Below are 72,089 nucleotides of genomic sequence, written 5' to 3'. Positions count from 1 at the left end.
ACTAGATATAATTTTGTCCTCTTACTGTTCATCAAACGATTTTGGTCTGTTTATTCTTCATAATCCAACGGCTTAGATTGGCAATACTAAACCAATTCATGTAAGTATATTCAGGTATCAAAAACACTTTAAACAGTTCGCTAGTACTCCATACTAGTGACAAACGACCGATTCGGATGTTGTTTGCGGGACTATCTCTGGTCCGCTTGAACTTCCGATCTGGCCACATCGTAAGGTCCCGTGAGCGGGTGGTACTATATGACGATCTGGTCGGTGTGTACGGCCCACCGCACAGCCCAGGTTAGCATGTTCGGCCAGCCCAGTTTCATTTTTTCTGTTTTTTCCTAATTTTTCTTTTTTGCTTCTGCTGCTTCTGTTTTATTTTTTTTTTTTTTTTTTTAAATCTGAACATTTTCGGAAATGCAAAATTTTCAAGAATCTGGACATTTTATTAAAAGAAATTCCAAATTTTGACCATTGTTTTAGATTGAACATTTTCGAAGATTAAACATTTTTCAAATTTTGAATTTTTTATAGATTGAACATTTTTGAAGAATGAACAATTTTTCATAATGAATATTTCTCGAAAATCTGATTTTTTTTATTTGAACTTTCTTGAGATTGAACATTTTTTAACATTTGAACATTTTTTTGAGATAGAACAATTTTTTTTAAAAAAAAATTGAACATGTGTAGATTGAACATTTTGTACATTTAAACAATTTTCAACTTTGAACATTTTGTAAATTTGAACGTTTTCAAATTTGAAAAAAAATTAAATCTATTTTTTTTTTGAATTTGAAATAACAAAACAAAACAGAAAAGGAAAAAAATAGAAAAACAAACAAAAAAGAAAGGAAAAGAATAAATACAAAACTAAAAGAAGTAGTAAAAATGGAAATGGGTCGGGCCCTATACCCGACTAGGGTGTGCCGTGCTTGGTAACCACCGACCTGATCGGTGTATAGGATTATCTTCCTATATGTCGATCTGGTCGGTGTGTACGACCCACCGCATAAGCCAGGCTGGCATGTTGGGTCGACCTAGTTTCATTTTTTTTGTTTTTTCGTATATTTTTCATTTGTACTGCTTCTATTTTTTGTTTTTTTTGTTTTTTTAAATATGAATATTTTCTAAAAAGAAAAACTTTCAAGAATCTGGACATTTTATTTAAAAAAATCTAAAATGTGACCTTTTTATATTCAACATTTTCGAAAAATGAACCTTTTTCAAATTTTGATTTTTTTAAAAGATTGAACATTTTTGAAGATTGAACAATTTTTCATAATGAACTTTTTTGAAAATCTATAATTTTTTTTCAAAATTTGAATATATTCTGCATTGAACATTTTTTTAAAACATTAGAATATTTTTTGAGATAGAACAAATTTTAAAAAAATTATTGAACATTTGTAAATTGAACATTTTTTACATTTAAATAATTTTCAAATTTCAACGTTTTCAAATTTGAACATTTTTAAAGTTAAACTTTTTTGAACTTGAAAAAAGAAAGTGAAAGAAACAAAATAGAAATGGAAAAAGAAACAAAAAGAAAGGAAAAGAGAAAACGGAAAGAAATAGAAAAAATGGAAATGGGCCGGGCGCTATACCCTACCATGGTGTGTGGTGCTTGGTAAGCACCGACCTAGTCGGTGTATAGGATTGCATCCCGTGAGCATCCAAACAAACCGTTCTCACCGCCCATGGGTATGCTCGAGAGGTTCTACGGGCAACCAAGAGGCCCTGAAAACCCAAGAGTTTTATGCATCAACATAATCAACATGTAGCATGACCATAGTTAGGATCAAATAAAAAGAATGAAATGTGCATCGTGAAATATCCTGCCAACTGACTCCTCTAGGCTCCGAGAGCCATCACAGTTCTCTGAGAGGCTAGACTTACCAAATATCAGGCCATGTGCTTCTTACCCCTAGAATCCTAGATCGATCGTCACCGGTCGCTCTCGGTGTACGTACATAACATTGACTTGCACCAAAACAAACCAAACTAAACTAACGTCCACCAAATTAAATCAGACGACACGACACCGACTAAAACCTCACCATGCGTGTGCATGATTCTAGCTCGAAAGATCCTTACATTAATCAAAATGTACACATGCACGACATGTGCGTACGTACGTGTTCATCCCATCTTCCGGTACAAGGGAGGTCACTAGAGAGTCCAGTGATCGTTGCCTGATCTCCACGCAAACTGCCACTCACTCACTCAGCTCGAGCGGTAGAGCCTTCATCAATTCCGATCGTCGCTGCATAACAGCCACCAGTCCAGCTTTATCAGTGTCCCAAATCATTAAGGACCCACCAAACAAGACGTATCTTGGTGGCCATAAATTAATCAAACGACACACATCAACCAAAAGCGGAGCCACGTACGAGTGCTACGTGTGTGCCTCCGCTGCCACGTCCGGGTCGGAGCACAGTGCGCCGGCCGGCCGGTGCGGGGACTGTCGACTGTACCGGAACAGCGCCACATTGGTCGATCACCTAATCCTTGGATCGGATGACCCAACCGGCCATGCCGTGGTGCCACGCTATTCGGCAAGAATTGAATACAAATCTTGCCTAATTCGCTAAAATGGAACTCCTCTTGTTGAGTAACATATTGTATAGATATAGGTCCCCGTGTTTTCTCAGGGTTGTACCTGTAATTGTACATGTGTCCGCCTATATATATACGAGCAGCCGGCCCTATTGGTGCTGTGCAATCTCCAATACCCTTCTCTACATGGTATCGAGACCCTTCGGGTCCCGACCTAGCCGCCGCCCTCCTCCTCCTTAGGGGCGCCGCCGGCCTCCCCAACCCTAGCCGCCGCCCTCCTCCTCTAGGGCGCCGCCGGCCCTCCCCACCACCACCGCTTCCGCCATCCACCCTAGCCGCCGCCCTCCTCTCTAGGGCGCCGCCGGCCTCCCCACTTCCAACCCTAGCCGCCGCCCTTCTCATCTAGGGCGCCGCCGGCCCTCCCCACCGCTTCCGCCATGGCGCGCTTCGACTCCTCCTCCGGCTCCGGCAGCAGACGAACCCCTTCGCCGGCCCCTCCGTCGCCGTCATCCGCGACATCCCCATCGCCGAGCGCGTGCCGCCGAAGCTCTCCACCCCCGCTGCCAACTTCTTCCCGTGGAAGACGTACTTTGGGCTGCTCTTCCGCGAGTATGATCTCCTTGATCACGTCGACGGCACCATCGACCTCCTCGCCATGCCGCACGACCCCGAGTGGCTCGCCATCGACGCCACCATCATCCGCCGGTTCTACCGGACCGTCTCCAACGACATCTTCCGCACTCGTCGTCCGCGACGGCGACTCCGCCCACACGGTCCGGGATAAGATCACCGGCCTCTTCACCGACAACAAAATCCAGCGGGTCACCTTCCTCCAACAGGAGTTCTTCGGCACCCACCGAACGACCTGTCTCTCGACGACTACGCCCTCAAGCCGAAGAGCCTCTCCGATGAGCTCCGTGACTTGGAGTTCCCGATCGATGACAAGATCATGCTCTCCACCCCTGTCGGCGGGTCTCGGCGAGGATCTCGGCAACGCCGCCTCCAACCTCACGCTCCTCACCACGCCCACCTACGAGCAGGCCGTGGCGTACCCGCGCCTCGAGGAGCGCCGCCTCAAGCACCTCCGGCTCGGGCGGCCCACACCGCCTCGCCGCCGGCTTCTCCCGCGGCGCCCGGACTCCGCGCCCGCGCCCTCGCGCTCGCCCTCGGGTCCGCCGCCGGGTTTCCCCGCCGCCCGGCCGGACCGGCCCCGGACCGGGCCCGCCGGCGCCCGGCCGGCCGGACCGGTCCCCGGACCGGCCAGCCCGGCTCCTCCCGGTGGTGGCCGCCGTGGCCATCGTCGCCGTGGCGGTGGCAACGGTGGCGGCAACGGTGGCGCCAATGCCGCCGCCCCGCGCCTCGTCCCCCGCAGTACACCGCCCCTCCGCCATGGACCGCCGATCACAACCCATGGACCGGGGTAGTTCACGCCTACTCCATGCCCGTGCCGCGCGCCCCCTACCCGGGCATCATGGGGCCGCGTCCGGCCACCCACCAGGCATTCTACGCGGCGCCCCGGCCCTGCCCGGCCTACGCCGCCCCTCCGGGTGCGACCCCGTGGGATCCCGCGCTCCCGACCGCCCTCCGGAGCGCCCCTCTCGCTGGGGCGTATGGTGGCGGTGGCGATTGGTTCATGGACACCGGCGCTTCCGCGCATATGGCGGCGCATCCCGTAACCTCTCCTTTTCCACACCCGCTTCCACTTCTTCTCGCATCATCGTTGGCAACGGTCATGCTCTTCCTATTACTCACACTCGGTTCTCGTCTCTTTTCCTTCCACCTCCACTCCCCTCTCTCTCCACAATGTTCTCGTTTCTCCCGACTTGATCAAAAACCTTGTTTCGTTAAATCTTTCCGTCGTGATAACCCCGTGATCGTGGAATTTGACGCTTTTGGTTTCTCTGTCAAGGATGGTCGTACCCGGATGCTCCTCCACCGATGTGACAGCCCCGGCGATCTCTACCCCGTTGGCGCGGCCTCCACCACCACCGGTGTCGACCTTTGGCACGCCCGTCTTGGCCATCCTAGCTCCGCCACTCTGCGTCAAATAATGCAAGGATTCTCCTTTACTTGTAATAAAACGGATGCCCACTCTTGTGAAGCATGTCGTCTAGGCAAACATGTTCGCCTTCCGTTTAGTACGTCCTCCACAGTTGCATCTTTTCCCTTTCAACTCATTCATAGTGATGTATGGACCTCGCCGGTTCCGAGTAACTCTGGTTATAATTATTATCTTGTGATTCTTGATGATTACTCGCATTTTGTATGGACTTTTCCACTTCGCCGTAAGTCAGATGTTGCCACCACCCTCACCGCCTTCTTCGCGTTCGTCTCCACTCGGTTTGGTCGCCCCATTCACGCTTTCCGGACCGACAACGGCAAGGAGTTCGACAACATCACCATTCGCTCACTTCTCGCCACCCACGGCACCATCTTCCGCCTCACGTGTCCATACACTTCTTCACGTGAATGGCCGTGCCGAACGGATGCTTCGTACCCTCAACGACTCGCGTCCGCACCCTTCCGTTCCATGCCTCCATGCCCCGCGATTCTGGCCGGATGCCCTTGCCACGGCGACTCTCCTCGTCAACATCCGCCCGTGTCGTGTGCGTTGGTCCTACACGCCGCATCATCTCCTTTACGGTGCGCCGCCCACCTATGATGACCTCCGCATCTTCGGCTGCCGGTGTTTTCCTAACACCTGCTGCCACCGCCGCGCATAAGCTTGCGCCGCGCTCCCTCCCTTGTGTGTTTCTCGGCTACCCGCCAACACCAAGGGTTACCGCTGTTACGACCCGGTCTCTCATCGTGTCATCACTTCCCGGCACGTGTACTTTGACGAGTTGGTTTTTCCGTTTCAGCGAGGACTCATGGCGACACCTCCGACGACGCTCCCGGCGCCCGCTGGCCCTCCTGCGGCCGCGCGCCGACGACCGACCGAGGTGGCCCCCGGCACCGGCCCCGCCCGGTCCCTCGGCGTCCCCGGCGCCCGCTGGCCCTCCTCGCGGCCGCGCGCCGACGCCTCGACCGCGGTGGCCTCCCCGCCTGGACCCTCGGCGTCCGCACCGCCCGCGGCGCCCCGTCGCCCCGTCGCCGCGCCGGCGCCCTCGCCCGCGGCGTCTCCGTCGCCTGCGGCGCCCTCGCCCGCGGCGCCCCGTCGCCTGCGGCGCCCTCGCCCGCGGCGTCTCCGTCGCCTGCGGCGCCCTCGCCCGCGGCGCCATCGCCCGCGACGTCCGAGGCGTCCCCGGTGCCCCCGTCGCCCGCGGCGGCCGCCTCTTCGCCGTCTGCCTCGCCACCCGTCGCTGCGGTTCCTGAGCCCATGCTCACCCGCGCCCGCGCAGGCGTGCGGCGGCCGTCTTCACGCTACCCCGCCGACCAGTATATCTGCGCGGCTTCTCCGTCTACTGCGTCGCCGTCTCGGGCCGGCGGCAACGGCATATTGCCGCACGACGGCGGCGTCCCTCCACCGGCCGACCCGGCCAAGCGCCCGGTCGGACCGGACCGTCGCCCGGCCTGTTCGGTCATCGGGCCGGCCGGACCGGCTCTCCCACCGGCTCGGCGACCGCTCCTTCGCCGGTGCCCACCTCGGCTCGCGCTGCCTTGCGCGACCCGCAGTGGCGTGCCGCCATGCGGGGAGGAGTACGACGCGCTTCAGCGCAATAGGACCTGGGAGCTCGTTCCCCGGCCCCCTCGCGCCAACGTCATCTCCGGCAAATGGGTCTTCAAGCACAAGCTCGGCTCCGACGGTACTCTCGAGCGCTACAAGGCGCGCCGGGTGGTGCGCGGCTTTCGGCAGCGCGGCCGGCGTCGACTTCACGGATACGTTTGCCCCGGTTGTCAAACCGGGCACGATCCGCACGATCGCTGCACCTCGCCGCGTCTCGTGCGTGGCCCGTGCATCGGATGGACGTCTCCAACGCCTTCCTTCATGGCCATCTGCGAGGAACGGGTGTACTCGTCGGCAACCCACCGGCTTCGTCGACCCCGCGCGCCCCGTGACGTGCGCTTGCTCTCTCGGTCCCGTATGGACCGAAGCGGGCGCCCCGCGCCTGGTACCGGCGCATCGCCGGCTTCTCGCATCGGCTGGGCTTCCGCTCCACGCGCTTCCGATGCGTCCCTGTTTGTCTACCGGACCGGCAACGACATGGCATACCTGCTGCTGTACGTCGACGACATCATTCTGACGGCCTTCACCGCTGGTCTCCTTCGACAGCTCACCGACCGCCTTCGCGCTGAGTTCGCGTTGAAGGATCTTGGCCCGCTTCACTACTTCCTCGGCATCGAGGTTGTCCGACGTGCGGACGGATTCTTCCTCCATCGGCGGAAGTATGCTCACGAGCTTCTCGAGCGTGCCTGGGATGCTTAACCGCAACCCTGCGCCTACTCCTCGTCGACACGAAGGCCAAGCTTTCCGCCGGTGATGGGTCGCCGCGTCCGACGCGCCGTTCTATCGCTCCATCGTCGGTGCCCTTCGGTACTTGACACCGACGCGCCCGGAGCTCCGGTGACGCCGTGCAGCAGGTGTGCTTGCATATGCATGCTCCTCGGGATGCTCATTGGGCCGCGGTGAAGCGGATTCTCCGCTACGTCCGCGGTACCATGGGCTACGGCTTGACATTGCATGCTTCGCCCTCGACGTCGACCGACCTTGTCGCCTACTCGACGCGGACTCGGGCGGGTTGCCCGGATACGCGCCGCTCCACCGGCGGCTACCGTGTCTACCTCGGCTCGTCGCTTGTTTCTTGGTCCTCCAAGAGGCAGCCCACCGTGTCCCGCTCCGAGTCTCGAGGCCGAGTACCGCGCCGTGGCCAACGCTGTGGCTGAGTGCACATGGCTCCGTCGGCTTCCGTCCGAGCTATCTTGTCATGTTGACAAGGCTACGGTGGTTTTTCGCGACAACGTGTCGGCTGTCTACCTCTCCGCCAACCCCGTTCATCATCGGCGCACCAAGCACATCGAGCTGGATATCCACTTTGTTCGTGAGCAAGTTGCCCTCGGTCGCGTTCGAGTTCTTCACGTACCGACGTCTCGAGCAATTTGCCGATATCATGACGAAGGGACCGCCATCCACGACTTTTCCCGAGTTTCGCTTCGGTCAGTGTGTCGGTGCCGACCCTTCGACTGCAGGGGGTGTTGAGTAACATATTGTATAGATATAGGTCCCCGTGTTTTCTCAGGGTTGTACCTGTAATTGTACATGTGTCCGCCTATATATATACGAGCAGCCGGCCCTATTGGTGCTGTGCAATCTCCAATACCCTTCTCTACACCTCTCGAAGAAAAATCTAGAGTAGATCTGCAGAAGCACCATCATCAGTCCAGCTTGTGATTTGGATATACTCCCTTCATTTCAAAATAAATGTTTCAAATTTATCTAAATTTATATATATTTATCACTAAAACATGTTACGACAGTTATTATGAAATGTAGAGAGCATAAATAAAACCTTATGTATCGTATTCATAGGGGTCTAGTAGCATGTTACAAGCTCTCTACAACAAAAACGGCCCTGGAAAAAACACGGTAAACCGAGAACCCTGCGAGCAAAGCATCCTGAAAAGAGCTCGGCTTGGTTCTAGTAGCGATTGCAGTCACGGGGAACAGAGACCCTATGAGCGAAGGGCCACGCGGGTGATTCATAGCCAGCTATCTTGGGGGACATGGAAAACTTAAATCAGAGGCTGGGCTACATGTAACTCTTTATTTGCAATCACTCATGATTTTTATTTCAAAGTTTTTTTTTTTTAAAAGTGTTAGGAAATTTTAGAGATAGCCAATAATCACTACAGGAAAACGATTGGGACATGGAAAACTTAAATCAGAGGCTAGGCTACATGTAGCTCTTTATTTGCAAACACTCATAATTTTATTTCAAAGTTTTTTTTAAAAAAGTGTTAGGAAAATTTTAGAGATAGCTAATAATTAATGCATATACTACAATGGTGTAAAATCGCAACGCAAACTACTTGATAGTCTAGGCTATAGAAAACTAACAATTTTTTTATAAAATTCATAGTGAATAGTGCACATTTCTATGTTATTTAATTTGTCCAATTTTATTTATTTCGTGTACCATGAAATACAAATTAGTGTGCATTTAGAGTTTTGCACCATTGTAACATACATCATTGGTTATCTCCATAATTTTTTAATGATTTTTTAAAAAAACTTTGAAGTACGAATTTTTGTGTATTAAAAAAAAAGAGCTACACGTAACTCTGCCTCTTATACACCACATTCAGGGGACATGCCCGATAGAGGCGGTCTCCGTCTATTACACGATTTGGGACATGTTGTGATTTTTTTGCTTTAGAAAGATTTGTTGCGGCTAGTTGGTTCCATCGTTTGTAACCCATGGCAAGGCCAGAAGCAGAGAGCTACCGTTTGGTTATCATTATTACATGGTGCTAATAGTACGATAATCAGTACTACCTCCATACTAGAGCTTAGGACTTATTTTTTTAAAGTCAAACTAAGTTAATTTGATTAAACTTTTACAACAATCTAGCAATAAATATAATATTTTATAGAGACCAAGTAAATTTGACTAAACTTTTGAAACGTGTATTATATTCAAAATTAATTAAAAATTGTATTATTAAAAAATTCGCATGAAAACACAGCGTCTGGTCCGTGTACGCGCGCGTGGTCCACGATCACCCCACGCACCGTCCACGCGGTGGCCGCATCTGGTTCGAAGGACCGCGGCGTGTATGCGTACCTGTACTGTACAGGCTACTAGGGTACAACATCATAACTGGTGCTCTGTACCGTCCTGCTCCAGCGCCTTCGACCAATCCGCCGCTGAAACCACAACACAACCGACACCGGCGACCGACGCCGGCCGGCCGTCCAGCGGCCAAGATTTCTCGCAGGACCGCATGTGGCTACAGGCTACTATACTCACTCACGTCGTCACATGGCTCGATTAATTACACTGAAGGTCCGTGTCCACATGCGCCATAGAAAATTGTCCACAACTGGAAACAGAGCCCAACAGATCTTTTGCCTGAAATGCAGGTCGGTGGCGATCGACGTGCATTGATGTAAACATTTTCTGACGTCCTCTTTAAATGTTTGTATCGAGCGTAACTATGTGAATCTACAGATAATTTTCTGAAACAAAAGAATGAAAGCATTCATTCCCTGCTAGTCTGCTACTTCCTCCATACCATTTTCATTGTCTTTGTATAAGCATTACCCCAATGGAGAAATTCAATTCGGCTCCCGGATGTGTATGCTCCCTATACCAAAAAATTATATTTCGAGTTGTCGAAAAAATTTGATAAAAAATTCTACATGTACATCTGCATTCGTCAAGTTTCACGAAAAATCAATATTTTTTATGCTCTATGTAAAAAAGAGAAAATTTATCTTGTAAAAACATTATTTTTAGCATTGAGTTTTATCTTTTTACACACGTCACATGACAAGTCCATTTTTTATGAAACAACTTTATGAGCGTGTAGCACGTGAAGATGTACGTGCCATTTTTTCGTTTCATTTTAAAAGAAATTAAAATATGTGTAACATAAATTTCGAAATAGAGGGAGCATATGCTCCCATGTTCCAAAACATCACTTACTAAATGCAATCTTAATCTTCTGTTGCTGGTTAATATTAAGAAAGGATGATAGAACACATATTAGTATACGTTGTATGTGTATATGTCAGGGCTTGTGTATACCTAAAAGATGTAATCTGATTAATATATAAAAGGAGACACGACGGCCACATGCCGAGGAAAAAAACGAGAAGGCAAGAACCCCACTGCTAGGGCTAGGACCTGTGTAGACGCAGGGCACCGAACCCACGTGCTCCACGAACACCCCACACACCACCCACGTGATGCCCGTATCTACTTCGCAGGACCGCATGGGGCTCTCTTGCTCCCTCGACCTGCCTGCACATGGCGCGTATTACGACGTATGTGCCAGTACTGCTTCATAATTGCCGCTGTTTTTACGTGCTGTTTTTTTTTTTAACAGGGATGGTTCCCGAAGGACCTAGAAACTGTGCTTATGTTCCAGCAGGGGATTATGCTTTGCATAGAGGTTAAAAAAAGTAAGGAAGTCACAAACCGGACCTACCACTTTGCAACCCTAGAGAAAATGAATACGAAACAATCGGGTTCTTCTCCACCACAACAATGCGATCCGCTCCACGTTCGTGCCATGTTTGCAGCAGCGTGAGACACACCACTTGAGGCAATGATGTTGTGAAGTGCTCAGATGGAGAGAATGAAGATCCTTCGTGGTGGCACCAAGCCAGGAGGAAGAACGGTCATCGTCATGTGATTGAGGTGGGCCACCTTCGGCCATGAGAAGCAGGGGCAAGACAACATCATTTGTTGGACTATCCCCTCTAGTGAAATTCGGGAAACTTTCGTAGTCCAACATTCCCCCGCCATAGATTAGGAAGAAGGCTCAACAGCTCCAACTCCCAACATGCCATCACCAAGATGGCAAGCACGAACAAGTAGAGGTCAAACCTTCTAGATCCATATCGCATATGAGCTTATTTAGGTTGTTGCCGCCGAAACCAACTCCCAACGCCATCATCCACCATGTACATCCGTTGGCGGAGGATGAAGGCGATATCCCGATGCCAGCCGCGAGCATTAGGAAACAACAGAGAAGCGGCATCACAACATACTCCATATAAGGCACATCCCTAATTACCCTACTAGTACAAGTATTAGTACTACCACTATCCACAAAAGATGTTGAAAGTTTATCTAAAATTCGGATGTGTCTAGACTTTTTAGTATACATATATATCCAAATTTAGATAAATGTACGATATCTTTTATGAATGGAGGAAGTATATATAGGAGGGATATGCCTCCTTTCCCGCATTCCCTCCAGCCGGCAAGACCGTCGCAGAAGAGGGGAAGAGGAGGCCGGGGCGCAACTTTCAGCGGCCGCTGGGTGGAGAAAAGAGAAAAGAGAAAAGGGAGAAAGTGTTTGTACGGGCTAGTATGGCAAGCACAACGGCGAGCGACGCCGGCCGTCCCCGGCGGCCGGCGGCCAAGAATTTTCGTACGCGCATGTGGCAACCATTGCCGTCTTGTCACATCAATCGATCGTCGCCGTCTATGTGCGCAATAGAAAACTAGCCACAAGTGGAAACCGAGCCTGCCAGATCTTTTGCCCGAAATGCGCAGGTCGGTCGCTGCGTTCATCATCTGACATGCTCATGAAACAGACTTTCTTGGCTGGTAATGGCAGGACGTTTGGCCGATGCAGCTGCTAATTTGCTCTTCATCGTTTTCCCGGTTCCAGAACCTTCTGAAGACTGAACCGCGCATAAAATTGCTGAATTATTGGAACAGACGGGCTTCGTGGCGGTGAGGCACGGCCTTTCACCGCGCCCAACGGCCCGTGTTGCGCCCGGCCGTGACGCGGTGCACGGCAAGAAGATCGCAGACTTCAGAATTCCTGACCACATATATGTACGATCGCGACGTCCAAAGAATTGGGTCGTGATGTTCGAGTTTTTGTCCCGACGCCAACGTGTGGATAAACAACATTTCTTTCGCACCTTTTTCTCTGAAATTGACGTCCCCTGAAATAGACCGTTCATGAAAGAAAAGCTGTGAAAACGGACGGCAGATTCTCCTCGCCGTCATTTTCTGGCCGACGGCGAGCTTATTTTCAATTCAAGGCGCGGTGGTTGAATCATGAAAAAATGGTAAATATTACTGTAGAAAGTTTCAGAGGCCAAGAGAATAAATCAACGGTTGATTTTGGTGGTGCATCCGCTAGGTTAATTTGGTGAAACAGTTGATGTACACGCACATCAGCGGAAGCAGCCGCGAAAGTTCGGCTTAAATGAGCGGCGGTCCAGCGAACTGTTGCCGCACAGCGAAACAATCTTGCTCAGACCAAAATGGGAAAATGCCCGACAAGAGCTAACCCCAAAAATCTAACAAAGTGCAAATTGGTGGAACGAACTGTCTGTGTGTGTACATGGCAAGACGTGCAGCCTGTCGGCAGCAACGTAACAACTAGCATCAGTTTGATACCAATTAGCAAAGCATGTTCAATTCTCATCAGCAAAGGCAGCTAAGCTAAGCTAAGTAAGCCCGTCTGATTTGACGAGACGGAAAGTTGCAGTATAATTGTTCCAAGTCGTGCCCCAGTTGGAGTTTCGAAAAGGAATATGCAACTTAACATAAACACGAGCACGTTCCGCCATCCGAACAAGTCTTGCCTGTTTCCGGCAACATGCGCGGACAAACCTGTCACGGCCATCTATCAATTTTAGGAATGGAAAATAGTACGCCATGAGTTTTTTTTTTCTTTTGAGGGGATAGGAGGGGAGTTTTTTTCTTCGTAAAACACAGTATGGACGCAGACGCTTACAAATACGTACATATATTCACCATACATTCACTTCTATGAACGCACACACGCACACCCTATACACATGAGCATCTTCAAAAGACTGAGTTCAAGAAACTTGATTCGGTAGATCTTAAGATTGACGAAGTCACCACAAGAGCCTCGCAGTCGATGGAAACGTCGTCTCCCAATGAAGAATATTTCGCCTTAATGAGACATCAAAGTGTCAAATCTAAGATTTACACTCTAATGAACTGGAGCTGTCACTACCCGCCTAACCATCCAACCACAGGTTGGTTCTCATATTACACCATAAGTACAAGCGCAAATGCTCTACCTTGACTAAAAATCGATAAAGTCAAACGTAAGTTTTTTTAAATGGAGGTAGTAAATGTTTTGGCTCCTCTCATCAATTAGGAAAGAGTTTAACTCATTTGGTTAATTAGTTATGAAAAATGTAGGAATGTCAATTCTAGATGTTAGAGATGCCATGTCTACTCCCTCGCATTCCGTTAGTTCTGAAGCAAAATGATCCGTCGCATGGTACGATACACGGTACGTATATCCAACCGCGAGGCGTGATCCGCGGTGTAGGTTCGGACGCGGTACTATCCTGCGTAATGCACTAAGGCTGGTCATAGTGAGAAGTTACTTAGACTAGTAACATATGCCATGTTATACTAGTCTAGGTTACTACCTTCGTAGTGGGTAGTAACTTATATGTGGTGTCACGCATTGTATCATTTATTATGTTGTAGACTCATCTTGCCTTGATGTGTGTGATGTTATGGTAACATAGCTACTCATTTATTGGTGTGTGTGGAGTAGTTAGCACCTTATTTTCTTTCTTCATTTATTAGCATGCCATGTCACCAAAATGTTTTGAGATGTGTGATGTTACTAGCTATGTTACTTCCACTATGAGCAGTCTAATGCGTATACTAGCTGGGTAGCTGTTGTTGAATGTGCGGTCGACTTCGGAGTTAATTAGTGCATCTGATCAATATCATCCGAGATTCCCACAATTTTGCTTGAAGCAAGAGGCAGGAAAGATACGGAGTTGAAAATCTTCCGCCGGGGCGTAGTCTGGGTCCATTCGGGCATTACCCGTACACGTCTGACGCAATGCCCGCGTCACGCCCCTTCCACTCCACAGATTTTTTTTTTTGAAACATGTTACAAACACAGACGCTCGCATACACGCGCATACACTTACCTCTACAAATACACACACTACCTCTATGAGCACTTCCAGAAGACTGAGCTGACGGATCGGATCTTAAAATTAACGAAGTCACCACAGGCGCTCGCTATCGACGAGAACATCGTCTACCACTGAATGAATATTCCGCATTTATGAGATACACAGATATCAAACCTAGGATTTAAACTCTGGTAAGCTAGGGAGACAACCATTCCTAACCACCCAACCTCAAGTTGTTCTTCACAGGTATTTTCTTGGTGTCCATAGAACACATGCACGAGCATTTTCATCAAGAATAGATGTCATAAACGGTTTGTTTTAGTTCAGTTGGATCGGCCCACGATTGTGGGTGGCCGTTCAGCCTCTCTGGCCAATCCGTTCAGTGGCTGATCCTCCATTGGGTCTAGTGTTGAGCAATTGCACAATAAAAATCTTAAATTGTATATATATTTGGAGATAATTTTGCTTGAAGCAAATTGGTACATAATAAACTAGATATTAATAAAAACATAGTAGAAGAGTCCATCTTCTTCATCTTGCCCTCTAGCTCCTAGTCATCCTCGTCGGTGTGATTGTGTCGGCGGCACATGGTCTCGTCAAAGACCTTGATGGTGAGCATGTAGTGGCCGTCATACTTGAAGACGACGAAATACCTGACTTCAATGGCGTGCGCACGAGCGAACCGCCTCCAGCCGTTGTGGAGGTACACCTGACCTTCGTCGTCGAACAACACCTCCATGGACCACATGCCGGTCGCACCGCCTGTCACACGCAGTACGATGCCATGGGGCTCTTCCCCTTCGTCGTTCGACTCGAACTTCTGGGAAGGCGCAGCCTGTCCCAGTTCATGACCATGTGGATGGTGACGTCGAACTCGAAACCGGAAAGGTGATGGGATGGGCTCGGACCATGATGGTGGCGGTAGGGACGGGCACAGTGGTGGCTGACTCTAGCCTCTCCCACCACGCCTTCCTCTGGGATCTCGGCCTCAGCCACGCCCAGGGCCCGGTGGTCGTCCTAGATGCCACCCCCTCGATTCTATGCCGTCAGCATGCATGTGGTGGTGGTGGAGAATGAAACAAGATGAGGATGCGAAAGAAAATGGTCGTAGCTGGCTTGTTTAAAAAATACAAGGCATTGGTTGCTGGCACAGAGGCTAAAACGCCGACAGTGATGAAGGTGGCTATCCTAAAAATCAGACGGCGCGAGCAGCGTTGAGCCGTGAATTCCGCGCCAAGGAACTATTAACTTCCAAATGATATCATCGTGCTTGCTTTCAATAAGGAATTGGGACTCTACTTCCACATCTCTATTTTAGCCTATACATTCTTATTTTCTTGGATTAATTGCATATTAACTTTAAATTTATTAAAAGTGGAATAAGTAGAATAAATGGGATACAGAGATGTGGAAGAATCCCACTTATCCTATTTATTCCACTTACACATTTTTAAGATTCAATAGCAGGATCACATAAGAAGAGTGCTGCAATGTGCTTCATCACGCGAGGAACACCGCCTGCGTGCATCGATCGAGAAATATCCTGCCAACATTGGCTCCTCTAAGCACTGAGAGCCATCGGTTCTCCGAGAGGCCAGGTTAACCAAATACTACCTCCGTCCCAAGGAATAAGGCGCACACGTATTTTAAGATGAACTTTGACCATAAAAATTGAGCAACACAATCTTGATTATATTATATGTAATTAGTATCATTGGCTTCGTATTGAAAAACACTTTCTAATAATGCTAATTTCATACAAACAATCTTTATATATTTGAAGTAATTCTTGGTCAAACAAAAAGCACGTAAAACGAGGACACCTTATTCCTTGAATCGGAGGTAGTATCAGGCCATGCATCTTACCCCCTACGTACCCCCTACATCAGGTATGTCAACTGACACTCAGCTAGAGCCTTTCCATCCCATCGAGCCATAACAGCCACCAATCCAGTTTTGCAGCAAATCTCATGCGGTCGTGCTAGTCCCGTCGCTAGTCAAGCATGGGTGGTCCTCCATTAAACTCCTTAATTAAACGGCAGACGCATCAAGCAAAAGCGGAACCACGTACGAGTGCTACGTGCGTGTTTCAGCTGCCACGTCCGGGTCGGAGGACAGTGCGCCGGCAGGTGCAGCCACTGTCAACTGTACTACCAGAACAACGCCACCTTTGTCGATCACCTAATCATCCTTGGATCTATCACCCAACCAGGCAGGCCGTGGCGCCTCACTATACGTCGAGACTCGTCGACGTGCTTTGCTTCTGGATCAGGCGTGGGAACCACCGTCAAGATCAAGTAAAGTTCGGATTACGTCCGGATTGTCCTTCTTCACATATTCGAATTGTAACAACAAAACAATGAGATCAAGCCAAAATTAAGCTTCCTGGCTCGCTAAAACCAAGTCCTCTTGACAGAAAAATGGCTGCTAGAGTATATCCTAAGTGTCCTCCCTAATGCACTATCCTGAGACAGTGTGGCTTTATTGATTTAAAGTCGGGCAAAGAATTGCCTGTTATCTAAAAAATGCACTATCCTGAGACTAGCTTGTGCGTACCCTCCCGTATACAAATAAGTTCTGCTGTTTTCGTATTCGTATCTTGGTTATTTTATTCTCGCATACACATTTTGTGTCCATTAAATAGGTCATCATTTTCAAATAGTGACATGGCACATTTTAGTTTCAGTTGCACATCTATCGGTGTGCACAATTGTACCGTTGCGCAATTTCAATAAAAAAATATTGCACATGGAGGAAAGATGTATAGGAACAAAAGAAATGAACGTGGAAATGTGGAGTTAGCTATAATTTAGATAAAAAAGCAAAACCATGCAATTACGATTTATCAAAAAAAAAAACAATGGTAATTTAACATGTGACATTGAGATGCGGTTTCCAATGGATCTCACCAGTGGCGGTACTGTGCATGGGTGCCGAATACGGTGTTCGACTCCAACATCTAACCTCCAGCATAATTGTGAGCCAAGTGTTCCCGGATATGTAGGAGATTTATTGATTAATAGTGATGATTAGTTTACAATCACCCCCTTGAATGATCACATAAATCGTGGCGTGTAGTTGAGCCACATACACCACCATCTCCTCTCATCACTAGCTCTACAAGCACGCGTATAAGACTACCCACAATGGGAGTATCATAGGCAGTATCATGCATTCCATACATGTAAAATGCTGATGTGCCAGTGCTATTAAGGAGGAGAGAGAGGATACTAGTATCATAGGTAGATACAGTATCATAGCACATACTACTAGAAAAATTAATGTCAAGTAAATCTTGTACATCTATTTGCATTGAGATTCTACAAAACAATTAATATATGGAGACTATGATACTAGTATATGATACCATGCATTGTGGAGATAGTAACATGTAGTAGTATCATATGCATGATAACTTCTATATGATACTATGCATTGTGACTAGTCTAAGCTGCTGCTTCATTAGCAGATGTAATAAGAATAAAGATTATAACCGGGGAACATGAAGGCTCGGCAGGGTGTTAGGTGTTGAAGCTATGGTATCCTGAGAACACAAGTTACACAACCATGGCCACAACAAGTAGCGATGAAGGAGAACACAGAATGTACGCGCGGGGTGCACCAAAGCCGCGTGTCCCGCGAGCACCGTCCACGCGGTGTCCGCATGTGGTTCGCCCTCATAATTGTGTGATTTTCGTACGGGCTGGTCCTGCGCCTTGGAGCGATCTGCTGCTGAAACCGCAACACACCGGTGAAGGTGAGCGGCCAATTTTTTTTTGCATGTGGCTACTACTATTCTCACGTCGTCACATCCATCGATTTAACTGAACGTCCGTTGTCTATGTCCGCAACAGAAAACTGGCCACAACTGGAAATAGATCTTTTGCTTGACGCGGAGCTCGGTCGCTAGTCGCCACGGAATACGTTCATTGAACTATTCACATTTTCTAACGTAATTTTTTGGCTGGTCATGGCAAGACGTATGGCCAGTACGTGCTCTTGTTCTTTCCCTGGATCCAGAACCTTCTCAAGACCACTGAACCTCCGTCCGGCATATACATTATACAAATGCTCAATTAGGGCATCTCCAACCGCGCGACCCAAACGGACGCGCTGGGCCGTCCGTTTTGGGCCGTTTGCGTGGCCGAACGGACACCCGGACAGCGGCCCGCGTCCACGTGTCCGTTTGGGTCGCACTGCTAGCGCCAACGCGCGACGCAGCGCATTGGTAATAAAATAAAACAGAAATGAAAATAAAAAGGAAAAGAACAAAACATAAATTTAAACTAGTTGGTCATTAAACTTAGCCCTATTTTGGGCAAATTTTACACAAAAGAAAGCCATATATGGCTTTAAACTAAAAAAGCAAACCCTAGCCGGGGTTTGCGAGCTCGCGATGGCCGCCGGCGATACTACCCCCGGTAGTACTCGTCATCGTCGGCGTCGATGACGACGACGCCGCCCGGCGGCGACGCGCACGGCTCCGGCTCGACACGCCGGAGGGCACCGGGGACTCCGGCCGGGGGTCCCACTGCGCCCTTTCCCGGGCGGAGTGCGCGTTCGGCGGGCTCGCCGGCCGCGCGGCCGTGCCCTCCGCGCGGACTCTGTCGGAGCTGCTCCTCCGCTCGCGTGGCCGGGCGCTCCTCCTCCGCCGGGCGCGCGGCCGCGCGCTCCTCCTCCCGGAGCGCGCCGCCGACGCGTAGCGGCCTCCTCTCCGACGGCGCGCCGCGGTGGAGGAAGGCCCACGCGTCCGCCCGGGCGTCCTCCCGGGCCTTCCCGGCCGCCTCCTCCGAGCGCGGAGGTGCGCGGCGTCTCGGCGAGGAGCGGCCATTTGGCCAGCTCGTCGAGGTCCTCGCCTGCTCGCGGGACGCCGCGGCGCCGCCTCGCGGCTTCCGGGTCGTTCTCCTCCTCCACGGGGCTGCGCGGCTGCGGGCTGGGGCTGAGGGCGGGCGCGGGCTCGCCGATGTAGAGGCCGCCGGGGCGGCGGCCAGCCCGCCTAGCAGCTGTGCCTGGCTGCGCGCGAGGCCGCGCCGTCGCGGATGTGAAGCACGTGCGCCGCCGCGCATCGTGCTCCACCTCGAACCACAAGTCCCAGTTGGGACTTGCGTCGCCGTACGCGGGGTCCCGCCGGAGGTCCGCCGGCAGCTGAGCGCGGCGCCTCCGGATCTCGGCGTAGCGGGCGCGGCCGGACGCCGGGGATGGGCGGCACCGGAACCCGATCCGGGCTCGGGTGCCGGCCGTGGGGAGGTGCACGTCCCCACGGCATTGGGACGCCGGCGTCCCGGAACATCCGCGCCACCGCTACGGTGACGTAGATCCGGTCGCGTCTGCAGGCGTCGCCGGCGGCCCCATGGCGAACGGCGCCGGCGCGCGGCCGGCCGGCTGCCGGCCTCGTGGTCGTTGGCGGATGGCGAGAACTCGCGCTTCGGGGCCATGGCGGCGCGGAAGCTTCGAGCTGCGCGCGTGCGGCCGAGTGGAAAGTGGGGACCGGATAGGGACGAGTCCACTTCCCCGGTCCACATTTAATAGGACCGGGGCACCGACAGCGGGCCGGCCACGCGGACAGGGCGGACACGCGGGACGCCGCGTGCCATCCGCGGCCACGCATAACCCGGCCGGATTGGGCCGGGTTTGCGTCGTCCGACGCCGCGGCCGTCCGCTTTTGCGGTGCGTCCCCGCGTTGGGCCGGGTTTTTGTCCGGATCGACCCATCCGGACGCGCGGGCGCGGGATGGGTCGCCCCGTTGGAGATGCCCTTATTGGAACATATATATGCAGGCCTCCGTGGCGTCCAGGCACACGGCCTTTCACCGTGGCGAAGAGCTCATGCATCATGCATGTTGCGCCCGCGACGCGGCGCACGGTAACTACACTGCACTGAGCTGCACCAGCTACCCTTCGGAGTTCGGAATTCCTAGCTGCTCCAATGTATGTGAGCGCGACGGGGAAACTTTTTTTTTTTTCGGAAATAATCAAGTCGAAACAATTTGGGTTATGCATGACGGCAGATTCCACCTTTTTATGTGACATGGACGTCCCTTAGAAAAATAAGTGAAACGGACGTCCCTTGGAGATCGAAAGCTGTGAAAATGGACGGCAGATTCTCCTTGCCATCATTTTCCAGCCGATGGCAGCTCATTTCCAAGCTGCGGTGGTTGAGACGCAAATAAGATGGGGGGAATTAACTTTGACCGTAACAGGGAAATCAGAATAAATCGACAGTTGATTCATTTTCGTGCTGAAATAGTTGATGCAACATCACCGGAAACTGCCGCGAAAGTTCCGCAGACATGATGAATTTTTTGAAAGTGTACACAATATTTTGCCCCACCCATTAATTAATTTAGATAAAGTTTAGGTTCATTCACTAGTGGAAAACGGGGCTATAGGCCCGGTCCATTTGGGCCTTCAGTCCCGGTTTCCAAACCGGGACCAATTAGGCGGGACTAAAGGGTCCCCCTTTAGTCCCGGTTCAAAGTTGCACCGGGCCTAAAGGCGGCGCCACGTGGTGCGGCCAGGGAGCTCGCGGTGGATGGCCTTTGGTCCCGGTTCGTGGTACGAACCGGGCCTGTGGTTCTACGCGCGGCGAAGAATTGCTATTTCTCGCGCGCGGCACGGGTTTAGGGTGGAGCAGCGTTTCTCGCCGCGGCGGAGAAACGAGGCGTTTCTCTGCCGCGGCAGAGTTTCAGCAATGCATATATATCATTCAAGAAACCACAAAAAATCGTCGTGAATATATATAGACATCGTCAACAGTACACGTAATGCATTCATATTTACAATATAAAGTCGGATCTCTTTACTAAATCTATTAGCTTCTACGAAGTTGCTCAACACATAGCTATGACTTTCGCATAGTGCTCTCCACCTGGGGTAATGACCTCGGTAATAAAGAATCCCGCGATTTCCTCTTGAATTGCTCGTATTTGATCCTGCGTTATGAGAGTGTGCCGCAGGCGTTTCATCTATATTTAAAAAAGGAGATCATCAATATATGAATGGAACTCAATACAATAGATGGTACTAATTAAGATAATTGTGAGAATTTGTTATCGTACACGAGTGTGGTGTATACGGGCATCCCCACCCTTGGGACAGGCCGTGTCACGAATGAAGATGCAGACGTAGTATCCACATAAGTTATTCCCGCGTTCCTGCCTCATACACTTTACGAAAAAATAGTTCGATCAAACTAATAATCAAGCATCGTATTGAAAGTAAATATCATATATAGAGTTTCACGGACATAGATATATAGTACTACTTACAGGGTAATCTTGAAATGTAAGCTCCGGTTTTCATGTACCCGGAACAATAGTGATGAACCGTTTCCAGGCCCTGCCCGGCAAAAAATAATGAGTAAATGAGTTATTGATTAGTTGATGATATCATCGAATTAGAACAGATGAAGATGCCAATACGAAATTGATTGAAATTACCTCTGGAAGATGGCAGCCATGTCCCCCCATTCCGCATATTCTTTACGTTTCGAGTCCATGACATTTACGACTCCTTCGTGAAGATCAATGATAAGGAGAATAAAGTGGAATCTGCACAAGCATAGCTCAATGATTACGAGAATAAAGTGGAAGGTGCACAAGCATAATGTATGTTATATATAACACTCACTTGAAGTTGTAGGGAAAGAATATATCCTCTTTGTTTGCTTGCTTCACTAAAAACATTACCATGTTGTCCTCTCGTGTCCTTGGCGAAATCTCGAACCGTAACTTCATGAGCTGTAATGCTGGGTCTATGAACCCCAACGGTAGGAGCTTGCCTCTTTTGCATTCGAGCTTCTTCATTCTGCATAATTAAATGTATAGCGTACACAAAGAATATAGTGAGGATAATTGTTAGTGCAAATGAATGAGCGCTGAGCTACGGACTTAATTACATAAATAAATCACTTACGAGCGGTAGCAGCTGATGACAGCTTTGTCGAGGGCGTCTTGATTGAATAAGCGAAACGAGTTCTTCTAACTCAAGGTTTATCTCCTCGACCCCCGGAAGTAATGCTCATCTCTAAGATACACCGTGAGGTAGCGATCACCTCTTCGACGAGGCTTTCAGGTACCGGTCATGCAACCTTCGCATTCGAGTCCCTAGACGCGCGAGCTCGCTCGGGTTTGACGAGATCTTTTCCGTATCTATACTTGTTTACCACTTGAGCCGTTGGATAGTAATCTTCGTACTCAGCGATGCTCCCCGAGCTCTAGCCTCCCGTTCGATCATCGATGCCGTCTCCGGATCATCATAGGGCTGCACGACGAAGTGGGGTATGGCCCGAATGTCCTGCTATCCAAGGCTGGGCGACTTTTTTGCTTCTTTGCTCTCTCTAGAGGATCTGTCCAAGAGAGCGGTCATAATCAGCTCTCAGCTCAGGTCTCTTCATTCTCGTCACGGCAAAGTGCTTCACTATATGCGGTGGAATAAACATCTTCTTCGGCGCAAGAAACGCCTTTTGCTCTTCAGTCTGCTCATGTGGTAACAACTGCGGAGTCTGTGCCCTCATCGGAGTTGATGATCTCTTCGGAGCTGTAGGAGGTGCCGCGGTTAGCTTCCTCTTTTGCTTAGGTGGAGGCGGCGGAGTCTCCTAACGAGGAGGAGGAGGCGGCGGAGTATTTTCACGCGGAGGAGACTGCTCATGCACAGGGGAATCATCATCGCGCATAGGAGAATCATCACGCGGAGGAGACCACTGCGGTGGCGGAGGAGGCGGAGGAGGTGGCCTGCTTGGTGGCTTCTCACCTGGAAACACAATGTTCTCCTTCCGCCATTGCACGGTGGTTCTACGGGCTTCTCTCGGTTCTTTGATTTCCCCATCTTCACTGCGGGGTGCTCAAGCACCAACCCCTCATAATCTCTCAACACTTCATCCACCATCACAACGACAAAGTCGTCTTGGACTCGGACGGCAATGGTAAGACCTTGTAGGTAAGAGGATGCCGACCGCCGCCTTGAAGGATAGGTTGAAAACTTTAACATGCAGCTCACAAGGACGGCTCTCGGTGAGATCATCCACGGGGGGTAGCGAGGAGGCTCGACCACCTGGTCATCATCATCATTATCCTCTGCGCGAGTGGAAGCCACGCTGCTTTTCCGGTGTTGTTGAGATTGCGGCGGGACGAGGGCATTGAGCAATGCGGGATCTACAGCCTGCCCCGAGCCATGCGGGATGTAAGTACTTGGGTTACCATGGTTAATTGGGCTTACATGGTGCTAAAACCCTCCTCTAAGGACGCTATGCGGTCTGTTTCCCTTTCCTTTCTCCTCTCATGGCCTTTATCGGGGAAATCTCTTCCTTTCCGCGGGAAAGCCATACTTCCACGGAGCGGAGCCTTCGTGCCTCGTGTTCGTCCGCCATGTTCTTTGTTCCCAAGGGCGCGTGTCGGCTCATCGTTCTCTCTTTCGGGCTGGAACCTCCCCTCCTCCACGTCCTTATGTCCTTTTTCCGGGGCTTCAATGGGAAACTTCGGATGAGCTTTCTTATAGATGCACTTCCCTGTTTCTGGATGCAACGTTCCCCCAATCCCGTAGAACCACTCCTTACACCGTTCGATCCAACCGTGTGTCCCTAATCGATCCCTTTCTTGGTCAATTCCGCCTCAGCTGCACTGCCACTTAGGACGGTTAGCCTCGTATCCACCTGGACCCGGAATTTGGTGATATAGCTTCAACGCAGCATTTGCCTTATTTGTTGCCGACCTTTTCTTAAATTCTTCGACTCGGTCTTTGTACTTCACGAATTCGTCCCGGTGATTTTTTACCTTCTCCCTGTCCGGAGTCTTCTTTTTCTTGATAAGGCCGCGCAATCTTTTCTTGTGGTTCTTGAATAGTTCGGCCATCTTCTTCTTGGCAAACTCGCGGAGGGCCTGCTCCATCTTGGCCTTTTCAGCGTCATCCCCCTCTTCGGATACTATGTTGAAATGTGACATGAGCTTGGTCAGAATGCTGTTTTTGGCTACATCATCGATATAAAGACCTTGAGCTTCTTCCTCTGCGAGACGAGCACTAGTCCCTTCGGCTTGTTCCATTCTCGAACGGTGATCGGGACGTGGTCCCTAACAAGCACTCCGCATTGAGCTATAAATGCCTTTGCGGCTTTCTGCGGAGCAATCGGTTTACCATCCTTAGCGATGTGGGTGATGTCGTGCCTAACACCGTCGTCCAACTTTTTGGCCGGGCCTCGCTTCCTCGACTTTACGGAAGAAGTGCTCGATCCGGAGGGCTAAAAAAGAAATAATTCATAGTCGGTACAATTTAATTAGTTAATGCATCTAGTCGATCAACATCGGCTTAATTAATTTATATACACGGGTGATAACTACGGTTCGGAGCCATTATGATGATCTTCTTCCTCACCGGCGCCATTAGGATCTTCTTCCTCAATATTCTCCGCTCCCTCACCGGAGTCATTCAAAAAAGTTGCGGTGACATCGTCATCGCCATCATCCGGAATAACGTCGTCGTCGCGATCATCCGAGTACGCGTGGGCTATGAGGTCAGCCATGAAATTTTCTTGAGTTTCATCTCTCTCCATGCTTTCTACAACGACCTGCAAGCTATATATAGGAACCATCATATGATCAAATTAAGGATAATGCAGAAAACTGAAAATGAAGTTACATATGTAGTTCTTAACTAAGGATAGTGCTGAAAGCAGATAGTGCAGTTACATGCATACATAGATCGGGTTCATGTTTATTTAACCCTAATACATCAATCAATACTACAACCTCTCAACCGCGCCGGCCAGGGACCTGAGCCGCGCCGGGTGACCCCCAAAGCCACGGAACAGTCACGGGAGCATAGCTAACATGAGATCCCTGCATAACGCTCCATCCGGTCCTATACATGTTGTCTAACGCATACATGTAACGGCGAACGTGCTCGTCCTACGCTGCAATGCGCTGAGCTACCTCCTCCGGCGGGGCCGGCACCCTCTGAAACGATTGTGGCCCATAAGACCTCCACCAAAGAATATCCGGGTCGACGACGGGACCCGGATTCCACACCAAGGTGCGCGACCCGGAAGCTAAGACCTCCCAGTGCCACCCCGGCGGAGCCCAGTCCCGGACCTCCCCCAGCTGCTGCATCTCCTCTAGAATAGTCAGACCACGGCGCGGCGGCTGTCGCGGCATCGTAGCTACGAAAATAAATCATATATATGTACCAACGTTAACATAAATAAAAAAATAGCTTCACTACTTTTATGTTAGTCGGCGCCGGCACTACCGTTTGAGGGGCGCCGGCACTACATACTCTATTTTGGGGGCGCCGGCAGGGGCGCCGACACTACCGTATTTTGGGGGCGCCATCGCGAGCGTAGTGGTTACCGGCGCGACGGCCCTCATAACGGCGCGTCGGCCCTCATAATTAACTTCCACGTCCTCATATATAACTAATTTTAGTAACTAATTTTCACTAAAACTAACTAACTAATTTTTCACTAACACTAACTAACTAATTGTTCACTAAATTTCTAACTATTTTTCACTAACACTAACTAACTATTTTGCACCACTAATTTCTAACTATTTTTCCCTTAAATTCTAACTAAATTTTCACTAAAACTAACTAACTATTTTGTACAACTAATTAATCTAATGAACTACACTATAATCTAACAAATAAAAAAATAAAAAAAATGAAAATTTGGCCGGCCCGGTTCGGCCGGCCGGAGGAGGAGACGGGCGCGCTTACCGGCGGAGGGAGAGGCGCGGTGGCGGCGGGGTCGGCGGCGGCGATGGCGGCGGACGGCGAGGAGAGGCGGAGGGGCGCGGTGGCGGCGGCGGTCGAGGAGATCGAGGAGAGGCGCCGTGGCGGGGCGCGCGGCCGACGTGCGCGCGCGGGAGAGAGAGGAGGGCGGGGATGGCGCGGACGGCACGGGTGGCGGCGGCGGCGATGGCGCGCAGGAGATGGGCCGGCGGCGATTTGGGCAGCCTGACGGCGTTGTGGGCTTCGTCTCCGCGGGATTGATCTCCGCGGAGACGAAGTGTTCAGTTATAAACCCCCCCCCCCCCTTTGGACCCGGTTTGTAACACAAACCGGGCCCAAAGGCCAATTTTTGCTGCGGTTTTCGCTGCGCGCGCAAAATAGGCCTTTAGTCCCGGTTTGTATTACAAACCGGGACCAAAAGCCAATTTTTTTTAAATTTTCATTCCCGCCTTATTTCAAATAAAAAAAACACGTGCGGCCACCGCCATGCCACACGTGTCCACCGCCGCCGCCGCCATGTCCGGCCACCGCCGCCACCGCCACCGCCGTGTGCCGGCCACCGCCGCCACCACCACCGCCGTGTGCGGCCACCGCCACCACCGTCACCGCGGTGTGCGGCCACCACCGTCACCGCCATGTGCGGCCACCGCCGCCGTGCCACACGTGTCCCTTCCCCGTGCCACGTGTCCCTCCGCCGTGCCACACGTGTCGCTTACCCGTCGACGCCGTCGTGCGACGTGTAGCCACCGCTTCCACGTGCCTCGCCCCGCCGACGCCGGCGTGCGACGTGTGTAGCCGTGGCTTACACGTGCCATGCCCCGCGTGCGCTATATATAGCGACAAGTGCGGGCGCAACCACACGTCGCCACCGCCTCCGCTCATTCATCTCCGGGATGCCTCCACGTCATCGAGGGGCGTCTGGTTTCCGTGGCGTTCGAGTGCGTCCGAGCGGTAGGTTCACCGCCGAGATACGTGCCGGTGGCTTCCGCCTCACCCTCGGCACGTACAACACGCCGGAGCTGGCGGCGCGCGCTTACGACGCGGCGGCGTTGCGCTTTCGGCGGCCAGGGCGAGACATGAACTTCCCGGATGTTGAATCGCTAGAGGAGGCGGAGTTCCTCGCGCCACCGTCGTGCCTCGTCGACGACGAGGACCGTCGCCGGCACCGCCAGGTGCAGCGCAGGATCGCCATCGCCGAGCGCGACGAGCAGTTGATGCGCCAGTGGAGGGCGCAGTTCCCCAACGATGTCGACAACACCGACGCGTTCTCGGAGAAAAGTTTCCCGCCACATAAATGGAATTAAAGTACAGAGCTCAACTTAAAATTAATTAAGATACATCGCCAGATTCGCCTGTTCGAGTCATTCAGTCATACTCGTGCCTAGCCCTATAGTACTCGCCACTGTAGTCGTCGTAGTCGCCGTCATCATCGTCGCTGGCATCGGGGTCGCGGTAGTCGAACCTCGACGGGAGAGCACGCGTGGGCTGGGACTGAGGGTAGCGCAGGCGGGGGCCACGGTAGGCCATGACGCCCTGGAGAGTCCGGCCGCGCCACCACAGTCGACGGCCGGCCTCGTTGAAGTCCGAAGGAGGCGGGCCACCCTCCCCGTGCCTGGCAAGCGCCCTCTCACGCCGATTGATGAAGAAGCTTTCCCAAGTCGGGAAGTAGTCGGGATGCCACTGGGGATTCCTTCGCTGCTCTGGCGTGAGCTCGAAGTAGTAGTGGTTCGTGATGGCCATCTCGCGCGCCACACCTAGAGGGACAGGAGGGACCGGTACGCCTCCGACGCCCAGCAACCAGCCGGTCGGGACGCGGTAGCCCTGCGGGCAGGGGTAGTTCGACGCGCAAAGCGCCTCTGCCTCTCGGAGGGTTAGAGATACGATGGAAGCCATGGGACAGAGTGATGAGGTTTGCAGATATGAGTCTAGATGTGATATGTAAATGGAGGCCAAGCCTACAATATATATATAGTGAAAAAATGGCGGGAGGACAGAGGCGGGAAGCAGTGGAAAGCGCGGGAAGAAAAATAGGCGGGAACGCAGTGGAAAGCGCGGGAAGAAAAATAGGCGGGAACGCAGTGGCGCCGAAAACATTAGTCTCGGCTGGTGGGTACAACCGGGACTAAAGATCATTTTTTTGTCATCTAACAAAACTGTCGGTGGGATAAAGACGTGTGGGTAACCTTTAGTCCCGGCTGGTGGGTACAACCGGGACGAAAGATCCTTTTTTGTCATCTAACAAAACTGTCGGTGGGATAAGGACGTGTGGGTAACCTTTAGTCCCGGCTGGTGGGTACAACCGGGACTAAAGATGTCGGCAGGATAAGAACGCATGGGTGGACGCCATTGCTCGATGAGATAAAGCATGTTGCGCACGACGCCCTGTCGAAGGAACAAGACAAAGTAGAAGCGGTGATGTGCCTATAAAAGGAGCATCGATACGGCTTGCCAAGCAGATCAACAAGCCAAGCAGAGATTCATTCCCATGGATTGGAAAATCTCCCGTGGCGCAACTTCTCGGAGATGTCGTTGGTGCACACGCCCTACGGCATCTTCGGAAGTTGCTCCTCGGAATTTTTTCCTGCAAGCCCCTGAACGACTACATCTCCTCTAATAGTGTTGGGGAAAGGGTTGGGAAATCCCCGTGGCGCAGCTTCTCGAAGATGTTGTTGGTGCACACGCCCTACGGCATCTTCGGAAGCTGCGCCTCGGAATTTTTCCCCTGCAAACCCGTGAACGACTACATCTCCTCTATATATATGGTACAAAAAGCCAACCACATCTCCACTTTTCATATCTTACATACAGTTTAATGATTACACAAAAATAAAGGGGAAATTGATTGCCATGTTGAGATACTCATTTGTGCCATGAACATTCTTCAATTAACTTGATGATGGAGCATCTTCATCATTTAATCTTCTTCGGCCTTAACCATGGAGCATCTTCATCATTTAACTTGATGCTTGGATCAATGTTCACTACGAAGGGTGGAATTTCATCAAACTTATTATAATCTTCCGACATGTCTGTCTTGTCCTCCACTCCCACGATGTTTCTTTTTCCGGAAAGAACTATGTGGCGCTTTGGCTCATCGTTTGATGTATTTGTTTCCTTATGTTTCCTTTTTCTTGGTTTGCTAGACATATCCTTCACATAGAAAACCTGGGCCACATCCTTGGCTAGGACGAATGGTTCGTCTCTATACCCAAGATTGTTGAGATCCACTGTTGTCATTCCATACAACTTGTCTACCCGAACCCCGCCTCCTGTTTTGTTGACCCATTTGCACCTAAACAAAGGGACCTTAAAAGAAGGTCCATAGTCAAGTTCCCATATATCCTCTATGTAACCATAATATGTGTCATTTGGGCCTTCATTCATTATTGCATCAAATTGGACACCACTGTTTTGGTTGGTGCTCTTTTTATCTTGGGCGATCGTGTAAAATGTATTCCCATTTATCTCGTACCCTTGGAAAGTAACTACAGTCGAAGATGGTGTCTGGGCCAGCAAGTACAGATGATCTTCAATATGTTTGTTATTCAGGAGATGTTTTTGCAACCAACCGCCGAAAGTCGACATGTGTTCACGTCTAATCCAATCGTTCGATCGCCCGGGTTCGGGAGCGTAGAAAGTTCTTGTGGTCACCGATATATGGATCCACCAAGGTGGAACTTTGTAGAGCTGTGTAGTGTGCTTGAGTCAAAGAAATCCCGTCCCTACATATCATTGATTTCCTTCCTAGCGTGCCTTTTCCACTTAGTCTCCCTTCATGCCGCGATTCGGGAACACCAATCGGCTTAAGGTCGGGAATAAAGTCAACACGGAATTCAATGACCTCCTCTCGTTCCATAGCCCTTGGAGATGCTTCCTTACGGCCTAGCACGGTTATGAACATATTTCTTTAAGACTCCCATGAACCTCTCGAAGGGGAACATATTGTGTAGAAATACAGGATCGAGAATGGAAATCTCATCGACCAGGTGAGCGAGGAGATGTGTCATAATATTGAAGTAGGATGGTGGGAACACCAGCTCAAAACTAACGAGACATTGGACCACATCATTCTGCAACCTCGGTAGAATTTCTGGATTTATTACCTTCTGAGAAATTGCATTGAGGAATGCACATAGCTTCACAATGGGCAGTCGAACATTTTCCGGTAGAAGCCCCTCAATGCAATCGGAAGCAACTGTGTCATTATCACGTGACAGTCATGAGACTTCGGGTTCCGGAATGTTTTCTTCTCCATATTTATTATTCCCTTTATATTGGAGGAGAAGCCGGACGGGACCTTGATATCTGCTCGGACATTCAAAAAATATTTCCTTCTCTCGCTTTTGTAAGAGCGTAGGCTGGAGAAATGACGTCCTTTAACTCTCTCATGCAGCTTATTGGGGTCTTTCCAACGTTGCTCGGTCCTCCCGTGCTTCGGTGTATCTTTTGTCTTCCCGTACACGCCCAGAAAGCCTAGCAGGTTCACGCAAAGATTCTTCGTCACGTGCATCACATCGATTGAAGAGCGGACCTCTAAGACTTTCCAATATTCTAGCTCCCAAAAAATAGATTTCTTCTTCCACATGGGCGCGTGTCCGGCATCGTCATTCGGAACGGACCGTCCGCCGGGACCCTTTCCAAATATTACATCTAGATCCTTGACCATACCAAATATATCAACACCATCACGATGGGGAGGCTTCCTCCGGTGATCAGCCTCACCGTTGTAATGCTTGCCTTTCTTTCTTACGAGATGGCCTAAGAAATCGACGATGCCCCAGGTACACGACCTTCTGACCTTTTTCCAAATAATCACCTTCGAGCTCATGTAAACAGTGCGTGCATGCATTGTATCCCTTGTTTGACTGTCCTGAAATGTTACCAAGAGCAGGCCAGTCATTGATGGTTACGAAAAGCATCGCTCTTAGGTCAAATTCCTCCTGCTTGTGCTCGTCCCACACACGTACACCTGCTAGGGATCACAGCTGTAGAAGTTCTTCGACTAATGGCTTCAGGTACACATCAATGTCGTTCCCGGGTTGCTTCGGGCCTTGTATGAGCACTGGCATCATAATAAACTTCTGCTTCATGCACAACCAAGGAGGAAGGTTATATATACAAAGAGTCACAGAGCCAGGTGCTATGGCTGCAGCTCTGCTCTCCAAAAGGATTCATGCCATCCGTACTTAGACCAAACCTTAAGTTCCTTGCATCCTGTGCAAAGTTTGGGAACTCTCTATCGATTTTTCTCCATTGGGATCCATCAGCGAGGGTGCCTCAACATCACGTCTTTCTTACGGTCTTCTTTGTGCCATCGCAACAACCTAGCGTGCTCTTTATTTCCGAACAAGCGTTTCAGCTCGTGGTATTATAGGAGCATACCACATAACCTTGGCGGGAACCCTCTTCTGGGGCGCTCGCCCTCAACATCACCAGGGTCATCTCGTCGATCTTATACCGCAATGCGAGTGCACACCGGACATGCATCCAAATTCTCGTACTCACCGCGGTAGAGGATGCGAGTCATTAATGCATGTATGTATCTTTTGCACATCTAATCCTAGAGGGCGAGACAATCTTCTTCGCTTCGTACGTACCGGCGGGCAATTCATTACCCCTTGGAAGCTTCCTCTTAATTATTGTCGACAACTTTCCAAATCCCGAGTCGGTGACACCGTTCTCTCGCCTTCCATTGCAACAATTTCAGTGTCGTTGCCTAGCTTTTTATGGCCATCTTCGCAAGTTGGGTATAACAATTTGTTGTGATCTTCTATCATGTTGTCGAAGGCCAACCTTTCCTTTTCGGTTTCACATTCTCTCCTTGCATCGCGCAATGACCCGACCAAGATCATCATCGGCAGGCTCATCCGGTGCCTCTTGATCTTCTACTTCATTGTCTTCATTGCCTTCACGGTATCATCGTATTCAGGGAAATTGGGATAACCGTCATCATCCTCTTCCTCTTCTTCATTGTCTTCCATCATAACTCCTCTTTCTCCGTGCTTGGTCCAACAATAGTAACTGGGCATGAAACCGAATCGCAGAATGTGGCTGTGAATGAGCCTCGAGTGAGCGTAATTTACGGTATTCTTGCAGTTGACACATGGACAATACATGAAGCCACCATGTTTGTTTGCCTCCGCCACGGCCATAAAATTATCCAGGCCCGAAGTGAACTCGTCAAACCGTCGGTCAATGTACATCCATTGCCGATTCATCTGCATGATATAATTAAGCTGATCAAAACCATTACAGAACATCACGATGTATATATACACATGCATTTTATCAATTACAGATGAAAAGGATAAAGTTGTTAACCTCGATGAAGAAGAAAAAAGCAAGTTAAGTGTGGCTTGATTTGTGTAAACTCAAGTGGCAAATCCTCTTAAGCATTTCATCGAACACCTCTTGTGCATGTGAAGAAGAGAGGAGAGCAATACACCCCTCTTGTGAAGAAAGTGAAAAAATGGCCAAGTGTGGCTCACAGTTGGGCAGGGGCAAGGTTATATAGCCAGATTGGGGACTTTGTCCCGGTTTGTATTACAAACCGGGTCCAGAGGGGGGGCCTTTGGACCCGGTTTGTAATACAAACCGGGACTAAAGGTTCCCACGCTCGACACGGCTCTGCCGTGCCCTGCCGTGGACCCTTTAGTCCCGGTTTGTATTACAAACCGGGTCCAAAGACCACTACCGGACAGGCTCTGAGCTAGTGGGGTCGCCCTGGGCAAAACGAACCGGGACCAATGCTCCCCATTGGTCCCGGTTTGGTTCTACACTGGGACATTTGCTTGGGACCAAAGGCCTCTTCTCCACTAGTGTATTGTAGCATATCTAATTAACTTTTACATCCCCAAAAAATTGTTTTAGATCATATTGCTAAAAATTTACATCATGAAAAACGTTTGTGTACAACAGATGATGCATTTTACATCACCGTTGCTGATGCAACAAGTGATGAAAAATACATCACCACTGGCCAAGCCACACATCAAACATGTTGGGCGCGCAGAGGTGGTAATCCGCCGGTGGTGGACGGTGGTGATGGCGCGGTCGCAGAATCAACACTGGTGTGTGTGTGTGGGGGGGGGGGGGGGGGGGGGGGTAAAGCATCTCCTACACTGCAGTAGCTCATTGGACAGTGGGCCGCCGAATCGTCAGGCAGATGTAGAATTCGTCCCCCCCTCGCTGCAGCCATTGTCGGTATGTTCAAACATTTATTTGTAAGTTTTATTATTTTTAAACAATGTTTTACTTCAAACAGTGTTTTCGGCTTGTTCTTTTGCTTGTAGTCTTTGCTAACCGATTCAAACATTTATTTGTAAGTTTTATTATTTTTAAAGCTATTTATACTACTGTTGGGGATAGGGTTCACGATCCAAAGATTTATATCTAACTTTAAGAGGAACAGGGAAATGAGAATAAATCGGCAGCCGATTCGTGTTCGTGGTGCCCGGGCTGAAATAATTGATGTAGTGTAAAACATCAACGCGCTGCGGAAACTGCCGGGAAAGTTCGGCTTAAATGATCGGGCAGCCGTCCATTGAACCATTGCCGCTCAGCTTGTTGGTACCAAAATGCCGGCCTGGAACCCGCATGTTCACTGTAATTTGGCACGAACTTTCAGTGTGTGTGCTACACGACTTGAAGGGAGACGTGCACATGGCAAAGGCATGCATGTATCTCCGCAACATGTCGCCAGCAACGTAGCAACTGGTTTCAGTTTGATAAAGCCTGTTCAGTTCTCATCAGCAAAGGCAGCTAAAAAGTAAGTAAGCCCGTCCGATTTGACCATGCCCATGCCTGACCGGAAGCTCCAGTATAATTCGCCCAAGTCTTACCCCAGTTGGACTATATATGTGCAATTTAATTAATATCCCTAAACGTGTATCAAGTGCCGTGGTATCCGGACAAGGTGGATGCTGTTTACGGCAGCTTGCAGGACAAACCTGTCACGGCCATCCATGAATTTCGACAATGGAAAATCGAGAGACAAATATACTCTACCTGGAATCCGCAGCCAACGAAGTCAAACATTTTGTATTTGGTAAAAGGACATTTAATTATTTAAATGGTTTAAGTATTACACACAACCTCTGCATATTTTATTGCACACAGCCGTGACCAAGTTCGACTAATGAAAAGAAAAGGTAAATGCGAATTACACACCAGCATTGAGAAAATGTAAAAAAACGAATGTGGAGCTAGTTCTATGCGGAGACTATGTGGCCACTCTTGTTGGAAAAAAGTATCCCTCACCATGGACTCCAAGTCTCCAACCGTGTACAAACCCCTCCGGCTTCGAGTTTAACGTGATCATCCACCAGGGCATGAGCTGGGATAGGCTGCGCCTACCCCAGAGGTTCGCCTCGATCGTCGAAGGGCAAGAGCCCCACCATGTCCTCCTGCATGTGGTGATGTCCGACGGCGAAGGGCAGAAGGCGCTTCGCCCGCTCGCACGACATTGAGGCCGAGCACTGTGTCGTCTTGAAGTACGACTGCCACGAAGACTTTAGCGTCAAGGTCTTCGACGGGACCATGTGCCGCCGCCACTACCAGTCCAACGAAGACGACTAGGAGACGCCAAGATGAAGACGATGTAGTCTTCTACTATGTTTCTATTCTGTTTTTTATTCAAGTTCTATCAATTTGCTTCATGCAAACTCCAATATATATGCAACATTTGAGAAATGAGATATGCTTTGGCCAACACTGGACCGAATGGGCCGCGTGGCTACGCGCATTGTCCGAGCCAGCCCCTCCGCATGACGCATCATGTTTGCGGACCGACCCAATCGGACTGAAACAGACCTTTGGATCGGTCGGCATGCTAAAAATGCCTTTATATGCTAAGATTTGTGAAGATGATTTTTTTAATCTAGTTTATGCCCGTCAAAATGTCAGCCTGGAATCCTCATATTCAGTGCAATTTGGCACGAACTTTCAGTTTGTGCGCGCTACGACTTTTGAAGGGAGTGTGCACATGGCAAAGACGTGTGCAGTGCAGAAGGCGGCCGGAACTAACCCAGCCCGCACGTATGCATGTATCTCCGCAACCTGTCGCCAGCAACGTAACAACTGGTTTCAGTTTGGTAAAGCCTGTTAAATTCTCATCAACAAAGACAGCTAAGTAAGCCCGTCTGATTTGACGAGACCCGAAGTTGTTGCAGTATAATTTGTCAAGTCTAACCCCGCTTGGACAATAGTACTCTACTTACAAGACTGGGTACATGCAAACCCGAGTATCACGTGTTCCGGTATCCCAACAAGACGGAGCCTGTTGCCGGCAGCATACCCGGACAAAAACATGGATTTCGGTATACTCTACCTGTCACGGTCATACATGAGTTTTGAGTATGGAGAATCGAGGACAAATATAGTCTACCTGGACTCGCACGGCAAACGATGAATGAAGTCAAACAGAACAAGTAATTTTCTATACTTTCACTGTTGTAAATTAAATGTCATGACTTTGGTTAGACTTGGTCTAAATACAGTGATCCAACTTATACATGTTCTACTAGTGTATATTGGTGCTCATATTATTTTTAAGAAAAACTGCAACACTTGTTGAGAAACGGAGGTATTGTAGGATTCGCGACACACATGGTGCAAATGCACGGTACGTACGTGATCCTGGCGCAGGCGTGCACCGCGGTGTACGTACATACGTACGTGTACACCGCATCATTTGCTTCTTCCATACCGATATCCTGCATGCGTGCTGCTCGTCTTCTCAGCTAGCTAGTGCATCATCGGATATGAACCTTGCTTAAAGCAAAGAAATTAACAGGAAGAGAGATATGTGGAGGAGAAAATCGTAGGCCGTGGAGCGATATTCGGGCGTAGGCGTACGCCTCCCTCCACAAGTTCTTCTCTTTTGTCCATATATACATGCGTAACATGCCTGCTGCGACGCGGAGATATTGGATGTATCTGCGCGACTCGATCGGCTGCGCGGCGTACGTTTGCCCGTACCAGCATATCCGGAACCAGATTCCCTTGTTCTTGTTCTCTTTTGAACGTCATATCAGATGGGTGTGTTCTCCTAAAGATTTTGATTTCCTTTTCTTCTTTTAGGGCTTTAGATGTTGTTGTTTATCTCGAGAGAGAGTTGGCGGGTTTGCTGCGACACCAAGTTTTTTTTTTTCTCTTTGAGCTTACTGTTTTTCTTAGCGTGAGTGCTATGAATACCGTACATTTTCCGACCACGAAAAAAGATTTTAATAGTTACATGAACAAACAAAGACTTTAATAGTATCTAGGTATGCTTTTACATCGTAAAGAGTAATGGTTGAAATTTCCAGTTAATTTAATCAAATAGTGATTTAAAACCCCAATTATAATTATAAATTTAGTAGAAAAATACCTAACCAAAACAACGGGGCTCCCATTATGTAATTTATTATTTTAAAAATCGCATTTATTAGTTCCAAAACTTCTAAATGTATGCAATGATGTATTCTACAATTATTCTGATCGTAAGGTTCACGGAGTAAACCATTTTCGATAGCTGTACAATACTAAATGTACGAGTCAAAAAAATCCTAAACAATCTCTATTTATTAATGGGTGATGTATTTGGTTGGATCCTTTCAAATACAACTTTACCTGCCCTTAAATACCTCATAGTAATGGGTCAAAGATTCAGTTGGATCCTTTCGAATACAACTTTACTTGCACTTACAAATATCATAATACTATATACAGAGTTTTGTTTGGAAATTTCAATAGTAATTGTGCATCAATTTGGCTACTTGATAATATAAGTTTGTTCCAAAAAGGTTGAATATGATGATAGATGTTTTCCATTTTATTAACCATGTGCCATATGTATTGTAATTTTGATGTCTCCAATTGCTAGTAATTGTAAATACGCAGAACATGTCTAATAAGTTTTTTTTACATATCTCCTTTTGTATGATTAACTAGTAATTTTTTCTTTTTGGAGGATTGATTATCTGGAAGTTCGATCAACACGACAATGTGTAATTGTATGAATCGTAAACATCCATTCCACGTTGACTCTATTTTTTTAATTAGAAATGGCATTACAATGTTTCTCTAAAATGTTGCAAATGTTCCAATGTTTTTTTTTCTCTGAGGAAAAGAAAATGATCCATCCTTCTTAAAGTCCCGATATATATCCCACAAGTCACGTCAACCTGACAATGAAAAACATAGTCACATTGAAGGGGGAAGGTTAGACTTTGGGTCCTTAACTGCATTCTAAACCACTAGTTTAACCGTCCAACTATTTGCCATTATTTCAAACAGCTACAGCACAAGCTAGCTACAATGGTACGGTACGGTACTGTCAACAACCATATGTACATGGTAGGCCCGTCTTCCAGCTTAACCATGCAAAGAGAATTACGTTCAAAATAACTACTCCTTATAACCAGAACATAATCAAAATCATAATCAACTTGTCCTATCAAGGAAAGTTCACCATTGATACCACCGACGCACCCCCACCGCAACTGTGGGCCCACCGGTCATGCTGGTTCCAAGTGGGGCCAACCATCTCCCGTGTGCAACATCGTGGAGGAGCTAACGTGGGTGGCCTTAGAAGCGGTGACACAATTTAGATCTAGGCCAATCCAGGCTCGATCGGGGGTCATGGGGGATGCTGCCGTACCATGTGGATGTCCACTGGAATTGGTGTGACAATGCGGTGCGGCAAGCCTTTGACTGTTCAGGGGGTGGGAGAAAGCTCAGGGTTGTCTGTTCTCGATTGTCCAGGAGGTGGAAGACGGATGGTTTCTCAACCATGCTAGTCGTTGGTGGATCGCGACATTTCAGGTACGGCGGTGTGACCAACATGGATGATGTGGCCCCAATCCAGTGGGCATGTATAGAGGTGTCCGACGTGGCCCCAGTGTGAAACAATATATGGTGATCTTATAGATTAAAATACCGAGTTCATTTTTCACCATTAAACGAAGAAACAGTAAATCGTTACCTACAAACCTTTCTATTTGTACTAGTCAATATACCGCTTATATCAGTGAATATGCCAATCTATATCGGTCAATATGTGTCAAACGATATTTATGATCGTCATATACCATATCACATAGCAACCTATGTTTCGAACCTTGATAATGGCTGGCAAAATTATTAAGCCAATTTTAGTATCTCAGTCATGACACGATGTACATCCTCCATCTGAAAACAGGTTACTCAACTTTATTTATATACGGATGTATCTACATACTAAAATATGTTTAGATACATCCATATCTAATTAAATCACTTAATTTTCAAACAGAGGGTGTACTGGACTCCAATTTCTCTTACGAAAGGATTATTATTGTTTCTCAAAATGCTTCAACCGATCTTTGTAGCATGCATACGTCAAGTGGCGTCAAGCTGTCAATTAAAAATTTGGTCACCTTGAAGGTAGAAGGTTAGACTTTTGATCTTTATAAGTTGAATATAAGCCACCTGCTGCCGGCCTTCAATTTAAACAGCGCAACGTCGCACGACTTACTTTAGTCAAATAGATTCAATCTTTTATGAATAATCGTAAACTGGAATGAAATTTTCAGTTGTTCAATTTTTTCATGATTTTCGTACGGACGGTCTTGGTGTGGGCAACCCCTCGATAAATAGAAGGAACGAGTGCTGTCGCCTCCACTAAAACATTGCCGGCACCCTACGCACGCATGTATCTCTACAGCTTGTCACCAGCAACATAACAACTTGATTACTGGCCTATTCAAATCTCATAAACAAAGTCAGTTAAATAATTAAGCCCTTCTGGTTTGACAGACCAGAGGTTGCAGACTTGCAGTATAATTCGCACGGATCACGTGTTCAGCCATCCGAACAAGTCTTTCCTGTTTTGGGCAACATGCGGACAAACATGTCACCGCAATGGATTTCCAGAGTGGAAACAAATTCGCGCGAGAAAATTTGCACGGACAAAAGATAACTTAAAACTGTTGGGGGCCATGGATTTCGAGAGTCGAACTAATTTATGTATGTGCCAATTTAGAAAATTGTTTAGACGCATGGTTCAGTTTAGAGGGGAAAAATATAGTATATTGGAGGGTTGTATTGGGGGCGCCAGAAGAGACATATGTCGACACTATCACTCCTTCGGGTTTCTTTTTTTTACTATGTATCGTATTTGAGCTGCGGCTGGGGATGATTTAACTTCCTAACAAATGTGTTGTCCATGATGCCTAGTCATTCCTTTTCCTCGTATACTTCCAAACAAAACAATAATCTTAATGTTCCATAAGTAAAAAAGAAAACCAAAAAATTGAACAAGGCATAGGGTACGCGAGTACGCGACACACACTTGTTGCAATACACGGTACGCAGATCCCAGTGCGAGCTCTGCAACATTGCTTCTGCTCTACCGATATCCTGGCCAGCTGGTAGCTGCCGTGGGATGTGCAGTCGACTTCAGTGTTATATCCAACGACACCTTTGCTTAAAGCAAGGAACAGAAAAGATACCGATCGAGTAGAAAATGTTGCGCGGAGGAGCGGTTCTGGTGGGCGTACGTACGCGTAGGACGCGATGCCCGGCCGCGTCGCGCCCGTCCACACAGGTTTTCTCTCTGCGCGTACCACATGCCTAACATGCCGCTGCGACGCGGAGATACACTCGTACCCATGTATATTGGATGGATCTGCGCGGTGTGTCCATCGGCTCGGCTGCGGCCTACGTTTGCTGCCCGTACCGGCATATCCGGACCTAGATTCGCTTCTTCTCTTTTAAACGTCAATATCTGATGGATGCTCTTTTAAAGGTTTCGGTTTTCTTTTCTACCGCGCGCCCCCGTTTCACAACAAGGTCCTAGTATCGTCAACATTTCGGTGTATCTAGATCTATTTTAGCTATATATACATTCATATATACGTGCAACACTTATTTCGCATGGAGGTACTAGTTTACAGATATATGGTTTTATAATGTTTACTACTATGGCGAGAGCAGTTGAGTTTGATGTGCCACCAAGTCTGAAACTCGAAAGCATTTTTCTGCGGCAAACCCTTTGAGTCAAGCGTTATTTTCTTTTCACAATGTTTTACAACTACGGAAAAATAATATACTCCCTCCATCTAAGATTACCTTCAAAACTGCGTCTTGACCTGGCTCGAAAGGACCGTTGAGTGGCAAAGTGGTTCACCCAGAACACAGATGAACATTGCTCACCATGATGTCAAGGATGAAGAGCACAGGCATGTCCAAGGCAAATCTCACATGATCCCCGCCACCTACGGCTCAACCACATGGCTATATATTGAAGCTGCATAACACTGGTCTCGAACAAAGAAGATCAGGGACGGAGCCAGGAATACTAAACAAGGGGTGCTAAATGTACATCACATAAGTTGGAGGGGAGCATATAGCTAAAATTTGCTAAATTTAGGGGAAAATTTACAAATTTTAAAGGGGTTTTTCAGGAAAAAAATCAAGGGGGGGGGGGGCAATGGCCCCAGCCTGCCCCCACTGGCTCCATCCCTGAAGAAGATACAACACCAAGAAGGACACCACCACCGAAAGGACAAGATGCCGCATCACTAAGCATTGACCGAAGATCTCTTTGTTGCCGTAGGACTCGAGGGCTTCAACCTGCCAGCAAACAGAGAACATGCTAGCGGAACAAAAGGTAGGGTCTTCCATACCTTTCGGGACGGCGCCGTCGCAAAACATAGCGAGCTTCTTTGAGATGAATTTTGTGTCCCATGTTGCGAGACGATATATGTCTAATGATATTTAGGATCGTCTAACAAGATTGTGACGTACTAGCTTCCATAACATCCTGTATTTTGGACATTGTTAGTTATTGCTCGCAAATTAAGCCATTTCCAATAGCTATACAATACCAAACATACGAGTCAACAAAATCCCCACACTATCTCCGTTTAATGGGCCAAGGATTTAGTTGGATCCTTCAAAAACAACTTTAGTTGCACTTAAATAAATCTCGTAATATAGCATATCCAATTTAGTTTGCAAATCATCAAACAGTCATTGTGCATTAATTTGCATGTGTTAAAGAATATTGTTTGTGTCTAATAACTTGATCTTTCGGGGTACTGTACTTTATTTGTATGATTGTCTCGTAATTATTTTCATTCAGATTGAATAGAAATTAAGTTTGATAAATGTGCCAGCTTGTAGCCACATAAACCATAAACATTTATTACATGCGGTACAACCTCCATCCGCAGATAATCTACTCAACTTTATGTAAATATGGATATAACTGCACACCGAGATGCGTCTAGATACATCTATATATACATAAAAGTAAGTAACTTAATTTTGAACGGATGGAGTATTGGGCTCGAGTTTCTCTTAGGAAAGGATTGCATTGTTTCTCTCAAAATGCTTCAAATTTTCTGACCCATGATGTTCCATTCGAGCTGTCAATTAAAAGTTCGCCACCATGAAGGTGGAAGGTTAGACTTTGGATCTTTTAACTTGAATGTAAACCAAATCGAGATGGTTTGAGGAGCATTTGTTTTGTCACATGCCTATATATCAATATGTCGAATGATATTTAAGGTCGTCTAACAAATCGTCACATAATGGCTGACATGTCATCCTATATTTTTAACATCTATAGTTGCTCGCATATTAAGCCATTTCCAATAGTTGTACAATACTAAATGTACGAGTCAATGAAATCCACACATAATCTATGTTTAAAATGCTAGTTGGATGCCTTCAAATAAAACTTTAGATGCACTTAAATAAATCTCGTGATATATCATATGTAATTTAGTTTGGCAAATCATCAAACAATGATTGTGCATTAAGTTGGATATATACTTGGTTATATAATTTTGTTAAAGAAGATTGTCCGTGTCTAATAACTTGATCTTTTGGGGCACTCTATTTCTTTTTTGGTATGATTGACTCGTAACTATTTACATTTTGCAGGATTGATTAGAAAATTAGTTTCATAAACGTGACAACTTATAGCCACATGAACCGTAAACATTTATTACGCGCGGTCCAACCTCCATACAAAGATAATCTACTCAACTTTATTATCTGAAATATAATGACACAGTGTGATGTGCCTAGATACATCCATATGTACATAAAAGAAAGAAATTTATTTTTGAAGGTAGGGGGTTTTTGGACTCTAGTTTCTCTTACGAAAGGATTGCATTGTTTCTCTCATAATCCTTCAAATTCTCCGATCCATGATGTTTGCGTCAAGCTGTCAATTAAAAACCTAGTCAGCTTGGAGGCGAAAGGTTAGAATTTTGAACTTTTAACTAGAATCTAAACCACCTGTTTAACCGTCCACTCCCCTCCTTCAATTTAAACAGCGACACCGCACGACTTAAGTGTAACAGCAACAGCAGACGCTAGCTAGCTAGATCGGTACGGTACTTTGAACAACCGTACGAACAACGAACGCGTCTCTTCCAGCCGTCCTATGCTACACAAATGCCAGAGAATATTACGTCCAAAAAACTTAATTCCTCTAAGTACAAAACCAGAAAATAATGGTAACCATAATAAGGGACGCGTCGTATCAACGAAGGCCGGAACCTTCACGGTTGCTGCCACCCACGCATCCCCAACCGCGACTGTTTGCTTGGACTGCTAACGGTGGGCCCCACCCGTCATGGGTGGGACCCACCTCTCTTCTCCACGAAGCATATATAGAGACCCAGCCGAGGTGCCACATCGTCTTCAACTCAAACCTCCGAGAGCGGAACACAAACTCTCCGGCGCCACCACGAGAGCTCTGATTTCTGGCGTCCGATCCCGCCGGAGAAAATTACTACCCCACAGTCCCGACCGCACACTACGACGGCGGCGACTCAGCACACGCCGCCGCCACGATGCCGTCCGCCGCCTGCGCCGTCCCACCCGCCGCGGCGCCGGGAGACGATAATACCGCCGCCGTCTCCCCGAAGGTCCTCCTCGGCCGGTACGAGCTGGGCGGCCTCCTCGGCCGCGGCGCGTCCGCCAAGGTGTACCTCGCCAGGGACCTCCACACCGGCCGGGACGTGGCCATCAAGTCCTTCCCCAACCCGCGCGCCGGCGGCGCCGGCGCCGGCCCGGCCCCCATCGAGCGGGAGGCGGCCATCCTCCGCCGCCTGCGCCACCGCCACGTGGTCCGCCTCCACGAGATCCTCGGCACGCGCAGCCGGGTCCACTTCGTGCTCGACCTGGCCGCCGGCGGCGAGCTCTTCTCGCTCGTCGACGCGTCCGGCCGCATGACGGAGGACCTCGCCAGGCACTACTTCCGCCAGCTGGTGTCCGCCGTGCGCTACTGCCACTCCCGCGGCGTCTTCCACCGCGACATCAAGCCCGAGAACCTCCTCCTCGACGCCGCCGGCGACCTCAAAGTCGCCGACTTTGGCCTCGGCGCCCTCGCCGCCGACGGCGGTAGCAACCCCCTCCGCCACACCATGTGCGGCACGCCCGCCTACGTGTCCCCCGAGATCCTCTCCAAGCAGGGGTACGACCCGGCCAAGGTGGACATCTGGTCCTGCGGGGTGGTGCTCTTCGTGCTCGCCGCGGGCTACCTGCCGTTCAACGACGGCAGCCTCATCAACATGTACCGCAAGATCTACGCCGGCCGGTTCCGCTGCCCAAACTGGTTCTCCCCCGAGCTGCGCCACCTGCTGCGCTGCATCCTCGACCCCAACCCCGCCACGCGCATTGGCACCGACGGCATCATGGACCACCCCTGGTTCCGCCACGGCGCCACCGGCGACGACGCATCACTCATGCGCGGGCACGACGAGGAGGCGTGGTTCAAGACGGAGTTCAAGGAGGACGTTGGGCGCGAGATGTCCGCGTTCGACATCCTCTCCTTCTCCCCCGGCTCCGACCTGTCCGGGCTCTTCGGCGCCGGCCCGGGCACGGAGCGAGTCTTCGTTGGCGAGCCCGCCGCCGCCGTGCTCGCCAGAGTCGAGGACGCCGGGAAGAAAGGCGGGCACACCGTGAGAAGGGAAGGAAAGAACCGCGCCGCCGGGCCGGTGTACATCGAGGCCGAGGGCGGCATTGTCGCCAAGGTGACCGTGTTCAAGATCGCGGACGCCGTGTCCGTGGTGGAGGTGGTCAAGGGCCATGGCCCGGAGGCCTCGGCGTTCTGGAAGGACTGGCTCCAGCCGGCCGTGAAGCCCCCGGCAGCAGCAGCAGCCGCAGTGTGATGACGATGACCTCTCTGCCGAGGGTGAGCCAGCCGGGGTTCTTAAAATTCCAACATCGCCGTGCCCATGCCGGCTGCCGGCGGCCGGCGCGCGCGGGCCGAGATTTCTTGTTTCAGTCGCGAATTGCTTTGTTGTTTTTGCCCGTGTTAATGCGCCTGCGTAAGCACGAACGAGGTGCCATCTGGTGGTCGGCGACGACCCTGCGCTGTACAAATTCCATTCCATGGATAAACAAGAAATCCTTTGCGAGCCGAGACAAATTTGTCGTCGTCAGGGAAGTGGACCGCGATCTCTACAAGATACCTTGGGATCAACTTTGTGAGAGGAAAGGCAGAACGTCCAGAACGGGAACCGTGCAAGGCATGGATCAGAATGAGATGCTCCTGAACCTGATTAACTTGCCGCAAAGAAGAGAAGGCTATGAGCCTATCATGATTCATCGCTACCTCTGAACTATTTTGGAAGCCAAAGCCAGCACGAGCTGAGATTTGTTTGTTTAAAAGGTGAAATTGCTTGGTTTTAATTTGGGCATATCTCTGCCGAAACTGTTTAAACTTGGTTGTTCAGAGAAATTATCATATCAGTAAAACAGCTATAAAATACAGCCTGGTTTGTTCAGCCTGGGCATATCAAATACCGAACCCGAATAACTTAGGGCGAAGAAGAGAACGCCATGGGCCTATCAAATTTCAACGTCCATCAATCTCTGAACTCCGAACCCAAGCCAGCACGGGTTGACATCTGTTTGTTTAATCAGTAAACTGATTTGTTGTTCTGGGCATGTGCCAAAAGAACTCTGAAGTCAAGCTCCACTAGGATGGAATACCGTGGGAATCTTTTTGGCTACAGTTTCTGCACAATTGGTTAAACTAGGCTTTTCAGAGATATATCAGTAAACGAGCTAAACTACAATCATCTCTGTTCAATTTCTAGAGTTTGAGCTTATTTGACTGAAGTTGTCTGCTGAAAAATTTGTATGTTCTAAATGGCATTGATTTATTTTGTATTGTTTCTGCCACGGACATGAGAAAAAATAAAGGTCAAAATGTTTCCTCCCCAGCAAAAGGACTGAAAATACTACCTCTATACCGGTTTACAGGGGTATTACGCATTTCAAGAAAAAAGTTTGACTATAAATTTGGTCAACAAAATATGAGATACATGCGACGAAAATTATACCATTGGATGCATATTTAAAGAAGTTTCCAATAGTAATTTTTTGTGATATATATCTTATATTTTGTTGACTAAATTAGTAGTTAAAATTTTATCTCAAAATACGTAATACCCATGTAAACCGGTATGGATGGAGTAATATACATAAGTCGACTAATTAAAGGAACAATAACATTATGTATATCATTTATGTGTAGATAATTGTCCCGACCCGAATAATCTACATCCTCGTAAACATATTATCCTCACTTATAATGCCGAAATGATCATCACGCAGGTTGCTAGTATGACGAATGTAGTTATTCAGTACATGCACCTGAATAAGTTACCCCACTTTGTATCTAGACGAATTTCCGAAAGAGGTGGTATTTCTAAAAATTTCTTGCCTGGTATGCCCAAGAGAATTCACAATTTCATCTTACACCAAAGTGATTTTGTAAAGACGAATGACGGCAGTGGAAGGTCCGATTTCTCTACCTAAGATTGTTGTGTAGTAGGATACATCATTGGCTTCTCATCAGTAGGTGCTCCGATCAGGTACAAACCGTTGATGATCCAAGAGCCGTGTACGTTTGTGATATAGGCTGCCTACGAGATCTGATCTGGTGACTAGTCACGAACGATCATGGCCTAGGTGATCTGCCCTAGAGATGGGTGCACCGTGCATGCTATGCAGTACCAGTTACCGCCGTACCGACGCCATGTGCGCCGACGCGGACGGGACCGCGAGATGCCGGGGAAGAAAACAACTACGGCACCTGCCTCCGCCGCCGCGTCGCTCCGGTAGGTCTAGGTGCCGTCGGCGTCGGTACACGATGTGTGTGCACTGCTCCATTTGAAATTGCCGTCGGCGTAGGTTCCATCCTAATGGTGCAGGCCGATAAGGTGAAACGATGCTAGGATAAAACGTGACTGTAACCTGATCGAAGAAGAAAGATGCACAAAATTAAACTTGCGGAGGCAGACCTTGGAACTCGATGTGCAGGAACGTGAGTGTATTTATATGCGAGTCTAATACCCCTGCAAAAGTCATCGTGTGCAACAACATCTACGGGCAACAAGCATGATCGACTTGATGCCTCCACGTCGTAAGTGTCACCAGTTGGCAACATAGCGTCTTGAGCCTGCAACTCTGCAAGAGACGCCATGCAGAGGCGAAACTTAAAACTGATCAAGGGATAAAATATATTTCAAAACGTTAAAAAAAATTAAGAAAAAAAATTTCTATATAGTGAGACATGTTCGATGTGTGCATGTAAAGTTTCACATAGAACAGTGTTTTGTGCTATGTGTAACATTTGAATTTTTACACAGGGCACAAAACATGTCGACTTTTTGCTGAAACAACTTTGTGAACATGTAATATGTTAAGATATATACGAGACATTTTTTTGTATTTTTTAACATTTTTAAATATATTCAAAATGCATTTCAAATAAAGGATTCATGTATTTTTTTAACGTTTTTAAATATGTTCAAAATGCATTTCAAATAAAGGGTGCATATGCACCCGGGTGCATAAACACACTGTCCCATGCAGAGCACCTACTGACCAATCTGGAGGTGGAGTGGGCGTCCCATACCATAGCCAGCCACAAATACTTTGCGGTCCATCGGCAAGATAGAGTTGAAGACTAGCATTATATGAATATCCGACCATTGCATCAGTCAAATAACCTAGGCAGTTGCCATCGACGAAGAACCAAGGACATCGCCCCTATTCCCAAACTAAAGCACCACCCTCGGATAAGGACGACTCCCGTCATGCAGGCCGCTCATACAACGATTGCACGCTGCTGCAACAAGCACGTTGTAGTGAGTAGGGATCCTTTTCGTGTGGCATGAGAACTAGGCTCACACCGCCCCCGCACGAGAACCCGGAGACGAACACCAAAGTCGCGATCTCCTCATCGAGGGTGCTCCATCTATCCTCACCAGGAACAGAAGAACCCTGCTGTTGCTCATGCTTCACACGACTGCAGCCACTGGGGTGGTGAGGGGAGGATGGGTGGGAGGAGATGTGCTGGTCACGGATAGGTTTTCTCCTAGGCCGTCAGCGGGAGCAACGAGAGTTTTTGTCTCGTATAGACTATGCTTCTCTCCTCATGGAGAAAAATATGTGTCAATCATGTCACAAATTTGTATACAAATTTCAAACATATCTCTAATAAAATTCTACTGCCTTCACAAATTATGACACTATAACTACGATAATTTGTATTTTTTGTTCTGATTGCGGAACAAATTGGTTGATTAATTTTATGATGTCACATATAAATGCTATCATGTTGTGAATATAATCGCATCTATTATCAACTCCTACTTAATTTTTTATAGTTTATATTAAGAAAAATGTGATGTACATAAACTCCTGCTTAAATCAAATAGGATGGGCGCAACAGAAGCACCGTCCGTTTTGATACGTTCTCCATCCCCATCTGCACAGGACGTCGTTGGGTTGTCATCAGTTTTTTTTTTTTAGATATGGGAGCATCGCCCCAGCCTCTGCATCAATAGATGCACACGGCTCATTTTATTAAACCAAACGTACCAAAGTAGTTTACAAAAAAATCCAGGTTACATTCATGGTGAGACTAAGGTCGATACATGAATCAACCACAGAAATATGCAACATGTAGATAGCCTATCCATTTGCTAATCTATTAATGTGTCGCCATCCAAGTAGTCCGGAAAAAGAAGTCCCGAGCAACCACTAGCATCCGGTTGCACCCGTGAAACCATATCCTCCCGCTGTTCCATAGGGAGAAGCAAAACCCATTGTTGAATCCAATGCGCAGCGCGTCGGATAACCTGCAAAAAATTAGTCCCAATTTGTTTATTAAAGATAATATCATTCCTCGTCCTCCAAATGGACCAGACATAAAGCAGATACACCCATACGGATTTTGTGTTTATCGTCCTTACGTACCCCGTTAAGCCATTTACCAAACATATTAGTAACATTAGCTGGTGGAGGTATGTTGTAAGTAAAATAAGCCATACGCCAAACAATCTTTGGAAATGGGCAAGTGATAAATAAATGGTTAACGAGTTTCAGTTGAATCACAAAAACAACATTTTTGACATCCCTTCCACTTTCTTTTAGCAAGGTTATCCTTAGTAAGGAGCACTTTGTTACTAAGGAACCACATAAAAATTTTAATTTTCAAGGGGATCTTTAATTTCCACAAATATTTACGAAGGTAAATAGCATGTCCATTCATCATATCTAGATACATAGACTTGACAGAAAATAGACCGGAATCAGTGAGTTTCCAACAAAACACATCCTGTTCATTATTTAAAGAGATTGCCATTAACCGTTGACATAGATTCAACCATTGTACCCATTTGTTATTATTTAAACCTCTTCTAAAAGTGATATTCAAGGGTGTATGAGCCAAAACAGTTGAAACAAGGACATTTTTATGTTGAACAATATTATATAATGCTGGGTACTGTTGACACAATGGGGCATTCCCCATCCATGTATCCTCCCAGAACCTAACAGTCATTCCATTACCCACCTTAAAAAAACCCCGGTTAAAGAATTCTGTCTTTATATGCATAAGTCCTTTCCAAAACTGTGAATCATTAGGCTTTGCTTCAACCTGTGAAAGAGTTTTATTCTTGAGATACTTATTATACAACAGTTGCTGCCACATACCCTCTTCCGAGAGCAATTTAAACAACCACTTACTGAGTAAACATTTGTTCTTTAACTCAAGTACTTCGATTCCTAACCCACCTTGATCTTTAGGTCTACACAATATATTCCACCTAGAAAGTCTATATTTCTTTTTATTCTCATCTGATTGCCAGAAGAAATTTGATCTATAGTAATCTAATCTTTTTCTCACCCCAACTGGGATTTCCAGGAAGGATAACATGAACATAGGTAAACTTGTTAGAACCGAATTAATGAGAACTAGTCTATCGCCGTATGAAAGCATTTTCCCACGCCAACAACTTAGCTTAGATGCAAATCGGTTCTCTACAGTGGTTCCACTCGCATTTCGAAGTGCCCTATGATGTATAGGGATACCCAAATATCTGAAAGGTAAGGATCCAGCTTCACACCCAAAAATATTTCTATATTGATGCTCCATATCCTTAGCCTTACCAAAGCAGAAAATTTCACTCTTATGAAAATTTATTTTAAGGCCAGACAGCTGCTCAAAGATAGAAAGAATAAGCTTCATATTAATAGCTTTTGCCATGTCATGTTCCATAAAAAGGATTGTATCATCCGCATATTGTAATATAGATATCCCCCCATCAATCAGGTGCGGTAACAAACTTCCAACTTTCCCATCTTCCTTAGCCCGAGAAATAAGGATGGCCAACATATCGGCAATAATGTTAAATAAAATCGGGGACAAAGGGTCACCTTGGCGCAAACCTTTCCTAGTTTGAAAATAATGTCCGATATCATCATTAACTCGAATACCTACACTCCCCCCTTGTACAAAGTGTCGAATCCTCTCACACCAAATTGGATCAAAACCTTTCATACGAAGAACTTGTTGCAAAAAAGGCCATTTTACCTTATCATATGCTTTCTCAAAATCAATTTTAAAAAGAACCCCATCAAGCTTTTTCCTATGCAATTCATGTATCGTTTCATGAAGGACCACCACACCTTCTAGGATATGTCTTCCTGGTATAAAAGCTGTCTGTGTCGGTTTGATCACTTTCTGGGCTACTTCCGATATTCGATTTGTAGCTACTTTAGTGAAGATTTTGAAACTAACATTCAGTAGGCAAATCGGTCTATACTGTTGAATTTGGGTGGCGTTTTCCTTTTTCGGGAGCAAAGTGATAACTCCAAAGTTGAGTTTATACAAATCTAAATCTCCTCTCTGAAAACACTCAAAGAGTGCCATCAGATCTTTTTTAATGACTTCCCAAAAATGCTGATAAAATTCAGCCGGAAATCCATCAAGTCCAGGCGATTTATTATGCTCCATTTGAAAGACAGCTTTATGAATTTCATCTATTGAGTGATTCATGGTTAATAAATCATTTTCATTTGCCGATAGTTGTGGAATATCACCAGTTCTATTTTCATCCAAAGTGACAGAGCTCGGCTCAGGGTTGCCAAACAATTTCTTGTAATATTCAGTTATGTAAGTCTTTAGATTATCATCACCGACAATAGTACCCTCGTCTTGTTCTAACTGAAAAATTTTCTTTTTCCGATGTTTCCCATTTGCTATTAGATGGAAATATTTAGTATTATCTCCTCCTTCCTGAATATATTTCACCTTAGCCCTCTGAGCCCATTTAATTTCTTCATCCCGCCTAAGCTTGTTTAACTTCTCATTGGCTGTTTTCAGATCATTCCTCTCATTCGGAGATAGGGGTGCGGATTCAGCCTTAATATCCAAAGCATCAATAATAGCTAACAAGCATTCCTTTTCTCTTTTATATTTTCCACTTAAATTTTTTGCCCAACCCCGTAAAAAACGACGTAGATGTCTAATTTTATTCTGCCAGGTTTGTATAGGAGTCTTCCCAACAGGTCCAGCAGCCCATTCAGCTGCAACCATCTCATGGAAACCCTCCTGCTCTAACCAAGAGAGCTCGAAAGTAAAACGAATCTTATTGCCAAAATGAGCTTGACTACCAGCATCAATAAGTATAGGCGTATGGTCAGACCCTGCCCGAGTTAAAGCCCGGACAGATACCATCGGAAATTTTTGCTCCCATTCAACACTAGTTAGAACTCTATCCAATTTTTCATATGTTGGATTATCTCGTCTACTAGCCCAAGTAAATTGTCTTCCTGACAATGCAATCTCTCTTAGATTCAGACTTTCTATAATTGCATTAAAAACAAAAGGCCACCTAGGATTAAAATTATCATTACTTTTCTCCTCTGGTCTTCTTAAGATATGTTGGGTTGTCATCAGTAGGTGCTCCGATCACATGTGCATGTGCCATGTGCGTATGCACCATACGCAGATCTGATGGGACAAATCATGGCCGATCACAGCGTTGGTGGTCTAGCACCGTACATGCCATTTATGCTACTGGTACCACCCGTCCCGCCGCCATGTGCACCGACGCGGTGTCGCAGAGTGGACCGCGCGCGGGGGAGAAGACAACAACAACAGCAACAACTGTACCTCCTCCGCCGCGTCGTTCCGTGGTCCGGCCGGGACACGAATTTTAGTGCCGCGCACTGCACGCCGGAGGAGGATTCGCGATCGGAGGAGTCCAAATTAATGGTGCCCATCGGAGCAATTCCCTATTTTCCGTTTGGGTAGGCTGCAGATTATACGAAGCTGACATATCCTCCATGGGCACCGTGACCGTCATACTGCGCCAGTGAGGTGGGACTCATATATCATCCCGGACAAGCTCTGGTATACAAAATGCACTTCGTTCGATAGCCTGGATTGCATCGGGTGGTACTCAAGTGACACTTTGATTGGTTGTCGCATGCTTTTCCTAGCCTCACATATATGACAACACGGTGTACCTTACCTATCACAAAACCAGCATGGCACCTCCTTTCAGAGGCTTTGGCACGTCGGCGATGGCACCACCGGTCACACCAGTCAAAAGCATCACCATGTCGCTGATCATGGAGACGAAGACCACCATGGCACCGTCGGTCACGCCGGTCACAAGCATGGGCACGTCACCGACCATGAAGATGAAGACCACCATGACACCATCGTTCACGCCGGTCACAAGCATCACCACGTCACCGACCACGAAGACGAAGACCACCATGGCACCGTCGTTCACGCCGATCACAATCATGGGCACATCGCCGACCACGAAGATGAACACCACCATGGCACCGTCGTTCACGCCGGTCAGAAGCATCACCACGTCGACGACCACGAAGACGAACACCACCATGACACGGCTGTTCACGACCGTCAAAAGCATCACCATGTCATCGACCACGAAGACAAAGACCACCAGGACACCTCCGGTCACGGTGGTCACAAGCATCACCACGTCGCCGACCACGAAAACAAACACCACCATGATACCACCGTTCACGCTCGTCACAAGCATAACCATGTCGCCGACGACGAAGCTGAATACCACCATGACATCGTCGGTCACTACGGTCACAAGCATCGCCACGTCGCCGACCACGAAGACGAACACCACCAAGCCACCACCACCATGGATTATCACCTCTCACTTCTCACACATCATCACCACGTCGCCGTTCATGAAGATGGCAAGCGAGAAGTTGAGTAAGAGTGCTCTAAACTATACTCATACATAGGTACACATTACACTATACTAGCGAGTCATTTATATGTTCGTGTATGTACACCGAAACAAGTACCCGTCAACAAGAAAGTCATGCGGAATGGTGAGCTGAACCTACTACTCAAAAGAAATTTCAAACGGTTTAGCGTGTGCGACGGATTTAGCAAAATTCGCTTAAAACTTCATACACGAAATTGCCGATTTACGACCAAGAAAACTCGAAACTGATTGTGGAAATTGATTTGTATCATCGAAACACATCTTTTTCGTGTACAACTTATTTTGATTTGGAGTATGTTTATGTTGATTTGAAAAGAGGGTGTGTGGAGGAGTGTAAGAGAGAACGAGTCTAAGCAAACCAATATGGATCAGAGGGAGTAGAACAATTTTATAACAAAGTCTCTTATGGACTCGACCACTTTTGGTGCTATCGTTTTTCGATTTCATTTGCCACTAGCTACAACAGTTGTTTAGGTCATCCCGTTTTATACAAGGACGTGTTGTAGGAGTAACCCATTACCTTGTAGGTGGAATTGCCACAACATGAGAATTCTTCTTTCCCTTGTCCCTCATTTTTTGAGTATTTTTTTTGTGGAGCAATCGGTAGGAGCACTGCCTTTTAATTAAGTAAGAGGAAAAATCATCGAAACTGTATATGAGAGGGCATATTTGGATTATGGTGGAAATATGTCCCAGAAAACCACCAAAGGATCCAAAATAAAAGAAAAAACTAGTCCGATTCAGCTGAGATAGCCGAAGCCGTTGATTGCACGGTCCCGCTGAAGAATGTCTTCCCTCGTGATATCCGCACCTCGAGGTAGATGAGGCGACGCGCAGTAAAGATGCGCCTGTTTCGTTCCTTCCAAATATTCCATAGCATATAAAAGAAACGCTGATCCGTTTCTGCTCCTTATTATTCTCTGAGTGTCGGAAAGATACTTTTGAAGTTTCCATTTCTTTGTTTGGAATCTAGGCCCTTAAATTTTGAACTATTTTATTTGCTTTATCAATTGATTAAAGAAGAAAGAAGCACATAATTAAAGCCTTAAAGTCGCGAAGAAAGGCCCTGAAACTGCTGTCACAGACTCACAGTAGGTATTACTGAACTACAAGACGCCCACAATCATCAAGAAAACTGGAACGTGACCTGTTATAAACACAAAGGACAAAATCTAGAAGAAACCTTCCAAGACTACAGCTAGATAATCGAACAAAACCACTAAACAAGTAGTCTTCGGTCACTAACTAGCTAACCGTTTTATAACAAAGTCCGTACTCGGCCATTTTTAGGTAAGTACGTATTTCCATTTCATTTGAGGCCGCCCATTTTCAGTTCCATGAGCGATGCGGGCACCTCCATTATTGCACTACTCTATAGCGCCGAGTCCTTATCAGCCTGCGGCCTCACCTCTCATTATTGGCACCAGTTTATTGTTGCCTGGTCATCCATAAGCTTGTTAACTTATCGGGTGATTCTGCTGACCAGCCAGGATCTGGCCATCTACTCCTAGGTTATTTTGGATCTGTGCGAAACTTCACTCACAGACCTGGACAGCATGACTGTTATTGTAGCCTGCTTGGAGAGAATATGGTGTTAAAAAATAAACACCTCCTCTGACCTTGGATGGTTAATTATTTTTATGCAACAGAAGTGTCTGAGTTGGACACACTTACGGTATATCTTCTTTAAAATAGTGCTCGTTGTTAACAACAAGATGTTGAGTTGTGTTTATACATGATCTTCAATAGAAGTTGTGACATGGGACCGTGTGCAATAATATAGTTGATTGACTATATTCAGAATGACTGACCTGCTGAAAGTGAATCGATAGTTATGGGCATATCTTAATTACTCCGTAGTAAAACATGCTTTACATTGGTCCCAAGTTAACAATTCTTGCATAAGAAAGTAGGACTACTAAACCAAGCTAACAACGTGAACACATATTCAATCGGTTTAACTTTTATTTTCTTTTTAAACAAGGCAAAAGATTTACCTCTTTTGTTTATTAAGGAGAGGTTTTACAAGCCCCACTCTTTGCCAAGAGCCCAAGGCTGACAAGCAAAATCTTCTCCGGCAAGGCTCCATATTGCTGCCTCCTTTTTAATTTTCGAAACAAGCATATCTACGATAACAGATTCGTTGAGGAAACTGGTGCATTCCTTCATTCCAATTTTTCCAAGAGGCTATCATTGTAAGCGAGGCCATCACCTTTATTTCCCTCTCTTGTAGATCTCCTCCATCCACCATTTCTTGATGGAGCGAATGCCATGCCAATTCATTTGATCGATCAATACCATGAAGACCAACTCAAGCCTTCAAGTTGGACCGAACCCGGGCTGAGAAACGACACTTGAAGAGAAGGTGGGTAGCCAACTCTTGTTGTTGATTACAAAGCTTGAAAAGTCACAATTTTGCCATCCTCTTCAGTCAAGCCTATCTGCCGCCCACACTTGGTTTTGGATGATCGAGCAAGCAAAAAATTATTGGGAGACCATCATGGGTACTAATTTGGGAGACATAAAAGTCATTTTCCTACACTTTATGCACCATGCGTTTTTCCTTTTCTTCGAGCAAGCAAAGAGGATTAGAGCCATATCGGACTCATCCCATCAAGCCAGTCTACCTCCCAAAAAAGAAACTCCTTTCAAACCCTTAATAGTTACTTTTGTTGGTGGTGTTTTGGCTCATGGGAGCAAGTGCTCCTTTATTTTAGCCTGCTTGGAGAGAATGTGATGTTAAAAAGGAAGCCCCTCCTCTGACCTTGGATGGTTATTTTTATCCAACAGAGAAGTGTCTGAGTTGGACACACGCACAGTGCATATTCTTTAAAATAGTGCTCGTTGTTAACAACAAGCTGTTGAGTTGTGTTTATATATGTTCTTCAATAGAAGTTGTGACATGAGCGTTGTGCAATAATAGAGTTCATTGACCATATTGAGAATGACTGGCCAGCTGAAAGCGAATCAATAGTTCTGGGCATATCGTAATTAGTAAAACGTGCTTTCCATCGGTACCAAGTTAACAACTCTTGCACACCAAAGTACTAAACCAAGCTAACAACATGAACACATATTCAATCGATTTATTTTATTTTAATTTGAATCAAGGAAAAGAAACATTTTCATTTATCAAGGAGAAGTTTTACAAAGCCGGTGAAGACTGATAAGCAAAAATTACACTCACGGCATTACATTATTTAAATCCTTAGCGCCAGCAAGGCACCACATCGCCCATCCTTTTAAATTTTCAAAACAAGCATATCTAGGATAAGATATTCGTTGCGGAAAACCGGTGCATTCCTTCATTCCAATATTTTCAAGAGACTATCATTGTAAGCAAGTCCATTGCCTTTGTTACTTGTACTCTCTTGTGGATCGCCTCCATCCACCACTTCTTGACGGAACAAATGCCATGCCAATCATTTAAGCGATATCATGAAGACCAAACCTAGTCTTAAAGTTGGACCAAACCTGGGCCGAGAAATGACAGTTGAAGAGAAGGTGGGAAGCGGACGCACGTTATTGATTATAAAGCTTGCAAAAGCCACAATTTTTGCATCCTCTTCGGCCAAGCCTACAAACCGTCCGCACTTAGTTTTAGAGGATCAAGTCAGCAAAGAAATATTGAGAGACCCAAAAGTCATTTTCCAACGCTTTATGCTCGATGTATTTTTTTCTTCTTAGAGCAAGAAAATAGGATCAGAGCCATATCTTTCGGACTAATCCCATCAAGCCAGGCCACCTCCCAAAACAGAGCCATCTTTCAATCCGCAATAGTTATTGATGTAGCATCTGCAATGAAACCATATCTTGATGAGTGCATGGGTTTCCAAGTACAACCCAATGTTTGGACTCATCTTTCCATTCGTGCCAAAGCCACCTAAACCTAAGAGCCGCGGAAAAGTTTTGAGGTTAAGGATCCCACGTCCTCCCTCTTCTTTAGATCTACACACCATCTCCCAATTGACTTTACATTTTCCTTTAAAAATCTTGTCGCATGCCACCTAAAGGAAATCCCTTCTTAAGTTATCAATCTTTAAGATCCGTCGGATCAGTTTCTTGGGCTCAATCTCTAGAAGATGCTCACATTGTTAGGGTGTGGGTGTGCATTCGTAGAGATGGGTGTGTGCATATTTGTGATCGTCTATACTGGGTTATGCAAAAAATAGTGTTCCTATTAGAACATGCTGCCATGGGTACGAAGCTAATAGTTCATGCATAAAATCAGTGAATCAAAGCAAGCTACGCCAATGCATATTCGATAGATTTATGCATCTCCATTGTCCATGCCCATCTCATAATTCCAAACCATTCTGGCACCATTAGGGCAAGTACAACGGCAAGCGCTTGTGCAGACGCTTGTGTGGAGGAAAAAACGGAATATAATCCTGACGTCCGAGGCAACAATCTAAAGCTGCAACGCGAGGCTCTAATTATAGGCGCTTGTTTCTTTAACGGTATGTATCCGATTTTTATGCCGTAAACCAAATCCTCATGAAGCGCCCGACGCAGCTCTTTGCGTCGACTCCTATAATTAAGCATATGTGGGCTGGGATTGTTAATACAACCGCTGATTGATCTGGAATAAAATCCTGGCGCCCGATCATAAGCGGCTCCGTTGTACATGCCCTTAGCAACTTGAGCATGCAGTAGCAGTGGTGCTTAACGTGTCGCCCAACCAGCCAGTGTCCGTGTGGGTGTTGCATGACAGCAACCGCCCTAGGCTCGAGGCAATGTGGTGTGCACGTTATCAGGGTCTTAGGGCATCTCCAACCGAGCGACCCAAACGGACGCGCTGGGCCGTCCGTTTTGGGCCGTTTGCGTGGCCGCCCGAACACGCGGACAGCGCCCCGCGTCCGCGTGTCCGTTTGGGTCGCACGCGGCGCCCAACGCGGCGACCCAAAGAGACGCCACGTGGTTCGTCTTCGTTGCGCGGCGCTGCGCCATGGCAGGCCTCGACGGGACAGCCATGGTGGGCGGTGGAACGCTGATGTCTACGGGTGCTTCTATTCTTGTAGACAGTGTTGGGCCTCCAAGAGCAGAGGTTTGTAGAACAGCAGCAAGTTTCCCTTAAGTGGATCACCCAAGGTTTATCGAACCCAGGGAGGAAGAGGTCAAAGATATCCCTCTCATGCAACCCTGCAACCACAAAGCAAGAAGTCTCTTGTGTCCCCAACACACCTAATAGGTGCACTAGTTCGGCGAAGAGATAGTGAAATACAGGTGGTATAAATAAGTATGAGCAGTAGTAACGCAGCAGTAGCAACGCAGTAAAACAGTAAACAAGCAGCGATAGCAGTATTTAGGAACAAGGCCTAGGGATTACACTTTCACTAGTGGACACTCTCAACATTGATCACATAACAGAATAGATAAATGCATACTCTACACTCTCTTGTTGGATGATGAACACATTGCGTAGGATTACACGAACCCTCAATGCCGGAGTTAACAAGCTCCACAATTCAATGTTCATATTTAAATAACCTTAGAGTGCATGAAAGATCAACACGACTAAACCAAGTACTAACATAGCATGCACACTGTCACCTTCACACTATGTAGGAGGAATAGATCACATCAATACCATCATAGCAATAGTTAACTTCATAATCTACAAGAGATCATAATCATAGCCTACGCCAAGTACTAACACGGATGCACACACTGTCACCATTACACCGTGCAGGAGGAATAAACTACTTTAATAACATCACTAGAGTAGCACACAGATAAATTGTGATACAAAACACATTGCAATCATAAAGAGATATAAATAAGCACTTCACTACGCCATTCATAACAGTGAATAAGTACTCTGTGAAATATAGCCTAAGAGACCCACACGGTGCACACACTGTCACCTTTACACACGTGGGACAAGGAGTCTCCGGAGATCACATAAGTAAAACCCACTTGACTAGCATAATGACATCTAGATTACAAGCATCATCATATGAATCTCAATCATGTAGGGCAGCTCATGAGATTATTGTATTGAAGTACATAGGAGAGAGATTAACCACATAGCTACCGGTACAGCCATTAATTAGTTGAAAATACACAGCGGTCCTATCATATTTTGGCAAGGTGTCATCTTCTAAAATATTTTGTATGTAAGTATTTGTATGGCTATTATCAATGCAATAAGAAAAACACCCATGCAGGACATCATCAATATCAAGATCACTCATATGTAACAAAGAGATTTTTCTCGACGAGTTCTTCACACCCCAAAAATAAAGTAAGTTCATCATGCTGATTAGGAGTAATTTCATCATCACAATACAAATTTGCAGCACTCATTGGGTTCAAATTATCATTGGAGGGGCATTGAAAATTAAAATGACCCACTTCATGGCAAACTTCACAAATAAAAGGATAAAGGGCACAAACTTTTTTACCAAGATCATCTAGAGCCCTAAACCACTTTCTAGTTTTTTCATTAGCATGATGGATACAATATTCATCTTTGATTTGATTAATTCCACAAGGTCTATGTATTCCACAGAAATTAACATGCTTATAGGAAATAGCATTCTTAGGAGTTTGAGCATGCTTATTACAATAATTAACAACAATTTCATTCTTCATGCAAGCCTCTTTAAAAGGTTCATGATACTTATCAAAATTCTTTTTAGGCAATTCAAAATGAGAAGCAAAGGCTTTATAAAGATTTGCAGCAACTTGAGAGTCAAGACCATAAGTAGCACTCATATTTCGAAATTTATCGGTATCCATAAAAGTTTCAATGCATTCATAATCATAATTTATACCTGACTCTTTACCTTTGTCGTTCTCCCAATCTTCAGCGTTCTCCTTAATCCGATCAAGAAGGTCCCTTTTAAACTCTTCTTTGTTGCGCGTGAATGATCCGGAACAAGTAGTATCCAGCAAGGTCTTATCTTGAAAAGAAAGTCTTGCATAGAAATTATCAATGATGATATTACCTGGAAGCTCATGATTGGGGCATTTGAGCATTAAAGACTTCAATCTCTCCCATGCTTGGGCAATACTCTCTCCATCATGAGGCCAGAAATTATATATTCGGTTTCGGTCTCTGTGAATTTCACTTGGAGGATAGAATTTAGAATAAAATAGAGGCACAATATCCTTCCAATCAAGAGAATGCTCATCCTTCAGCAGTTTATGCCAATGCGCCGCTTTACCAGACAACGACACAGAGAATAATTTCTTCTTCACTTCATCCATAGAGATACCTGCACACTTGAATAACCCGCATAATTCATGCAAAAACAGTAAATGATCTCCTGGATGGACAGTTCCATCCCCTTCATAGCGGTTATCCATAACACGTTCAATAATTTTCATAGGTATTTTATATGGAATACTTTCAGTAGGTGCATTTAAAATATCACAAGCATCATTAGAGTTATCGCATATGGGAGATAAAGTATTATCATAGCAAATTTTCTCCCCTAAAGATGGGAAGCTAAAAATATCACAAAAACTAGCTTCCCCAAGCTTAGACTTCTCCATAGCATTAGCAGTAATTGCATTCATACTAATAACATTGCTACTATCATGCAAATAAGGTTCCATATGTTTTTTAATTTTCGCATCAAACAATTCTAAATTAGGAAAAAGATTAAAAAGCTCACCAAAAAATTTGTTGTTTTCCATTATGCCTAACTAGTGAAAATAAAAACAAGAAACAAAAAGATGCAATTGCAGGATCCATAGGAAATAGCTTCGAGTACTTACAACGGCGAAAATAGCTTAGTAGCCGAGATCCGGAGTGTGAGTACCTTTTACCTTTCCTCCCCGGCAACGGCGCCGTGAAAATAGCTTGATGTCTACGGGTGCTTCTATTCTTGTAGACGGTGTTGGGCCTCCAAGAGCGAGAGGTTTGTAGAACAGCAGCAAGTTTCCCTTAAGTGGATCACCCAAGGTTTATCGAACCCAGGGAGGAAGAGGTCAAAGATATCCCTCTCATGCAACCCTGCAACCACAAAGCAAGAAGTCTCTTGTGTCCCCAACACACCTAATAGGTGCACTAGTTCGGCGAAGAGATAGTGAAATACAGGTGGTATAAATAAGTATGAGCAGATAGTAACGCAATGAGTAGCAACGTAAAGAAACAAGAAACAAGCAGCGATAGCGATATTTAGGAACAAGGCCTAGGGATTACACTTTCACTAGTGGACACTCTCAACATTGATCACATAACAGAATAGATAAATGCATACTCTACACTCTCTTGTTGGATGATGAACACATTGCGTAGGATTACACGAACCCTCAATGCCGGAGTTAACAAGCTCCACAATTCAATATTCATATTTAAATAACCTTAGAGTGCATGAAAGATCAACACGACTAAACCAAGTACTAACATAGCATGCACACTGTCACCTTCACACTATGTAGGAGGAATAGATCACATCAATACCATCATAGCAATAGTTAACTTCATAATCTACAAGAGATCATAATCATAGCCTACGCCAAGTACTAACACGGATGCACACACTCGTCACCATTACACCGTGCAGGAGGAATAAACTACTTTAATAACATCACTAGAGTAGCACACGGATAAATTGTGATACAAAACACATTGCAATCATAAAGAGATATAAATAAGCACTTCACTACGCCATTCATAACAGTGAATAAGTACTCGTGAAATATAGCCTAAGAGACCCACACGGTGCACACACTCGTCACCTTTACACACGTGGGACAAGGAGTCTCCGGAGATCACATAAGTAAAACCCACTTGACTAGCATAATGACATCTAGATTACAAGCATCATCATATGAATCTCAATCATGTAGGGCAGCTCATGAGATTATTGTATTGAAGTACATAGGAGAGAGATTAACCACATAGCTACCGGTACAGCCCCGAGCCTCGATGGAGAACTACTCCCTCCTCATGGGAGACAGCGGTGTTGATGGAGATGGCGGTGGTGTCGATGGAGGAGCCTTCCGGGGCACTTCCCCGTCCCGGCGGAGTGCCGGAACGGAGACTCCTGTCCCCCGCATCTTGGCTTCGCGATGGCGGCGGCTCTGGAAGGTTTCTCGTACCGTGGTTTTTCCGTATCGAGGTTTTAGGTCTGGGACCTTTATATAGGCGAAGAGGCGGAGTCGGAGGGTCAACGGGGCGACGACACCATTAGGCGGCGCGGCCAGGGCCTGGGCCGCGCCGGCCTATCATCTGGGGCCTGTGTGGCCCCCCTCTGGCGACTCTCGGGTGTTCTGGATGCTTCCGGGTAAAATAGGAACCTGGGCGTTGATTTCGTCCAATTCCGAGAATATTTCGTTACTAGGATTTCTGAAACCAAAAACAGCAGAAAACAGGAACTGGCCCTTCGGCATCTCGTCAATAGGTTAGTTCCGGAAAACGCATAATAATGACATAAAGTATGCATAAAACATGTAGATATCATCAATAATGTGGCATGGTACATAAGAAATTATCGATACGTCGGAGACGTATCAGCATCCCCAAGCTTAGTTCCTGCTCGTCCCGAGCAGGTAAACGATAACAAAGATAATTTCTGGAGTGACATGCCATCATAACCTTGATCATACTATTGTAAGCATATGTAATGAATGCAGCGATCAAAACAATGGTAATGACATGAGTAAACAACTGAATCATAAAGCAAAGACTTTTCATGAATAGTACTTTCAAGACAAGCATCAATAAGTCTTGCATAAGAGTTAACTCATAAAGCAATAAATTCATAGTAAAGGTATTGAAGCAACACAAAAGAAGATTAAGTTTCAGCGGTTGCTTTCAACTTGTAACATGTATATCTCATGGATATTGTCAACATAGAGTAATATAACAAGTGCAATAAGCAAGTATGTAGGAATCAATGCACAGTTCACACAAGTGTTTGCTTCTTGAGGTGGAGAGAGATAGGTGAACTGACTCAACATAAAAGGTAAAAGAATGGCCCTTCGCAGAGGGAAGCATGGATTACTGTTTTTGTGCTAGAGCTTTTCATTTTTTTAAACAAGAAACAATTTTGTCAACGGTAGTAATAAAGCATATGAGTTATGTATAAGACATCTTATAAGTTGCAAGCCTCATGCATAGTATACTAATAGTGATCGCACCTTGTCCTAATTAGCTTGGGTTAACACTGATTATCATTGCATAGCATATGTTTCAACCAAGTGTCACAAAGGGGTACCTCTATGCCGCTCGTACAAAGGTCTAAGGAGAAAACTCGCATTGGATCTCTCGCTTTTGATTATTCTCAACTTAGACATCCATACCGGGACAACATAGACAACAGATAATGGACTCCTCTTTAATGCATAAGCATTTAACAACAGTTATTATTCTCATAAGAGATTGAGGATTAGCTGTCCATACTGAAACTTCCACCATGAATCATGGCTTTAGTTAGCGGCCCAATGTTCTTCTCTAATAGTATGCATACTCAAACCATTTGATTGTGAAAACCGCCCTTACTTCAGACAAGACGAACATGCATAGCAACTCACATGATATTCAACAAAGGTAAAAGAGTTGATGGCGTCCCCAGAAAACATGGTTACCGCACAACAAGCAACTTATAAGAAATAAAATGCATAAGTACATATTCAATACCACAATAGTTTTTAAGCTATTTGTCCCATGAGCTATATATTGTAAAGGTAGAGAATAGAAATTTTAAAGGTAGCACTCAAGTAATTTACTTTGGAATGGCGGAGAAATACCATGTGGTAGGTAGGTATGGTGGACACAAATGGCATGGTTATTGGCTCAAGGATTTGGATGCACGAGAAGAATTCCTCTCAATACAAGGCTAGGCTAGCAAGGTTGTTTGAAGCAAACTCAAGTATAAAAGGTGCAGCAAAGCTCACATATGAACATATTGTAACTATTATAAGACTTTACATTGTCTCCTTGTTGTTCAAACACCTCAACCGTGAAAATATCTAGACTCTAGAGAACAATCATGCAAACCAAATTTTAACAAGCTCTATGTAGTTATTCATTAATGGGTACAAGGTACGTGATGCAAGAGCTTAAACATGATCTATATGAGCACAACAATTGCCAAGTATCAAATTATTCAAGACATTATACCAATTACCACATGTAGCATTTTCCGTTTCCAACCATATAACAATAAACGAAGCAGTTTCAACCTTCGCCATGAAAAACAAAAGCTAAGAACACATGTGTTCATATGAACCAGCGGAGCGTGTCTCTCTCGCACACAAGCATTTATTCAAACAAAAATAAAAATAAAAGCACACAGACGCTCCAAGTAAAGTACATAAGATGTGGCCGAATAAAAATATAGTTTCAAGAGAAGGAACCTGATAATTTGTCGATGAAGAAGGGGATGCCTTGGGCATCCCCAAGCTTAGATGCTTGAGTCTTCTTGAAATATGCAGGGATGAACCACCGGGGCATCCCCAAGCTTAGAGCTTTCACTCTCCTTGATCATAGTATATCATCCTCCTCTCTTGACCCTTGAAAACTTCCTTCACACCAAACTCGAAACAAACTCATTAGAGGGTTAGTGCATAATCAAAAACTCACATGTTCAGAGGTGACACAATCATTCTTAACACTTCTGGACATTGCCCAAAGCTACTGGAAACCAATGGAACAAAGAAATCCATCCCACATAGCAAAAGAAGCAATGCGAAATAAAAGGCAGAATCTGTCAAAACAGAACAGTCCGTAAAGACGAATTTTAAAAGGGCACCATACTTGCTCAAATGAAAATGCTCAAATTGAATGAAAGTTGCGTACATATCTGTGGATCACTCACGTAAATTGGCATAATTTTCTGAGTTACCTACAGAGAATTTTGCCCAGATTCGTGACAGCAAAGAAATCTGTTTCTGCGCAGTAATCCAAATCTAGTATCAACCTTTCTATCAACGACTTTACTTGGCACAACAAAACACAAAACTAAGATAAGGAGAGGTTGCTACAGTAGTAAACAACTTCCAAGACACAAATATAAAACAAAGTACTGTAGCAAAATAAACACATGGGTTATCTCCCAAGAAGTTCTTTCTTTATAGCCATTAAGATGGGCTCAGCAGTTTTTATGATGTACTCGCAAGAAATAGTATTTGAAGCAAAAAGAGAGCATCAAGAGGCAAATTCAAAACACATTTAAGTCTAACATGCTTCCTATGAAGAGGCATCTTGTACACAAATGAATTCATGAACAACAAAGTGACAAGCATAAGAGGATAAAATACGAGTGACTTCAAGATTTTCAACATAAAGAGGGAAAACTTAATATTATTAAGATGCATATAACCATATTTCCCTCTCTCATAATAACTTTCAGTAGCATCATTGATGAAATCCACAATATACCCATCACTTAAAACATTCTTATCATGGTTCATATGCATAGAAGTATCATTAAATTTGGCATAAGAAGAGTTATTCTCATTAATAGTAATTTGAGCAAGATTATTATCAAGAATTTGAACATGGTAAACAAGTTGCATACTAAGGGAATTGTTTTTGGTAATCCAATCATAACTATGACAAGTTTCATAAGGATAGTTATAACCTATATCATAGCATTCTTTATAATAATCATCAAAGGTCGGAGGCACAGTGTCATCATAAGAAATAGAATAGTTATCTTTCACAGTTGGTTTATCTGTGTTCATACCATCATTGTTATTAGAAGGAGATGTATTAAACACATAATGATCAGTAGCAAAAGGATTTTCAAACACCTCTTCCCCAAGCTTAGAGCTTTCTATATCATTATGGGAGGAAGCATGGATAGCACTGACACTATGGCAATTATTATCATCATTTTCAGAATTAGTTTCCCAGAGATTTGTAATATTAAAAGTAGTGTGCTCATTCAAATCATGATCGCTAATGTATGTAAAGGGCATAGGAAGATCATCGTATTCAGATTCATTATCACAATAATCATTAGGAGCAACATACTTACGGTTACCTAGCGTTATCTCATTCACGCGGGGATACGCCGTTACCTCTTTCTTTTTATTCTCCTTCTTCTTCTTCTTCGTTCCCTTCTTCTTCTTCTTCTTCTTCTTCTCTTCCTTCTCCTCGTTCCCTTCTTTAGGAGGAAGAGGCTTGAAGGGTGGCTTGTCCGCATAACCTGATTTACTTTCAGAAACAATAGAAGAAACTTGGGAGGATCCCTCCTTTTCATTAATTAGTTGAAAACACACAGCGGTCCTATCATATTTTGGCAAGGTGTCATCTTCTAAAATATTTTGTATGTAAGTATTTGTATGGCTATTATCAATGCAATAAGAAAAACACCCATGCAGGACATCATCAATATCAAGATCACTCATATGTAACAAAGAGATTTTTCTCGACAGGTTCTTCACACCCCAAAAATAAAGTAAGTTCATCATGCTTGATTAGGAGTAATTTCATCATCACAATACAAATTTGCAGCACTCATTGGGTTCAAATTATCATTGGAGGGGCATTGAAAATTAAAATGACCCACTTCATGGCAAACTTCACAAATAAAAGGATAAAGGGCACAAACTTTTTTACCAAGATCATCTAGAGCCCTAAACCACTTTCTAGTTTTTTCATTAGCATGATGGATACAATATTCATCTTTGATTTGATTAATTCCACAAGGTCTATGTATTCCACAGAAATTAACATGCTTATAGGAAATAGCATTCTTAGGAGTTTGAGCATGCTTATTACAATAATTAACAATAATTTCATTCTTCATGCAAGCCTCTTTAAAAGGTTCATGATACTTATCAAAATTCTTTTTAGGCAATTCAAAATGAGAAGCAAAGGCTTTATAAAGATTTGCGAGCAACTTGAGAGTCAAGACCATAAGTAGCACTCATATTTCGAAATTTATCGGTATCCATAAAAGTTTCAATGCATTCATAATCATAATTTATACCGACTCTTTACCTTTGTCGTTCTCCCAATCTTCGGCGTTCTCCTTAATCCGATCAAGAAGGTCCCTTTTAAACTCTTCTTTGTTGCGCGTGAATGATCCGGAACAAGTAGTATCCAGACAAGGTCTTATCTTGAAAAGAAAGTCTTGCATAGAAATTATCAATGATGATATTACCTGGAAGCTCATGATTGGGGCATTTGAGCATTAAAGACTTCAATCTCTCCCATGCTTGGGCAATACTCTCTCCATCATGAGGCCAGAAATTATATATTCGGTTTCGGTCTTTGTGAATTTCACTTGGAGGATAGAATTTAGAATAAAATAGAGGCACAATATCCTTCCAATCAAGAGAATGCTCATCCTTCAGCGGTTTATGCCAATGCGCCGCTTTACCGGATAACGACACGAGAGAATAATTTCTTCTTCACTTCATCCATAGAGATACCTGCACACTTGAATAACCCGCATAATTCATGCAAAAACAGTAAATGATCTCCAGGATGGACAGTTCCATCCCCTTCATAGCGGTTATCCATAACACGTTCAATAATTTGCATAGGTATTTTATATGGAATACTTTCAGTAGGTGCATTTAAAATATCACAAGCATCATTAGAGTTATCGCATATGGGAGATAAAGTATTATCGAGCAAATTTTTCCCCTAAAGATGGGAAGCTAAAAATATCACAAAAACTAGCTTCCCCAAGCTTAGACTTCTCCATAGCATTAGCAGTAATTGCATTCATACTAATAACATTGCTACTATCATGCAAATAAGGTTCCATAGGTTTTTTTAATTTTCGCATCAAACAATTCTAAATCAGGAAAAAGATTAAAAAGCTCACCAAAATTTTTGTTGTTTTCCATTATGCCTAACTAGTGAAAATAAAAACAAGAAACAAAAAGATGCAATTGCAGGATCTAAAGGAAATAGCTTCGAGTACTTACAACGGCGAAAATAGCTTAGTAGCCGAGATCCGGAGTGTGAGTACCTTTTACCTTTCCTCCACGGCAACGGCGCCGAGAAAATAGCTTGATGTCTACGGGTGCTTCTATTCTTGTAGACAGTGTTGGGCCTCCAAGAGCAGATGTTTGTAGAACAGCATCAAGTTTCCCTTAAGTGGATCACCCAAGGTTTATCGAACCCAGGGAGGAAGAGGTCAAAGATATCCCTCTCATGCAACCCTGCAACCACAAAGCAAGAAGTCTCTTGTGTCCCCAACACACCTAATAGGTGCACTAGTTCGGCGAAGAGATAGTGAAATACGAAGTGGTATAAATAAGTATGAGCGATAGTAACGCAGCGAGTAGCAACGCAATAAAACGAGTAAACAAGCAGCGATAGCAGTATTTAGGAACAAGGCCTAGGGATTACACTTTCACTAGTGGACACTCTCAACATTGATCACATAACAGAATAGATAAATGCATACTCTACACTCTCTTGTTGGATGATGAACACATTGCGTAGGATTACACGAACACTCAATGCCGGAGTTAACAAGCTCCACAATTCAATGTTCATATTTAAATAACCTTAGAGTGCATGAAAGATCAACACGACTAAACCAAGTAGTAACATAGCATGCACACTGTCACCTTCACACTATGTAGGAGGAATAGATCACATCAATACCATCATAGCAATAGTTAACTTCATAATCTACAAGAGATCATAATCATAGCCTACGCCAAGTACTAACACGGATGCACACACTGTCACCATTACACCGTGCCGGAGGAATAAAACTACTTTAATAACATCACTAGAGTAGCACACAGATAAATTGTGATACAAAACACATTGCAATCATAAAGAGATATAAATAAGCACTTCACTACGCCATTCATAACGGTGAATAAGTACTCGTGAAATATAGCCTAAGAGACCCATACGGTGCACACACTGTCACCTTTACACACGTGGGACAAGGAGTCTCCGGAGATCACATAAGTAAAACCCACTTGACTAGCATAATGACATCTAGATTACAAGCATCATCATATGAATCTCAATCATGTAGGGCAGCTCATGAGATTATTGTATTGAAGTACATAGGAGAGAGATTAACCACATAGCTACCGGTACAGCCCCGAGCCTCGATGGAGAACTACTCCCTCCTCATGGGAGACAACAGCGTTGATGGAGATGGCGGTGGTGTCGATGGAGGAGCCTTCCGGGGGCACTTCCCCGTCCCGGCGGAGTGCCGGAACAGAGACTCCTGTCCCCCAGATCTTGGCTTTGCGATGGCGGCGGCTCTGGAAGGTTTCTCGTACCGTGGTTTTTCCGTATCGAGGTTTTAGGTCTGGGACCTTTATATAGGCGAAGAGGCGGAGTCGGAGGGTCAACGGGGCGACGACACCATAAGGCGGCGCGGCCAGGGCCTGGGCCGCGCCGGCCTATCATCTGGGGCCTGTGTGGCCCCCCTCTGGCGACTCTCGGGTGTTCTGGATGCTTCCGGGCAAAATAGGAACCTGGGCGTTGATTTCGTCCAATTCCGAGAATATTTCGTTACTAGGATTTCGAAACCAAAAACAACGAGAAAACGAGAACCGGCCCTTCGGCATCTCGTCAATAGGTTAGTTCCGGAAAACGCATAATAATGACATAAAGTATGCATAAAACATGTAGCTATCATCAATAATGTGGCATGGAACATAAGAAATTATCGATACGTCGGAGACGTATCAAACGCGCGGGAAAGATCCCGCGCGCACCAAGGTTCCCGCGCGCGAAAACGCCATTGGCGCGCGCTCGCGCCCAAGTTTCCCGCCAGACCGCCGGCTATAAAAGACGGTGGCGGTTTCACACAGACCGCATCACCGTTCTCTCCCCCTCCACCTTCTCCGGCGCCATGCCGCGCCCCCCGCGGGCCACATGGGCCAAGCTCTCCCTCGCCGCCCGGGCCAGGTTCCCGCGGACGGAGGAGGAGGAGCGCGCGGACTCGCGGTGGGTCGCCGACGACGAGGCGCTCCGCGTCGCTGCCGAGGCGGCGGCAAAGAAGGCCGGTGACGTGGAGATGGGGGAGGCCGCGGCCTGGCACGAGACCGCGGACGGCTGGTACGAGGCCGCGGAGGAGGGGGCGGCCGCCGCGGAGGACCTCGCGCTGGCGAACATCAACGCCGCCATCGAGGAGCGTCTCGCCGACCTCACGCGCGTGACGAAGGAGCACGAGGGCATCTGGCGGGCCGGCCGCCGCCGCCAGGCGACCTCCTCGGCCGGAAGAACGAGCTGCTCGCTATGCGAGCAGCCCGTCACCTCATCCGGATGCCGTCGCCCGAGCGGCGCGCCCGGGAGGATGCTGAGTCGGCGGAGCGCGGCCGGCAAGAGCGCATGCGCCGGCGGCAGGAGAACCACGAGGCCCAGGCCCCCGCCCGCGTCCGCCTGGAAGCGCGCACCGCTGTGGAACGCGCCGCTCTGCAGAAGGTGGAGCTATGCGGGAAGCGGATGATTCCGCCGCAGGAGGCGGAGCGCGAGCGCGCCCGAGGTGCGCGGACGGAAAGGAGGAGGATGATGGCCTCCGCCCGCGCCGCCGCCGACGCACCACCCAGCCCGTAAGCTGGAGTGGAATCCTCACGCGTACAGGCCGCCCGCGTCGAGTGAAATCCACGGCCTCGACGGCGAGCCGGCCCCGTACGTATTTAGGATAGAAGTAGTAGCTAAAAAAAATGTAATGAGTTCTTTTTAATGAAAAAGATTGTTTATGTCTATGACACGCGGGCCAGGGGCGGACAAGGGGCGGACGCGAGCGACCAGCCTTTCGCGTCCGCGGCCACGCAAATCCGGCCAAAATTTGGGCCGGGTTTGCGTCGATCCGGACGCCGCGGGCATCCGTTTTAGGGATGGGTCCGCGCGCTGGGCCGGGTTTTTGTCCGGCTGAACCCATCCGGACGCGCGGGCGCGGGATGGGTCGCCCGGTTGGAGATGCCCTTACCACGGCCGGCACGGTTGCTGAGGGATCTACGTCTGACCGTCTCTATATAAGTAGCACTGATTATCTGCGATTTCAACGATAGGTATGCGCGATGCAGATGAAAACGATTTAGAAGTGACATATTGCTTGGATGCCCATGTGCCCAGCGACAATGAAGCGAATTTGAATACAGCTTTTGAAGCTTTTAGCATTGAACTTGAAGCATTGGCGTAGCAACCATTGACTGGATAATACGGCCATCAAAATCTGTCGTAGTCGGAGAAGAAAGAAGGAAATAACAATTTTTCCTCTCAAGAGAGAAATTGCTAACGCAAACATGCGCGTTTAAAGTGTGCCGATAGTGACTCGCTGATAATGCACTGGCCGTATCATTACAAACTCCTAAGGTCAGCAACCACCTTGACCATAACGAGAGGTTGTACTGCCAGCTAGGCAGTAGAGCTCATGCGAGTCACTACAGGAATGGCCAAGGCGCCGACGATCTGCTCATACGCTAACCATCAAAAGTCGGAGTCGTCCACGTATGGGCCAGCCAAGCCAACCCCTAAATAGAGCCGTCGGCATAGCGATAGCCTCGGCGTAGGCAACGCTATGTCGACGTCTACCCTCGGCGGTCGGTGCAATCCGGGGTGTCGGTGTAGGCCTAGGCACGCGGCCCTCGAAGGCTAGGCCGTGACGGTGCTATCACGGCGTTGGAGCTACGCCGAGAGCTGCCCTTGGCATAGCCTCCGTTACTTTTTTTTAGTCTAAGCCGGCGGACACCCTCGGCGTAGTCCGGAACTTTTTTTCCCTCCACGCACTTCCAGATGGCCTTTTTACAGTTTCAACCGAATGGCAGAAAATGATAAAAAAATGAAAAACTAAAATCGGTTGAGATTCCTCTATGCTAAGCATGCTACTATTAGGGAAAATTAACAAATTTAAATTTCGAATTTGTTTGAATTTTTTTTTTCTCGGTAAAATGGCATTATCTTTTGCATACGACGTCGGAAAAAAATTATAACCTATCAAAATGATCGTCTCAAAAAGTTACACTCCGATTTGCCCGCTTAGCCAATTTCTAGATTCTCAAAATTCCAAAGGGAAATATGAAAGTTGGAAGATTTTAATTTTTGCTAGAAATTCAAGATTTTTTATTTTATATTATTTTTAAATAAAATTAATAATTATATTCCATATAAAGATTATTATTATTTAACCATTGATGTTTATTTAAATAATCATTTAAAATTCAAAAGAATAAAGAGTTGTGATATCACGATCTAAGAGTTAATAGGATTGATATGGTAGTATTTTTTTCATGTAAGCTCAACCGGAAGCAAACTGGAAAGATTGACCATGATTGTAATTTAACAATAAGATTAAGTGTAGTTAGAGTTAAAATTATCCATGTGAGAGATGAAAATTTTGAAGAAAAAAAAGTTAATTTTTTTAAAAAATGTTGGAGTTAACAGACGGCGTGGCTATGCCGAGGATCTAGACGCCAAGGGCTGCCATCGGCGTACACAATTAAAATCATGGGGAAAGACCATGAGCTCGTTTGGCTCCCATCTGGGGCTGGAATCAAATGTGCATGTGCCGTTGTGCCATACCCAGAATGTGGCGAACCATGGCCGAACACATCGTAGGTGGTCTAGGAGATCGGAAAAGCTAGACCTACGGGACGTGGGAGCGGTCGGTTGGTTCATTTGATTTTTCCTTGCGTGATTTTTGGGCTGTAAACAAACTGTGTGATTCCACCTCAGTTCGTAACTAGGATCTAGTAAAAAATTCCCGTAGGTGTAGTGTTACTCGTAGGAGATAGCTCAAGATCAGTAACCGTACATGCCATTCATGCTGCGGAGTGCTG

General features: G+C 46.5%; 1 protein-coding gene across 1 annotated transcript; it reads left to right on the top strand.

The window, feature by feature from the left end:
• Positions 1 to 42,530: 42,530 nt before the first annotated feature.
• Positions 42,531 to 44,100, top strand: LOC124676374 (CBL-interacting protein kinase 29-like). The gene has a single exon (XM_047212449.1). It carries the CDS (start codon positions 42,666 to 42,668, stop codon positions 43,983 to 43,985), a length of 1,320 nt encoding a protein of 439 aa, XP_047068405.1. The 5' UTR covers positions 42,531 to 42,665; the 3' UTR covers positions 43,986 to 44,100.
• Positions 44,101 to 72,089: the final 27,989 nt, after the last annotated feature.

This window comes from Lolium rigidum, chromosome 7 (assembly GCF_022539505.1).
Source record: "Lolium rigidum isolate FL_2022 chromosome 7, APGP_CSIRO_Lrig_0.1, whole genome shotgun sequence".
NCBI lineage: Eukaryota > Viridiplantae > Streptophyta > Magnoliopsida > Poales > Poaceae > Lolium > Lolium rigidum.
This window is presented reverse-complemented; position numbering and strand designations above follow the sequence as displayed.

Bases quoted from the DNA above. Each gene is read 5' to 3' on its own strand.
- LOC124676374 (XM_047212449.1), top strand. From the start codon at position 42,666: ATGCCGTCCGCCGCCTGCGCCGTCCCACCCGCCGCGGCGCCGGGAGAC.